At 38.1% G+C, this 72089-nt stretch overlaps 1 protein-coding gene, 1 long non-coding RNA gene and 1 pseudogene across 2 annotated transcripts; 1 reads left to right on the forward strand and 2 right to left on the reverse strand.

Moving 5' to 3' along the window:
- Positions 1 to 3823: 3823 nt before the first annotated feature.
- Positions 3824 to 4567, reverse strand: LOC123798576 (proteasome subunit beta type-3 pseudogene; annotated as a pseudogene).
- A 4942-nt stretch (positions 4568 to 9509) lies between these two features.
- OSTM1 (osteoclastogenesis associated transmembrane protein 1) lies at positions 9510 to 43455 on the reverse strand. Its single transcript, XM_045806946.2, has 6 exons — positions 42963 to 43455; positions 37638 to 37752; positions 27023 to 27120; positions 18599 to 18766; positions 16546 to 16711; positions 9510 to 11559 (listed from the first exon to the last, which is right to left on the reverse strand). Exons 1-6 carry the CDS (start codon positions 43362 to 43364, stop codon positions 11504 to 11506), a joined length of 1005 nt encoding a protein of 334 aa, XP_045662902.1. The 5' UTR covers positions 43365 to 43455; the 3' UTR covers positions 9510 to 11503.
- Positions 43456 to 43596: 141 nt separating this feature from the next.
- Positions 43597 to 56202, forward strand: LOC148109252 (uncharacterized). The gene is made up of 2 exons (XR_015726069.1): positions 43597 to 43841; positions 54201 to 56202. It is a non-coding gene; the product is annotated as an uncharacterized LOC148109252 (long non-coding RNA).
- Positions 56203 to 72089: the final 15887 nt, after the last annotated feature.

Here is a 72089-nt window from a genome sequence, read left to right on the forward strand (position 1 = left end):
TGAGGGCCCCCTGGGCTTTAACCAAGGTTCACCAAGCCCCTATTTCTGCCAGAAGAATGAAGGAAGCAGGGGAATAGGGTGCTTCACTATTGGATTCACAGCTGTCAAGGGAGTGACCTCGGTTTCCCAAGAGGTCCAGCTTGGGTGTCAGCTGCTCTGACCGACCCACAACAGCCTCAGATCACCCCATGGGCCATTGAGGCTCTGGCTTGTCCCTGGAGGGGCCAAAACATGGTCAACAATTATTGAGCTCGGGATGGAAGTAGATCCTTAGTCAGAGAGGGCAGAACCAACCTAATCTCCCTCTTTCTCCCCACCCTCTTCCTACCCACTGAGGAATCCTGACCCACACTAAATCCTACCCAGAGGAGCATACCTGGAATCCCTCCAAGCTAGCAAGTGCAGCCTGCTTGGCGGAGACCTGAGCAAACCAGTTTCACACAGGAAAATTCAATAGCCTGCTATTATCACAGCCAGGGAGGCAGGGGGGGAGCAGTCCCATCTATCACGGTGGTTTGAGGGAGGAGGAGAAGTGAGAATGGGAAGAAGAGGTAAATAAACAAGCAGGGAAAGGAAGCCTTATAGAAGGTGCTCCTGCCCAAAAATTGGGGCTGAAGGGTACTCCGTGAGTACAAAGGAGTTTTCTTCTAGTTCTTTTAAACTGTGTTCCCCATCTCCACCAAAATGGTCAGCAAGAAGTTTCTCAGTTCTTAGAGTTCTGAAACGACTTGGTACATAGTAGGCACTTAATAAATACTTGCTGAGTAAAAAAAAATCAATGAATGGTTGGACAAATCTGTTGGTCACCATGTTTACTCTCTGGAATATGCTCCATGGAATAGAAGATGTGATAAGGGACCCTTGCAGGCTCAGCTGAGGCTGATAGTCCTCACTGTGGACATCCAGGCAGAGTCATAATGGGTCACATCACACAGAGGGCGTTTCCTTCAGTCAACGAGCAATTGTTAAATAACATGCCCCTTTGGGCCCAGGACCATGTAGATGCTAGTCCTGGACTTCTCCCAACTGAAGGGACAGTGTTAGCCCATATAGAACAATGATATGAACTATATAAATCTTACGTAGGGAAAACTATATAATTGCAATTAAACTTCAAAGAAAAGAGAGATGAATGGGGCTAAACAGTCCAGAAAAGCTCCATTGAAGTGGGATTTGACCTTGGTGCAGAGAACAGGTGAATGCTCATTCACTTGGGAGGAACTTGGGTTAACATTCTGAACTCTGATCCCACCTGAGTCATCACAGTGCTATTTTCTAGATGCATGGCCAAGCCCCCTTCCAATTTGCCTTCCACGGTCTGCATGGCAGGCGAGATTTCCATCACCATTAGAGCAGAGGGGGGCCTCACAAAGAGCAGTGCAATTTGAGTGCTGATGAGGCCAACAGGTTTGATTCTGAAGGTTATTATTGCTGCCAGGCTGTAACCTAGACATATAAATGTGCTGCTTCAAATGCTCCATCAGGAGAATCGGCTGGGGAGCACTAATCCTAAGTGAAACCATCTTGATTACAAAGGAAGAAACGACAACACCGTATCGTTTAACTGCTGAACTTTACAATGAAACACAAAGCGGCATTAAAGTTCTCTGCCTGTAATGCCATGGTTTAAGCAGTTAATCTTATTTTAGCTGAATGGCATGTTCATTACAGCAAATAAGTAGGTAATATGTGGGATTACTGAAAGGAAAGATAAATTAAGCTAGTTATGGGCATCATGTTGATTTTTTTTTTAACTGTCTGGTTTAACTTGGTATTTTTCAACAGTCAGATCTAATATATACTCACCCAGCAGAGATTAAGTAGATGGGACTCATGCCCAGAAAAGGTATTATATACAGCTTAAGATGCTAGTTTTAAGGGCAGCGATCCATGATACTCAGCACTGCCTCCAGCCTGGAATCTTCAGGGCTTAAACTGGAGGGTTCCTGAATGGTAAAATGGCACTTCTCTCTTTCCATTAAATATGTTTTCACCATTTATGCTTCTCATGGGCAGCTGAAGGACTTTTCTTCAAGGTCTCAAATATCCTTCTGGGTAGACCTGCTACAGACACCTTCCAACATAATGTGTAGTGCAGGATGTATTTCAGCTCATTTACATGGGCTTTCCTCAAGCAAGTATTACTCCTCCTCCAAACACCATTTATTGAACTAGGGGTACGAGAGGGAAGGGAGATATACAGTCCCGGAACTGGAGATTACAATCGAGTCAGGAGAGGAGGGATAATAATCACAAATATAAGGAACCTAGGAAACAACGTGAAAGGGTGTCTAATCAAGCGCCAGTTGCACACTGCAGTCCATGAGGGAAGAAAACGAGGACCTACTGAGCAATATGAAATCCTGGATATTGGTGCAGGCTCTTCGTATACTTATTCTCATTTCATTTGCACAATAATCTTGTGAGGCCAGTATTACCGCCTCCCATTTTCACAGCCCTCCCAAAGTGAAGCCTCAGAGAAATGAATTGCTTGCCCAACTAAGGGGAAAAGCAGGAGTTTAAGCCCAGGTCTGATTGATTCTAAAGCCCTTGCTTTCTCTTTTATGGCAAGCTACTTCCTTAAGAAATATGAAGAGCCAAGAACAGAAGAAAATCCTAAATGATGTAATGAAAGGAATGGAATTGGATCAGAGTCAGAATGTATTTCAGTCCAACTTAAAAACAGCAAAGACAATCCATTCTACTTCCAGAACAGCCTAAAGAAATAACCTTTTCAGCTAATGCAATGACCTTAAAACATTTTGACTCCAAAAATAATCCCCTCTTGACTTTTATGCCATTGTTCTCTTTTCATTCTACTCATTCTTTCATACATATAAATGAATATAGAGAGAGAATATATAGAGAGACATCCCACAGAATATTGTTGTATACAGTCATTATTATTTAAATTTATCCATATATTTTACCCTTTACACCAATCTTTTCTTCCAATGCCTCTGAGTTTTTATCTAGGTTCACTTTACTTCTGCCCGAAGAACTGTTTTTAGTATTTCCTTTAATATGTAGGTCTGCTTGTGAGAACTTTGTCTTTATGTCCAGAGATGCCATTATTTCCCCTTCTAGTTTTGAAGAACATTTTTGGCTGGGCATGTAACTCTAAATTGTCAGTTACTTTCTTTTAGCACTTTGAAAATATTCTATTTGTCTTTCTGGCTTTCATTATTTTTCTTGAGAAACAAGCTATAAGTTTAATTGTTGCTCTTTTAAAGGTAACATATATTTTCTCCAGCTGTTTTATAAGATTTTCTCCCTGGTTTTCATCTGCTATGAATGTGACTAGGTTTATTGGCTTGTTTTAAATTCTGCTTAGGCTTCTTAATTTGTGACATTTTTCACCAGTTTTGAAAATTCTCAGCTACTGTATTGTCAAAAATTGCCTCCATCTCATTTTCTTTCTCCTTTGCTTCAGGGACTCTAACTACATGTGTATTAAATCTCCTTAATGCGTCCTCTATACCTCTTACCTACCCCCTACCCAATCTGTATTTCCAAACTTTTTTCTTTCCATGTTTCCTTCTGGAGCTATTCTTCTAACATATTTTGAATTAACTCTTTAATTATGTCTCATTCGCCATAAAACCCTTCCACTAAGTTAATTTCAGCTACCATATTTTTTTTATTTGGGATTTAGTTCCTTTTTATGGCTTTCATAAAATCTTGTCAATCTTGTTTTTTGTTTTACCTTTTTACCTTTTGTTTTTGAAAACAAAACTATTTTATTTAAAAAAAAAAAAAAGCAGGCTCTGAGAACAGGTTAGTCCGTTCAGGCCCTCAGTGTCCTGGTGGTAATTTGTTCTTCTCAGTGATGTGGACAATGCCTGAACAGTACATCCCGATCCACAGCATTCAGCATGGTTTGCGAGATGGGTTCCAACTTCTGTTCTGGATCTACGTCAGGCCCCCAGAGGGACTCACACACCCCGTATATTGTTTGGAGCGGGTGCTACTGACCACAAAGTTGTCAGTCACCATGGGGCAGCAGATAAGGTCTAGAGAGCAAATGAGGGACTTAAGGGTCTTCAGGTCCAACCCAGTGATGACTGGCTCTGTGTAGTAGGGGCCAAACCATTTTTCATACAAGACGTTGGCCACCATGCTCATGGGGGTATCAGGCTTGATCTGCCAACCCTCCTTCAGCTCATAGAGGTTCAGCCAGAACTTGAGGTGCTGAGCAACAGTCTGGAAATCAGTGGTGAGCCCAGCCAGGCCTATGTACAGCCAATCGCCCACGGGAAAGATCTTCTGGAAGTCCATGGTCACCATCTGGGATTGGATGCCAAAGCGCCTTTTGGCAGCAATGGCCACACAGTTCTTCCCATTCATGGCCATGATGGCCCCTCCATTACAGGACATAATAGACATGATTGCAGTGTACTGGGACCTCCAATTGCCACAATTCCAGTCAACTAGCTAAGGCCCTCACTGCCTGTTTTCCTTCTTTGAAGTATTAAACAAACTGCTGAGCAATTTGCTGTCCGGTAAAAACTTAGAGTTGACAACAAAGAAGCAATCAATGAGTTCTAGTCCCAGTTAGGATATAGAAAGCCTTAAGCACTGCTCCTACAACTGTTTTGCTTTGGGCAGAGTACAGGAGGAAGAGTAGCAGTCAAAAAAGTAAGAGGGAAAAAACTGAAATGTTAACAAAAGCTTAAAGACCAAGTGTGGGCTAGTATGACCGCTTAGAATCTCTGCGGGCCATGGATACAAGGACTCTGCCCCATTTGCCAGCACTTTTCCATAGGCCTCCCTGGGTGTTCGTAAGACAGACTGGGGGCAGATCAGGAGAATTGAAAGAGCCTCCCTCTGGTGAGATGAGCAGATTACAACCAGCTACCACTGGGAGAGAGGCATGAAACCCATGTCCATTTTCCATACAAAGAAAAATTCAACTGTTACTAGAAGAGTGTTACAAAACCTTCCTGTCCCCTGGTCCCAAGAAAAGGTTGGCTGTGGTGGAGGAGGAGGTGAAGCAAAAGCCATCAGATGCTGCAGGAAGGCAGGAAACTCAACTGTCCCCAGAATTCTTAAAAGGAGAGGTCTGCTGCCAGTGAGAGAGGGACAGAAAACTCACTCCCATTTAAGACCTCACTCCATTACAATGCAGAGTCTAACTGCCATGGGGAGAGGGAGGCCCGCCCTAAAACTCAAGAGCCCAGGACCTGCATGAGACTGCCTGCCCCAACCATTAAGCCTTGCACAAAGAAACCAGCCACAGAACTCTATAGCTGAGGAAGGAATAGGACCATGGAGAGAGATCCCATTTGTTGCACAGGTATGCACAGTCTGCTGAAAGCTGAAGGTGAAGTAGGAACACTGAGAAAAACTCTCTGGCATTCCAGGCGACACACCAAACACAAATTAGGAGCAGTCCACCACTGGAGGAATGTGAAACCTATGATATACTGAAGGTAATGACATTAACAATAAAACCCAAACCCAGATCAACAACTACTGGTAGGAGATATTCAGTTCACTCCCTACTAACAATCTGATAGAAAGGTTTGCCCATTTGCAGGTATGAATGTTACTTATCTCAGTTTCTTTTTTTTAATTTTTAAGATTTTATTTATTTGTCAGAGAGAGAGAGGGGACACAAGCCGGGGCAAGGAGCCCAATGTGGGACTTGATCCCAGGACCCTGGGATCATGACCTGGGCCAAAGGCAGGCGCTTAACTGACTGAGCCACCCAGGCATCCCTTTATCTCAGTTTCTACTGTTCTTTTCCATGCAATGTATGGCATTTAACCAAAAATTATAAGACAAATTAAAATTAAATTAAAAAGAGATAAATTAGTCAACAGAACTAGATCCAGAGATGGCCCAGATATTGATACTCTCCAGTAGGAACTTCAAAATAACTGATTAAAATATTAAAGGATATGGGCACATGGGTGGCTCAGTCAGTTAAACAGCCAGCTCTTGGTTTCAGCTCAGGTCATGATCTCAGGTCCTGGGATCGAGCCCTACGTCAGGCTCCACGCTCAGTGGGGAGACTGCTTGAGGATTTGCTCCCTCCCTCTGCCCCTCCCCTCAACTTGTGCTTACGCTCTTGCTCTCAAATAAATAAATCTTTAAAAAAAATAAAATACTGGGATGCTGGATGGTTCAGTCAGTTGAGCAACTGCCTCTTAACTTCAGCTCAGGTCATGATCTCAGAGTTTTGAAACTGAGCCCCATACTGGGTTTCATGCTTAGCAGGGAGTCTGCCTGAGATTCTTTCCCTCTCCCTCTCTCTCTGCCCCTCCCCCTGTTCACTCTCGCTTCCTCTCTCAAATAAATAAATAAAATCTTTTTTAAAAAAAGTAATGATCTAAACTGAAATGCAAAGAGAAAGTCAGAGTAAATATAACAGAAGAGTGCGTCCAATAGAGCTGTGGGACAGTATCATGTCACCTAACAAATCTAACTGGAATCCCAGAAGGAGATGAGAGAGAGAAGAGGGCAGAAGTATATTTGATAGTAGAAAGGCTGAGAATTTTCCAAAGTTAATGAAAGACAACAAAAAGATCCAAGAGGCTCAGATAATCCCAAGGAGAATACAAAGAAAAATACACCTAGACACATCATAATAAAACTGTTGAAAGTCAAAAATTAAGAGGAAATCCTGAAGGTAGCCACAGAACAACAAAAACATTACATGTAGAAGAACAAATATTAGAATTATAGCAGAACTCTCATCAGAAACTCTGAAGCCCTGAAGACAAAGGAGTGATTTCTTTAAAGTATTAGAGAACTTAGATTTCACCACAATACTATCAGGTCACTTGAATTTTTGGTGTTGGTGAGGCTAATCGGGGCAACAAAAACCGGTGGCACTATGGGAACGAGAGTAAATGATAGGGCTTAGATCCAAGGAGCTGGGTGGCCCTGAGAGCCAGAAGTGATATGGATATGCCTCATGAAATAAGACCATCAATAAGCAAGGATCCCAGCTCCAAAAACAGTTTTCCAGAGGCTGGCCAGGTCAGAGATTACATTCCCTAAATCACTTCCAGCGGGGTTGGTTACAAGCAAAATTTCTGTACCCATCCAAGCACCTATCCCCGTTGTTTCAAAGATACAGAATGAGTGGTGCAGATTTGGTGACAATAGCCAAACTACAATGGATAGTTCCTATGAGTCCATCTATCGTGGTATTAGGAGACAGGGGAAAAAGTGAACAAAGAATCTCCAGATTCAGAGGACATAAACCTAGGAAGAGCAACCAAAGCAGCTAAACAACCATTTTATGCTGCTCCTGAGATGTCGGGTTGGAGCAAGAAGTCCTGCGAGGATGGTGAACAAAGTGGGCCAACCAGTATAATTTCAAGCAGTTTTAGCCCTTTCATAATATCCATCATTTTCCAAAAGCCTCCCCCCACCCAGTAAATATACCATCTAATACTACCCACTGAATTTGCCACGCATATACAGTTTCAAGACAAGGGACCCCCAGTTCTCCTTTCCCATATAGATTTCCATCCCTAGGTCCCTCCTGTATAAACATTCAAGAATCACAGGGTGAAGGTGTAAGGGGAGAGATTAAATCTGGAGATTCTACTTGCTCACTCACCCTCTTTTCATCCTGTGCTAGCTGTTTGCCCACGCCACAGTAACTAATTCTCCAAACCCATAGGAGAAAAGCAATGAGAGAGAGCATATGTACAAGTGTGGGGGGGTGGGGTGAGAAATGTTGGATTTTGACTGATAAGAGTTCCTGGATTGTACAAAAAAAAACATTGCCTTACCTGGTGAAGAATAGCCAAGATATAAAGAGGATTTGGATTTTAAAAAGTCAAGGTCAAGCCCTTTATATGTCAGCTCCTATTACATTACTGGCAATAGCACTTCAAATGAATGTAGAAAATGAGGTACTAATAGAAGAGAGAAAAGGGAAGACGTAACTTCCCCTCTGGAAACAGGGATAACTGCCAGGCTTTCTGTTGTGGGCGCCTGCCTCTGAAGATACACATTCCAGCGACCAGAGACCTCCTAACTTCTTCTGATTACTCTTCTGCTGAAGTCAAAACAGGGTAAGCTAATAATTTTCAATCCCGCTATCTACATTCTAGTTGTCTACGATTATTCCAGAAATTACAGTTGTTGAATTGTTTTTCACTTCCAATGCTATTGGGCAAATCTTTTGGATACAATTCTGCCACTTCGGTAAGACACTGGAGGATTTACAACAATATCTGGCTAAAATGGCCTTATCATTCCTTTTAAAGGTTTGAAATATTTTGATTGCATTTGGGTACTGGAATAGATTTTTTTTTAATGTGTCTGTTTATCACAGGAAAAAGAGATTTTAAAAATTATTATTGAAAACCTGAATGAATCAGTCATATTATCTCTTAAAAGCTCTCTTTAGTTTCAAGGAGACAAAGAAAATTTCTGGTCATTAAGTATGTTACATATATGACTAGTATTTATTATACCCAATGTAATAGTTTAAAACAAGCAAACTTGGTGGCGTTTTAACTTTTATGTGCTACATGTATAATTCAGCACAGGCCAAAGCCCTTTTTATAATCAATATGATCATTTTGGGGAATTTTTACAAGATAAGCAGAGTAGAAAAACATTTGATTAGGTATTTCAAGTCTCAATTTTGGAACTATCAAACAATGGCTCAGTCATAAGTAAGGAGCTCTATAATGTTCTGCTTCCTTAGTTAAGAAGACAGGAAAAAAATGATACACTTTTTAGAGGGAATCCATGCAGTGGATAGATTAGATCAAGTGATCTTTAGGGATCCATTTGGCTCTAGGATTCTATGACCAGATGACAGCTAAGGTTTCTTCTAGCTCAGAAAACAATATACTTGGAACATAATTTTTTTCTATCTGCAACTGTTAAATAGGTTACTAGTGTAATTTTGCTTTCTTAATTCATTGCTGCTGATGTCTATTATTTATGTGATGCCAACTCTTTGGCGAGGAAAGCAACCCCCACTATATATAACGTTCTGGGAAAACATTTCACTTTATAAGGAGTACACCACAGTAAAAGTACAGTCCAGCTGTGAAACATTAGAAAATGCTGTCCTATTAGAAGTAACATTTACCATCTGAACTCTGGTGTTATTGATTTAGAGTTCCACTTTAAGATAGCTGATGCTAGTTCTACCTCTCAAATCCAACCAAAAAATATACCAAAAGTACATTTTTATTTACAACAAAATTATTAGACGGTGCTTTTAAAGTAGGAACTTAAAATCAATGCCTGAAAAACTGAAACGTAATGTTCAATTATATCTGAAGTTTTAAGAATGCATTTAAAAAATCAAATATGGCTTGGGACACCTGGGTGGCTCAGTCAGTTAACTGTCCAACTCTTGATTTTTGGCTCAGGTCATGATCTCGGGGTTGTGATATCATGCCTAGCATTGGACTCCACGATGAGTGTGGAGCCTGCTTAGGATTCTCTCTCTCCTTCCTTCTCTGCCCCTCCTCCCACCGCTCTCTCTCAAAAAAACAAAACAAAACAAAAAACAAATATGGTACTGCAATTTCCTTAAATTACTTTATTTCAAAGTGTCAAAAACCTAAAGATGATCTTATGCACACACATTTGCTATGTGTCTCAGAATTTACAACTATGCAAAGAATTTTTCAATATAACTAGAAAATGAAGTATTTACACACTTTAGTGTAACGCTTAATACTTATTTTTTAAATCTATTGCTGATGCTATTTCTAAAGAGCAATGACTCAACCAGAAAAATAGTGAAGGTTTTTTCTTTTCTAAAGTGCTTATTAGCAACCATATCCAAAAGCAATGGTTTTTAGAAATACATAACATTGAAAGGTGATCAAAGAGTCACTACTTACAGATTCAAATATGCCATTTTGTAACTCTGCATATGTAAACTGGCTTTATCTGCATTAATGAAAGATTGCTTTCAATGGCTCTCAACTATATGCTTCAAATCAAGACAGTGCTATTAGTACCAGCAGCGTGAACAGTGACAGCAGAATAAACCCCAGCACATCTTAAATGGGTCACAGCAGACTAGAAAAACTGTAACAGTTTTGGGATATGTTACATATCCAAAGATGAGCCTTCTTGTTCACTCTGCATATACAGTAAACATTAAAAAAAAAACTAAAAACACTTTCTTGTCTCATTATAGAGCATTTTATAGCATACAAAGGGATTAAAATTCTTGTACTATTTAACCTAACTCTTACTTCTATATAGAGCAGGCTTCATACTCTCAACATACAAAACAAAGTCTATTTTCACCCAGAAAGCAAGAAGGAATTAACAAATGAAATATCTAACACTAAAAACCTGAGGAAAAAAGCTATGCCCAATTCTGAAATGAAGCTTTAAAAAAAAAAAAAAAGTTGATATAAACATTCCAAAATAGAATTTGCTTTCTGATAGTGAAACATCAGACTTCATTTCCATCATATCATGTTTATCTGTTTAAGTAATTTAGAAAAAAATAAGCATCTACCTAACTGCTTTCTGTTATCAGACTCTAATCTTAACTCACGCCCTCGACATGAACCGTCCAACGGTCTTATAGCATACGTGCCTCAGGTCCTTCCCTATCTATTTTCTGAGCCTTAAGTTTTTTTTATCCTTCCTTTCTCTCCCCTCCAAATATCTCCATATAACCCAAAAGAATCTTCATTTTAAAAAAATCACAGCTTAAATATATTGTGATAATGCCATGTTTGTTTTAAAGTAGTAATTATAAACTGCCAAATAACTTAATGTAATTCACAATGCAAATCCCTAGTAGAAAAAGAATCCATCTTGCCCTGAATATAATACAGCAGTCCAGTGATTTCAAATTACTTATGAAATAAAGGCAAAAATAAGGTGCAAAATACTATTTATAAAAGTTAAGTAAGAAACCAGTTACCATAAATCTTTTTACAAAGATAAATGTAATGTGCCTTCCTGCTTCTAAAAACTGTTAGGGAGGTTTATACTTAGTGGTTTCAAAAATGACTTGAAGGAAACTAGAGATTGAATTACATATTATTTGTAATATATGATATTAAATATATATGTTAACAATAATACTGCAATGGTGAATTTAAATTAATCTTTGGACCTGTTACTTTTGGCAAGTATATTTCTTTTTCCAAAGTCTTTGCTATAACTGATTAATTTTTAAATGTTAGTTTTCAAAAAATTTGCTACTTAAGTACTACATTAATAAGTAGATACCAGAAGTCTCAAATAGTAATAACATGCCTACAAAATAAAACGAAGATTGCTCTTACATCTTTTGTTATTATAACAAATACACTTTAAAATAGATGACATTGGTAGGCCTAGAAATTAAAAATACCCAAACCTTTAAAAAAAGGGATGGAAGAGGAAGGAAAAATGGAAAATTCTTATTTAAAAATAAATCTGAAGTCTTTGCATTTCTTAGGGACTTGACTTGTCGAATCAGTTTATCTTCTTTTGGACCAAGCTGTATCTTCCGCCATTCATCCATGGAATATGATGTTAATTTTCTGTTTTGTAGATTTCAGTTTGAATTTTCTTGAATGTTTGCAAAGCTGGTACTGGACTTGAGACGTTTGGCTAGATAAATCAAAAGTATTATATTTTAACTTAAATTCTCTAAACATAACTATTCATTACTTTTATATAAATTATAGTATTCATCTATTAACTCTGTGTTTGAATCAGAACAGATTCAATCTTCTAAGAATGAAAACCTAAGCCTATCTTCTTCTACCAATCTCAAAAAACATAACTTTGCTTGAAGCCACACATGACTTTGTTGGAAGCAGTACCAAATAAAACAGACATAATTTATATCATCTTGAACATCATAACCTCAAATATGTAATGTAGGTAAGAGTACTCTACTTAAAAAATGGAAGTGCTATAAGGTACAGTAATAAAATGATATATTTAAAAGTCTAAGTTAGAAATCCAAATCTAGATTTCTCTTAAAATAATTGTAATGCCAAAAAACTCTCAAAATAAGTTGAAAAAAATTTAAATGGCTTACAAAGAAAAGTGAGTTGTATTACACACACATGCAGAGACACATACACAAATACATATGGCTGTTAATAAAATATGTACAATCAATTTTGATTATGATGCTAATGGCATTGAGTCATCAGGGTTAATAAAGAAAATCATGCTATTTCACTTGGTAATGTTTGTGCTTATAGTTAAACATGAATATTTCTCATGTTCCAGAGATGAAAAACTGTGCCACAGTAAAAGTATCTTACATTGGATACTAGAAATCTCTCTACTTCACAGGTTTTCAACATGACAGTAGAGGTTGTGATTTAGAAGGTCTGCAGTGGGTCCCAGGCATCTGCTTTTTTGTTTTGCTTTAAAGGTCTGCAGATAATTCTGGTATGTGCTCAAAGATGAAAACCAGTGTTCTCATGAAAAAATGTTCAAAATCATTAGCCATCAAGGAAATTCAAATCAAAACCACACTGAGATACCACCTTACGCCAGTTAGAATGGCAAAAATAGACAAGGCAAGAAACAACAATTGTTGGAGAGGATGTGGAGAAAGGGGATCCCTCCTACATTGTTGGTGGGAATGCAAGTTGGTACAGCCACTCTGGAAAACAGTGTGGAGGTCCCTTAAAAAGTTAAAAATTGAGCTACCCTATGATCCAGCCATTGCACTACTGGGTATTTACCCCAAAGATACAGACGTAGTGAAGAGAAGGGCCATATGCACCCCAATGTTCATAGCAGCAATGTCCACAATAGCTAAATTGTGGAAGGAGCCGAGATGCCCTTCAACAGATGACTGGATTAAGAAGTTGTGGTCCATATATACAATGGAATATTACTCAGCTATCAGAAAGAACGAGTTCTCAACATTTGCTACAACATGGACAGCACTGGAGGAGATAATGCTAAGTGAAATAAGTCAAGCAGAGAAAGACAACTATCATATGATTTCTCTCATCTATGGAACATAAGAACTAGGTTGATCGGTAGGGGAAGAAAGGGATAAAGAAAGGGGGGGGGTAATCAGAAGGGGGAATGAAACATGAGAGACTATGGACTATGAGAAACAAACTGAGGACTTCAGAGGGGAGGGGGGTGGGGGAATGGGATAGACCGGTGATGGGTAGTAAGGAGGGCACGTATTGCATGGTGCACTGGGTGTTATACACAACTAATGAATCATCGAGCCTTACATCGGAAACCGGGGATGTACTGTATGGTGACTAACATAATATAATAAAAAATCATTTAAAAAAAAAAAACAAAAAAAAAACAAAAAAAAACAGTGTTCTAGTTTCTATCAGAGTCTCCGCTGGTTTTCACTCTAAGTGCAAGATGACAACATGACTTTCCGGACCAGTGTATTGCTTCAGGCTAAACTAAAGGGCAACTTAACCTAAAAAACAGCCTAAGCTAGAAGTCTACTCTTAAGCCTTCTGTGGACTTGGAAGGCAAACTAAATCAAGAGGGCTTTTTTATTATTATTATGCTGTTTAAAACTACATAATCTAGTTTCTTACTAATTACCTAATTTATTAAACTAACCAGGTGGCAATACCAATGGGTACATATACCTACAACTTCCTTGTTTCCTTATTCTCTGATAAATCCCTACATCTTTCAAAATTCTACCCCTAGAGGTAGACACTAAAAAAATAAAAAATAAAAAATAAAAATACAATTCTACCCAAGAGATCATCTAACGATGAATTCCAAAATCCCTAATGCAGAGTTAGCCTTATTCTCTGGGGTCCAACCGCACTGTATGCCTCTACATTTGTCGTAATAACTGGATTATTGTCAGTGTGTTCTTTGAGGGCATATATTGTGCCTTGCTCCTTTTTTTAATCCCTAATTCCTATCACAGGACTTAACAAATGGGGACATACAAAATTGTAAATAACAATGTCCATGACATAACAGCACAAGAACTGTTTGCTTACACTAGCATTTTCTTAAATTCATAAATCAATTCATAAACAATGCTTCCAGGAAACATTAATAGGTATTATGCAAAAGTGCTATTGTTGGGGCGCCTGGGTGGCTCAGTCATTAAACATCTGCCTTCGGCTCAGGTCATGATCCCAGGGTCCTGGGATCGAGCCCCACATAGGCCTTCTTGCTCAGCAGGGAGCCTGCTTCTCCCTCTCCCACTCCCCCACTTGTGTTCCCTCTCTTGCTGTCTCTCTCTTTGTCAAATAAATAAATAAAATCTTTTAAAAAAAAATTCTGTTGTCAAGTTTGGGGAATGTAATCTTAGAGCTTTTAATTTATATTCAGGTACATATAAAGATCATAAAAAGGAATTTCACAGGACTAGTATTTTAAGGAACACACTCTAGGAAATGCTACCATTAAATATACTGTTCTTTTATTCAATGAGTATTTTTGAGCACCTACTATAGGCCTGGTACTTTCTAGATGCTGGTGATACAGTGATGAACAAAACAAACAAAATCCTTATTCTGATGGAGCTTACAGTTATGTCAACTATAAGAGATAACCAAGTAAGGTAGAAAATAAATGAACAAACAAATAAGGACAAAAAAATAAGGTAGAAAATAATGAAAAAGTTAACTTAAAAAGTGATTAAGTAGCACTAAAGAAAGATAACAGATATAGGAGAATTAAAAGAAGGATGTATTCTTAGGATGGGGGTCATACGAGGTAACTTGGAGTAAGTAATCTTTGACCTAAGACCTGGATGTCAAGGATCCAGTCAAGGAAAGCAGGGAGAGCCACTACAAGAGCTTTGGGAAGGGGGCAGTATGAATGAGTCTGGTGTTTGAAAGGAGCAGAAAGAAGGCCAGGCTGCCTATATACAGCATCATGAGCAAAGAAAGGAGTGGGTACAGAGTAGAAAGGCAGATGGGGGGCCAGGTCACACATAACTTAGAAAAAAGTTTCAATTTTATTCTAGATGCAATAGGAACACATGAAGGGTTTTAAGTGGGAGAAAAGCATAGTAAGATTTGTGTTTAAAAAATTACTCTAGACACTATATAGAGAATGTATTATAGTGGGTCAAAAAAATGGAAGCAGGGATATCAGTTAAGGGACTCCTGCATGGGCAGATAAGAGATGGGATGACTTGGGGCACGGTATTATCAGTGGAGGTAGAGAAAAGATCATTTAAGATACACTTTTTGAAGTAGGGCTGTCAGTACTTGCTGATGGAGTGAAAAGGGGTGGGGAAGAGAACATGGGAATAGGGAAATACAAAAGAAAAGAATTAAGAAATTAAAGATAACAAGGTTTGTGGCTTGTACAAACAGATGAATGGTAGTGATTTAGAAAACAAACATACAAAAACCCTGATCAGAAGCAGTAAATATCTTCCACAGAGTTAAATTTACAAGATAAATAAGATGCTAAACTTTAAAAGTACACCAAGTCCTGAAAAATAAAGTTTCTCAATAGTGAGGTCCCTGCAATACTTTGTTATTATTCTAAATAAGTGCTTTTAGGACTGAGTTATTACCTATTTTACAGAATGCTAGCAATCTTTGGAAAGCTTTACTAAATACCCTCATAATAAAGACTCTCCCTTCTATTAGCTAGCTTTTCAAGGTGACAAAACATTATAAATTCAGTTAAAACTAATCTGCAAGTAACCTTTTTTTAGTTAGATATATTAGAAGTGAAGTTAAATAAACTATGAAGAAGAAAGGCTAGAAACAAATTTTTAAGGGGGGGGGGCGCCTGGGTGGCTCAGTCGGTTAAGCGTCCAACTCTTGATTTTGGCTCAGGTCATGATCTCAGGGTTGTGGGATCGAGCCCCACGTCAGGCTCCATGCTCAGTGCAGAGTCTGCTTGAGATTCTCTCTCCTTCTCACTCTGCCCCTCCCCCTCTTCCTCCCCCTGCTTGTGCTCTCTCTCTGTCTCTCAAATAGGTAAAATCTTAAAAAAAAAAAAAAAAGTTAGAAAGAAAGAAAGAAAAATTAATTTATAAGGGAAAGAATTTTTATTTCATAGGTTCCTAGACCAGGAATAATATTTAAGAGAAAAAAAGCCTACCATTTTTCTACAAAAGACATTCTCTATTTTAAAAACTAAAATTACTCAGGGATAAGCCCATATCTTCATTCTGATAATAAATAAGAAACCATGACACTTGGAAGCCACTCTTCTTCAGCTAGATGGGATTTTCTAGTTAGTGCTTTTTTTGCTCTGCCCTATTTGATGGGGAATACGTGTTGAGCACATGCTGTATGTCAAGTAATGATCTTTAGATGGCTTTCTAGGTGGCTCTGTCATGGCTTCAAAGGGCCTAAGAGCTGTCTACCTCTCCCTACTATGGCCATTTCAAGTCTGCAAAACCTTTGTTACTATTCTGTTGCTGCCAGCCTTATTCCAAGCTTTCTCAATTAAAACTTCCCAAACATACCATGAGTTGACATTCGATTACCTATAACTATATCTCTTCAGTTAGTAAGCATAACTGTAAAGTTTGAAGCAAAGAGCTGTTTTAGCTTAAGAGTTTTCGGAGTATACGTCATTTCTAAAACAGGCCTAAGTGTTTAAAATACAGGTGTTAGCTAAATAAATAAACAGTTGTAAAAAGGAACTTACGTAGAATGAGTTTGCGTTTCTTTTGCTCCGAATGAAGAAAGCTACTAAGGTAAAAGACAACAGGTAGAAAGAGAATGAACACAGAAACAGCGATGACAGGCACTGTGTCACTGCAAGGGACCGAACAATTGAAAGTTCGACTCCAAAGTTTTCGAGTAATGTTCATCTAGAACAACAAATAAAATTATTTTATTTTACATTTAATATGTCTTCAATTCATATGATTGTTTTATTAATAACATAACCAGCATCCAGAATTTAGCTTAATATACATCCCTAAAAAATCTATTGATAGTTGAAGACAATTCCTTTTGCCAGGGAAATTAGCTGGTTCACAGTCATTATATAAGTTTATATCCACACAGAAATTTCATATTCTAAATTCAAACACCATCCAAAGAATGCCACCTTTCATAGATCTCAAACAGGGAACCTGTATCAATATGAATATGGTTAGACCATGCATCATTCACGAAAAAAGATTGAAAAGGGTAATTATGTGAGGTGATGGGTGTGTTAATTAACTCAACTGTGGGAACCCTTATTACAATTTTGTCAATTATACCTCAATAAAACTGCGGGGGGAAGGCTCACAAAAACAAACAAAAATTTTTTTTCTTGTTATATAATGTAATCTCACTGAGCTTGTTGTAATATTTTTAGAATGGAAATAAAAATATCAACTAAATATAGCTTCTCTTCAAGAGATGATATCTATGAAATGTTTAGTACATTACCTAAGATATTATGAAAGATTCATATGGCAAACAATTGTTTAAGTACATAATATCTAATGAGTCATGGAAACTTTATTAGATCATATCTTATTTAGCACCATACACTAAAAACAGACATTTAGGGGCAGCAATACCTCATTTTCACTGAGCTCATGGTTTCTGTCAAACATGCTAAGTGACATAAGGAAACTATCAAATTTAATATAGAGAAATGTTCTTGCCTGAATTTTGTTCAAGATTCGGTTTGCAAGTGGTGCTTTGTATATTTACTGTTAAGTTTTGCTTATTATAAGAAGGATGTTCTAAAACAGGTGGTCATGTTGATTTCCTGTGTAATCCAACGTATGTCAGAGAATCAATATTCATTTTTCTTTATTTTAAAAATCATGAAATAGACTATTATCCTTAAAATATATATTTAGTATTTATTGAGAGCCTACTGGAAGCCAGGTACTAATCCAGACAATAATCCAGACAATAACCGATAGCAAAATCCCCACGGCGCACCCATTTTAAGTTTGACAATAAGTGCTTTTTACATCTTGGATATTAGTGATGCACTATAGTTCTCTGAGCTGTTATTCACATTCAGCATTGTCAAACATTAGGTTTATCAATTTGGACCTTAAACTCTCTTTGAACCAATAATTCCTATTTCCTTTGATGCCTCAAAACTCAGGCACCATAGTCCCATAAAAAGACATGATCGCCATCTAGTGGTGCCCCGCATAAAGGCAGCCTATGCAATGGAGGACAAGGCTTTTTTGTTGACGGATACACATTACTAACAGGCCCACTATATGCTAGGCACTTTTTAAAATACTAAACAGTAAACAAAAAAGGACATGAGGTCCTTGTCTTCATGTGGCTTATATTTTAGTGAGGGGTGACAGACTATAAATAAGTAAACAAATTAAAATTTTCAGGTGATAATAAAGAATAAAAGCAATGGGATAGGAAGTAATTAAGAAATGGTTTCATAAACACATGATAGCAAACCAGAGACTTCTTTAATCAGCAACCAGTGAACAAGAAACTGAAATGTAAACATATAACACCAATGCCTCTGAAAATGACACATATCATCAAACTTAAAAGACCGAACGTACCGAGTTATTAACTTATTTATTATTTGATTAGTGTCCATTTTAGTTTGACAAACCAGGCCATTCTAAAACTTTACTACTTATAACCAGTTACTTCTAGTTGAAGACAACATATGCAGATTCCAATATACCTCTAAAGGGGATAATGATACTAAAGGCACAATCAACGACACTGCAAAATACGTATCATATCAGGAGTAAACTACTTACTGCATCTTCCACATCAATGCATAAATGTGTTCCAGATTCAGCCTTATTCTCAAGTTCATTCATTTTTTGCATTTCATTGTACAAACTACTCAGAGTTTTGTATGCTTCACGACAGTTTTTGCAAACTTCTGAATAATTCCTTAACTGCAGAAGACTGTGAATGTTCCCCTAAAATGTCAAAGGCACATGTGATACAATAAACATTACATCGCTTTAACATAAGCTATTTGCCCTCCTAGAGGACAGGAAGCAATATGGCGCGTTAAAGTGCGAAGCTGTGATGTTAGGTTAGTAAATCACTCTGAGCTTCAGTTTTATCATCTATGATATATTGCTACCACTGCCTATATTATAGGTCTCAAGGACTAGAGACCTGGTATGAAAAGCAAGCATATAGCAAAAACCAGGGTGCCTGCGTGGCAGGGAGTTAAGCGTCCGATTCTTGGCTTTGGCTCAGGTCAGGATCCAGGGTCCTGGGATCAAGCCCTGCGGTGGGCTCCACACTCAGTGTGGAGTCTGCTTGAGATTCTCTCTCTCCCTCTAGCCCTCCCACTCGTGCTGTCTCTCTTTCTCTATAAAATAAATTAAAATCTTTAAAAAAAAAAGAAAGAAAAGAAAGAAAACCACTGTACTAGCCACTGGTAACGGAGAACAATAGCTCAGATGCCAAATTACTAATGCCTACCTCCCAAAAATTTCCTAAATCATCTGGTCATTTACATGCCTGCTCTTACGTAACCTACTCTCACAGAATAAATAAAATATGCCCTTGCCTGGGCTGACTTCAACGCTGAAGTCTGCCTTATTGAGACTGAAAGGACTTTATTAATGGGGAAGAAAAAGGCACCAAAACTACATCTACACTCCACCCTCTTAACCCAAGGCTTGTAATCTAGGCCTCTCCAGTCAACAAAAAGGGACTCATGCCAAAGAATTATATAACCTAACATGAAGGCAGTGGATTTAACATTTAAGATATTGTATTACTGAATCTCAACCTTTTCTACTTCCCGGACTGACATTTGTCTTTTCAAGAACAAGTTTGCTAACCAGTCAGTTCGCATTCTTGCTCTCTATTCCCCTTATTCTTTACCTTATAGCCTAAAGAAACGGTATTAACTGAATATTGGAATGAAAGAGAAAAGGAAAAATTAAAGGAATTAAACGGATGTAGCTCCCACGGTGTTACCCTCACCATTTCTTTTGACAGAGAAACTAAGTCTCCCTAGTTCTGCCACAAGAAATAGCACATGGCCTGTTTTTCACAGAACAATGGTACATTTAGCTAAATGTGTTCAACTAAATAAAGGGTGGCCTAGCCAAATGATAAAAAGCTTTGCAGTGTTTAAAAGGAATGAGGAAGTAGGGTTCTGGGAAGAGGATGACACAGCACGTGCCTTGGGTTCTGACTTCCTTCCTGAAGAGACTCAAGAAAAGAAAGGTCAACCCAGGCACTTGAATAGCACCTAAAATGTAAAGGTGTGACATGCCAGTCTCATCACAGGAAGGTGGTACTGTAATACAAGCTACCATACCAGTCCCAGAGAAACCGACCAGAACTCCTGCCTCTTGTGAACCTCTATCCTCTGCACCCACCCACTGTCCTCTAGATGCAACAGGCTAGAATAATAGCCCTACCTTGCCAGCAGATCCATCCACAAAAAACAGTCTTCCCACAGCCACCAAGACAGCACAGGTTTCCAGAGAAGTCATCTGCAAACACTTACTACCCCAAATGGATCTGGTGTGGAATTTAAAACCACATCTCAGCCCAGTCACTGAGCTTGGAGCCACTTGGTACAGCCCATGTCACCAACTTCACTGCTACCATTGAAAGAGGACTTCCGCCGCCTCCTTTTTGACTCAAACTTTTTAGTTGGGTTTTTCCTTCCCGCCTGTCTCTTGGCTCAAGTGGAAGACCCTGAGGGCAGAGCATCCCCTAATGGGAACCAAAACTACCCCCTGAAGTAATAAGGACTGCTCTGAGCCTGTAAGACTCCACCCGGATTGATTCCATGACAATGATCCATTTGGCCTTCAAAGACTACCTGCAGGTATCCGCCCACCTTTGCCCCACATTTTCCTCATAAACCTGGAAGTAATTCTGGCACTTTGGAGGCAGTGTTGGAGAGGCTAGGCAACCCCCGCCCCCCTTCTTCCCAGGGCTGGCCTCACGGAAATTCCTTTCTTGTTTTACTACCATTCATTTCTCTGCCTTTGGATTTCGTCAGCAGTGAGTGACCAAACCTGGTTTATTTGGGACCCCTGGAGCCAGGTGCTCTTGCACCCCTGCGTCCCAGGTACACCACTATCTCTTTAGCTGGCTCCCTTCCCCTCTCAAACACACACACACACACACACACACACACACACACACACACACACACACACACCCTACCTATAAAACACCGGATATCCCCAGGACTCAGTCTTTGGGCTTCTTTATTATCATTACAGCTTCACTCACTCACATCTGGTCTCATGGCTTTAAATATCATCTGTACCTGATCTGATGATTCTCAGATCTCTATCTCCAGCTCACACTTCTCCCCTGAGCTCCAATTTCATTTATAACACTATCTGACATTTCAGCTTAGATACTTAACAGCTAATTCATATTAACTTGTTCAAAACAGAATTCTTAATCCCCAATCCCTTACAACCAGTCTTTCCTGTGACCCCATCATCCTCTCAGCTACTCAGAGCCAAAAGCCTAGGATAACCCTGGTTCTTCTTCCTTTTCTGATCAGCCTCCACCACTCTCAGGAATTACCCAATCTATCAGCAAGTCCTCTTAGATACACTTCCAAAATATATCCTGAACTGATCTATGTTTCTCCAACACTGCAGCCAGTACCCCAGTCCACACCATCTCTCTCCTCTGACAGCCTCTTAATCAAAGGTTCCTTCTTTCCATTCTTGCCTAGGTTCAACTGAGTTTCTCCACAGGGCAGCCAGAATGCTATTTTAACATGCAACTCATATCATGTCACATTACTGATTTAAATGGCTTCCCATTGTGCTTAAAATTCAATCCATATTTCTTCCTTTGTTCTGCACAGCTCTACACGATTTGGCCTCTGCCTATCTCCCCATATCTCATCCACATATGCTCAATGTGCTCCAGCCAAACAGGCCTTCTTCCTATTCCCTGCACATAGCAAGCTTATTCTCTTCCCCAAGGCCTTTATCCTTGCTTCTAAGGAAAACATTCTTCCCGTGGCTGACTCTGTCTCAAACTTTAGATCATCTCAAAATTCACCTGCTCACAGAGGTACTCCCTGCCCACCCTATCTAAAGTAGTACACTACACTCCTTTTCCAGGACTCATTACTCTTCATTACCTCATTTCTGTGTTATTAATCTTACCCCTACTAGGACATAGTTCATAAGAACAGACATCTTACCTGTCTTGTTTACTCCTCTATCCTCAGTGCCCAGAACACTGCCTCCTTGCACATAATCAGTGCCCAATAAATATTTGTTGAACTGAGTGCATAGCGCCTGCTCGAGGGAACTTTTTAAAGCCAACCTATAGTAACCAAACTCTATATGGAGAGAAAGATTGCTTCCAGCCCTCCCAACCTGGTACAACCATCCTATTACACTGACCACAAAAGCACATAAGAAAGTAAGATGAGCCTAACAATGGACATAAAAAGAAAACAAAACAAAACAAAAAAATTTAAAAAACAAGCAAATAAAATGATTCAAAGGGAAAACAGATTAATAGACAGCAGAGTAAATGCCCTAATAAAAAAGCATTCATTCAGCAAATAGGAGGGAACTTTTACTTATTTTTTTAAAGGTTTTATTTATTTAGTTGACACAGAGAGAAAGAGAGAGCACAAGCAGGGGGAGCAGCAGGCAGAGAGAGAGGGAGAGGCAGGCTCCCTGCTGAGCACGGAGCCTGATGCGGGACTCGATCCCAGGACCTTGGGATCATGACCTGAGCCGAAGGCAGACGCTTAACCGACAGAACCGCCCAGGAGCCCCAGGAGAGAACTTTTAAAAATTAAGCCCAAGGTATGAAATAAATGTCCATGAGCCCATATTGATATAAATAAATGTGGAAGAAGTGGCAAATCTTCCTTACAGAAAGATTTCTAAATAATTTAAGTAAATGCTCACTCCTCCAGGACTTAAGCTTAATTTTCCCACCCCCATTCCTGTTACTTAGTAACTTGGTTCCAAAGAATAGAATATGGAAAGAGGAAGAAAACGGTAACTTTCCATTAAAGAGACGGGGGAAGCACTACCCTGTCCGGGTGATCCTGATAACACCATCAGGAATAAACCATGCTGATAACGTCTATCTCCCGCAGGATGTGATGAGAAAGGTACTTCACTTCTCTAGTGTTCTTCCCCAAAACCCACAGTCCCAGTGTAACCATGAGAGAGAAACATTAGACAAACCCAACCTGAGGGACATTCTATAAAATATTTGACTAGTATTCTTCAAAATTATCAGTCATGAAAAACAGGGAAAGACAAAAATTGTCACAGACCGCAGAAGGCTAAGGGCAGTATAATGGGAAACAGATATTTGGTCTTTGCCCCTGGTTCCTGGCACATAGCTCCTAAAACCTTTGGAATATCCAGAGTAAAAAGAATGCCTCTATATGCTAATGAGATGGCTGGTGGCTGGGGGTCCGTATACAGCTTCAGGATGAAGGCTGGTCACCAGAAAGACCAAAGCATGATTAGGGGGTTGGAACTTTCAGCCCCACTTCTGACTCTAAGGAGGGAAGAGGAGCTGGAGACCGAGTTAATCACCAGGTAACCAATCATGTGTTCATAATGAAACCTTCAGGGGTGCCTGGGTAGCTCAGTTGGTTAAGTGTCCAACTCTTGGTCTCAGCTCAGGTCATGATCTCAGGGTACTAGGATCAAGCCCCGTGTCAGGCTCTGCCCCCAGTGCAGAGTTTGCTTGAGATTCTCCTCTCTTTCTCTGCCCCTCCTGCTTGTCGTCTCTAAAATAAATAAGTCTTTAAAAAAATTAAAATACACACTTTCAATAATTATTACATCACAAAGATTTCTCAATAAATTCCAAAATGTAAACAGGCTACATTTACTGGTCACAATTTCAATAAAACTTGTGCTGTACTAATGCAAATAAACAAAAGAAATCATGTCACTCCTATTAAAAAATAATCTTCCAAAGAACTCTTAAGTCAAAGGACAAAATTAAAATTAGAAATTTAGAAATAAACACAATATAACCCCTTTATATCAGAATCTATTATTGGAAAGGCCAAAGTTATAAACTTTACAATCTGAAAATTATTTTATTGTTGAACAAGAAAAGCTGGAAATAAATTAATTCAAATTCGATTCAAAGAACTGGAAAAGAGACAAAATTAACTGAAAGATTATACGAGGAATTAATAAATGCAAAAGAATAAACAAACACATTAAGAAAAAGAACCCAGAAACTAATAAATAAAACCAAACACAAGTTTTTGGAAAGTTCGGTAAAAACGAACGTACTTTTAACAAGTCTAAAGTAAACTCAAGAGAAGAAAAAACTCACAAAAAAATAGCATTTGGAATAAGAAAGGGAATGTAACTACATATATGATAGAAATTTTAAGGAGTGACCAGTTACTTGTTATCCTAGAATAGATCCTTAAACAGAAAAAGGACATTACTGGAAAAAGTGCTAAAATCAGAATAAGTCTGACATTTAGTTAACAGCTCTGTACCAATGTTGATTTCTTAGTTTTGACAAATATACCATGGTAACAGAGGCTAACACCTGGGGAAACTGGGTCAGCAATATACAGGAATTCTCTGCGTTACCTATGCAACTTTTCTGTAAGTCTAAAATTATTCCAAAATAAAATATTTTAAAAGAAAGTAACCAGTGAAAATCTGTAGTGGGAGAAGAAAAGATGTCATTCACAATGGCACCAAAAGTGATACAATACTTTGGAATAAACGTCGCAAATGTATAAAACCTCTACAAAATTTAAATAAATCAGTAAGACTATGCTAGAGGACATTTAAAAAATAGAGGATAATGGTGGTTGCTGGGGGCTAGAGGAGGAGGACATGGGGAATCATTGCTTAACGGATACAGAGCTTGAGTTTGAAAAACCGGGGATGGACGGTGGTGGTAGTTGCATAACAATCTGAATATACTTAAGGCCACTGAATAGTACACTTAAAATGCTAACATGGTAAATTTTACATTCTATTTAACCGCAATAAAAAGAGAATATACCATATTCCTAGATAGGAAAGCTCAGTATCATAAACATGTCAATTATTTCCAAATGATAAATCTAAAATGTAATGCAATTGTAATAAAATCTTAAAATGATTGAATTTTTTTTTTACTTGGTTCTACTACAATTCATTTCATCAGGAAGAAAGGGCTGGAGCTATGCCTCACATCTTACACCAAAATAAATTTCAGATAGAGAAAAGATGTTTAAATGCAGAAAATGAAACCATAAAATTACTAAAAGAAATCACAGGAGAGGGCGCCTGAGTGGCTCTGTCGGTTTAGCATCTGCCTTCAGCTCAGGTCATGATCTCAGGGTCCTGGGATCGAGTCCCACATTGGGCTCCCTGCTCAGCCGGGAGCCTGCTTCTCCCTCTCCTCCCCGCTCATGCTCTCTGTCACCATCTCTCTCTCAAATAAATAAAGTCTTTAAAAAAAAAAAAAAAAACCACAGGAGAAATTTTAAAAATAATTGCGAAGTGGGGGAAAACCTTCTAATGTGACACCGAGTCTGCAAGCTATTAAAATTTTTTTGATAAATCTGGTAATATAAAAATTAAAATTTTCCTCATAACAAAAAGAAAAGCACAATAAAAAAAATAAACAGCAAACCAAAAAAAAAATATTTGCAACTAACATCCCAGGAAAAATATTCATTTCCCTAAAACATTCATCAACATTCATTTCCCTAAAACACTTACACCAAAGAGTAACTGGTCAAATAGACTTATACACAAAAATTACCATTTGGAGTTTTACAACATACATTAATTAGTCCACTAAAGTTCTAGTAAAGCATTTCCCAACCTTATTAGAACCCTAAACCTTTTCTTATGGGCCATGTATGAACACCTTGCAGAACATATCTTGGAAACTGCTTATCTAATAGTTCTTACTCTCAGGGAAATTCATAATTCTGTGTCATCACATTGATTAAAGAAATCATATGGGGCGCCTGGGTGGCACAGCGGTTAAACGTCTGCCTTCAGCTCAGGGCGTGATCCCGGCGTTATGGGATCGAGCCCCACATCAGGCTCCTCCGCTAGGAGCCTGCTGCTTCCTCTCCCACTCCCCCTGCTTGTGTTCCCTCTCTCGCTGGCTGTCTCTATCTCTGTTGAATAAAAAAATAAAATCTTTAAAAAAAAAAAAAAGAAGAAATCATATACATCTTTACTAAACATGTTTACATCTATTTGTGGGGATTACTTACTTGTTGAGCAAGTTTCAAATCTAGAATTTTATCAGAGTTCCAATGTCACCCCTCACCACCACCAGGAAAGTTCCAATACCAACATTCAAGGGTCAGAGGTGGAGAAAACAAAAAACAAAAAGAGTAGGTTTCTTTTTTCTTTTTTTTTTTTAAGATTTTATTTTTTAAGTAATCTCTACACCCAATGTGGGGCTTGAATTCACATCCCCAAGATCAAGAGTCACATGGTGTACCAACCCAGCCAGGCACCCCAAGGGTAGGTTTCTTAAAGGCTACCTTTTATATTATAATTCAGTTACCTTACTAAACAGTACCTTTTAAAGTAGGTAAAATATAGTTAAGCAAATATTGAGGCAAAAAATAAGCTGCCTGTAGACAGAAACATATACTGCATTATCTAATACCTTATTGCATAAACAAAGTCAAGATAAATTACTGTCAGAACATTGTGTTTTAATTAAACAATCACATGCCCAAGTTACTGTGTTCATATTCAATATCTCTTCGTACCCTCACTACGAAATACTTGAAGGTAGGTAGGATAGATTTTACCGTTCCCACCTTACAAATAAGAAAATTAAAGTTTTGATGATTTTCCTAAAGGCTAGTAATATTAAGAACTTAGCAGAAATCCAGGTCCACTTACTCTTCTACATTGTGTGTATAAATATCAACAATTAATGCTAAAAAAAATTTGTTGAATTATCTATTATGCATTTGTATAAGGCAGCATTTTATTTATTTATTATTATTTTTTTAAAGATTTTATTTATTCATTTGAGAGAGAGAGACAGAACACAAGCAGGGGGAGAGGCTGAGGCAGAGGGAGAAGCAGATACCCAGCTGAGCAGGGAGCCCGATGCGGGACTCGATCCCAGGACCCTGAGATCATGACCTGAGGCGAAGGCAGACGCTTAACCCACTGAGCCACCCAGGTGTCCCCAAGGCAGCATTTTAATTTCAAGTATCATATAAAAAATACCTGGAGGTTATGCTCAAAGCAGGTCAAGGTTTGATTAAATAGACTGAGGAAGTATTGTGTGCTATTTGATAATTCTTCACTTTTGTTCGTTAAACAATCTGTCAAAAAAACAGAAACGTATGTTAATATATCTCCAGCAACAATTATAAACTGTCATTTATCTCTCAAGCAATCACCTTCTGTTTCAAACTATAGTAATTCTTTATTCAAACAAGCATTATGTGTTCCACATAAGAGAATTTTCCAAATGCATGTTTACCCCTTTTAGTTTCGAAAAGATATTTTTTTACACAACCATTTTCACAAAAATCTTAAAATAATCATGTACTCTCCTCTCTTTATGAAAGCAATACACCAAATAAAATTTAAATTGATTTTTGATATGCTACAAAGTCTTAATCATGAACATCAGCTATCAAATGCTGAGTTAATAAGGGTACTCTCAGTGCTGTTTCGGCATCAAACTGTTTATCCTACATTAATTTAACCTAAATTCATATGCTTTTTGATCTTTTGTGTCAAATTAAGTAGTTCTGTGTCTCTTCCGTCTTCACTTCTATTGCATCTAATGGGGTCACCTTTCTCAATTTGCTCTTTCAAATCCATTGAGTTGTGGGACCAGAGAAACAAGCTGGTAAGAATTTTGCCTAAAATATTGATAAAGGGGCTTTAAGTCAAGTCTAGAAATAAAAAGAATTATTTTACATGTTTAAAATCTAAAATAAATTATATTCCTCTGCAGCTTGATAGTCTTGCTTAACAATAGCTCAAGTTCATTCCTCTTGCTTTCTACGTATCTAGGATGTAGGTACAAGTGCCTGGCTTCATATCCCGAAACTTGTGGTCAGCCATTTCCATCTCACTCCACAAACATCTCTAATCCTGGACAACTTCCGATTACTTTCCCTACTCCCAATTCTGTTTGTAACACGCTATTATAGAAAATTCTAGGGTTATAATTAAGGGACTCAATTCCAATGCTAATCTCAGGGCCACAAAACAATCCTTGTAGACACCCTACCAATTATTCCACAAGGAACATTCCAAGTATTTTCTATTCTCTAGTACCTACTCCACCCTACTCTTGTCCTTAATTTCAATTGATGGCTGTATATTATACCCACTCGGGGCCGTCTAAAATGATCTCTCTCAACTGGGAGTGGAAAGACAGGATAAGAAGCTATTGCAATTATCCAGGAGAAAGGAAGCAATGCAAACAGAAAGAACTGAATGGATTAGAGATAGACCGAACAGGTAGTGAAAGGTACTAGAATACAGCCCCCTCAAAATATGCCTCTTTGGCATATAGACTATTATTTTTTTTTAAGATTTATTTACTTATTTGAGAGAGAGCATGGGGGCAGGGAGTGGGCAAAGGGAGAGGGAGAGGGAGAGGGGGAGAGAGAGAGAGAGAGTCTCACGTAGACTCCACGCTGGACTCAGGGCCAATCTCACAACCCTGAGATCATGACCTGAGCCAAAATCAAGAGTTGGCTGCTTAACCAACTGAGCCACCCGGGCGCCCCTGGTATATTAGCCACTGCCAACCAGCAGAAGCAGGAAAAAAGCTCTAAAAACAGGGAACGCATTTTGTTTTGTAAGTAAAATTTACATTTATAAAGGAAATTTCCATTTGTAAAGATGTCTCCCCTCCAGGTAAAAGGAAGAGGAGGACTCCAACAACTCTAACCAATGGAAAGGCTCTAACTTAAATCTACATAACCAACCTGACTAAACAACCCTGGTTTGTCATATTTTTCCTGATTACCTTTCCATAACTTACCTCTTCCATCCAGAAGTCCCAAACCCCTTTTCTTTTGATTAGCCTAAGATGATGTATAAGTCCAAATTCTAACCATCTCTGGATTACTCCCATATGTCACTCCCATCACTGGGTACTCTAATGAATCCATGCACATCACACATGTTAATAAACTTCTGTCTGTTTTTCTCTTCTTTATCTGTTTTTGGCCAGTCTAATTTACAGAATTCCAGCCAGAGCACCTAAAATGGGTAGAGGAAAGAGGTTTTTTCCCCTCCCCTACAGGAGATACTAGGCTATGACACACTGAAATATGCATGTGCTCTCTCATAATATTAAGAGGCAGGCACGATCATTACCCCCATTCTCTAAATAAGGAACAGAGGCTCAGAGCAATTAAGGAAGTTGCCTATGGCCACAAAACTGGTAAATGAAAACCAGGAAATTCAGTCTGATTCCTGAGCCTGCATTTTAAAACACTGTGAAATAAATAAAATATTCACACCTATATTCTTTTTTTTTTTAAAGATTTTATTTTTAAGTAATCCCTACATCCAATGTGGGGCTCAAACTCACCACCCAGAGATCAAGAGCTGCATGATCTTCTGGCTGAGCCAGCCAGGCGCCCCTCACATCTATATTCTAAACCACTCAAGTTCAATCCTAGGAATCAACAAATACATGCCACCGCTCCTCCTTCCACCACCTATAGATATTTTACACCACGGAGGGATTCAGGCAGTCACTACCAACTGATCAGTATTGGCAACTGACATGAACCTTAAACCTGGTGAGCATGAGGGCATCAACTAACACATTAAAACTCCTTGGTGCAAATCAGAAAAAGACATCCTCTCTGGGTAGATTAATCAAAAAAAGGCACTCCTGCCTCCAGAAGCTGGAATTCAGCCCTGTCCACCCCCTTATGCTCTAGTGCAGGGCTTGGTGTGTACCTGGTATGCATGGCACCCTGCTGATGAACCTATTCCTAGAAACTTTCCCCCTATGAACTCCTATACTCTGCATTCTCCACATCTTTATCTTTTCAAGACTGTAAGTCCCATTCAGAGAAATAAAGTAATATACTGAAGATAACAGATCAAGTTAGTAAGGCACTGAAATACAAAATATACTTTCAGACTTTTAATTAAGTAGTCTCTTCATTATACCACTTTTTCTTTACTATTTGAAAATGTTACTCCATCTGTCAGCTTTCAAAAAGTTCACAAACTAAATTCTTTTTTTAAAAAAGATAACATAAACCCCTCTTAATCCTGGTTTAATGTCACCACATAGTAGCCTTGAATCCTTTTACACATGAGGCAGTATATAATATATAAAAACAAACACAACTACAAATATCCAGAATATTAGTATATTGGCCTAAAAGATTAAACAGGTTTTCTATTTTTGCAGTCGACATTTTGCAGGGAGTAGTGGGAATACAAGTTCATCGGTAGCAATTGCACCTCTATGTTAATGAGCCATGTCATGGCAACTGACACACAGTATAGGGATAAATGTATGTGTGTGTGTGTGTGTGTGTGTGTGTGTCCCTGTACTGCCTACAACAGCAGGAAAAAGCACATGAATGTGAGAGAGCAGTGGCAATTTCTTCTCTACACAGTATGTAATTGAAATAATTTCTTTATAAAAAAGTAATTTACAGGATAATTATGGAAAATAAAAACAAACAAAAAAATAATTTATGAAGGAAGCTTCCACTGAACAAAAGAACTTAATCTCTTCTATCTTACTGACGACATTTCTTTTCATTTAAAATAATTTAAAAATTAAACTTAAAGCTAATATAGACTGGTCATCTTGTTAAGTACCCCATTAATGCAGTACCATCAAAATTTTTTCAATGAGCATTAGTCAGTGGTATTATAAAGCACAAAGGAGTTCATTTATACAAAAGGATTTAAAATGTCTTCATTATTAAAGAGTCCTGACTTTCTGATTTAAAACAAAGGAACGCCAGTAAAATTCCTCTTTTATGGTTTTGCAGGAATTGGGAGTATAATGTTATAAGCAGTAAGGAGCTATATATTTTAGAAATTAGTAAGTTAAGGAATATTAGTAATAATAAAGCTTCCTATAAGCACTAAGTGAAGTGGTTATTATGAATTTTCCACATCTCAGATAATCAATGCAGCCTCATCAAGGACAGATTAGCATAGGTTCTTTCTCAATGAGGGCTCAAGCATCAGCTCAAGAGGCATTCTTAAAGGTGTGGAGGATTCAAGTTAAGATACATAGACCTAAATTATCATGGCGGAAATTATTAGCATCTTTAGATAAAGTATTTGGTACCTATTAGGAGTTTGTATAAAGATCTCTGCTGTTTTACAAAACTAGTTTTATAGAAAACAACAGAGACAATCACCAATTTCTGAAAAATAGGGCAAGCTTCAGAAAATATAGTATAAACTGTGAGAACTTTGTACCTGAAGAACATAATTAAGTTTAATGAATACGAAAACAAAGACTTTTTAAATTATAAGATACAAATAAAGTGTGTCTAATGCTTGGTAAATTACCACGTAGATAAAATGAGAAAGAGGGGTTCTGCTTAACTGAACTTTTGGTTAACCATGAAGTTTTAGTATTGACTTTTTTAAAAAAAAGATTATTTTATTTGAGAGACAGAGTAAGTGAGAGAGAGAAAGAGAGATCACGAGCAGGGGGCGGGGCAGAGGGAGAAGCAGACTTCCTGCCAAGGGTGGGGGGAGTCTGATGCAGGGCTGGATCTGATCCCAGGAAGCCAGGATCATGACCTGAGCTAAAGGCAGACGCTTAACTGACTGAGACACTCAGGCACCCCTTAATATTGACTTTTAAAGAACTAAGACACAGTAAGTGAAGGATGATTGAATATGCCTTTCTAAAATATGCCTCTTTGCCTTAAGGATTATTTTGAGCTAAAGTCACTTAAAGAACAGCAAACACAGAGCTTTCTGTGAATTGCCCTTATCTACCTAAAGACAGATCTTCCAAAAGAAACTCAATTATCATAAATCCCTTCCCTGGGAGTTTCATCAACTAGGTAAGATTGACTCTTAATCACAGGAAAGGAGACCAATGGAACAGAATCGAGAGTCCAGGAATAAAACCCAGCCTATACAGTCAACTATGAGCTGAATTCGTAGAAAGAGAATGGTGATTGCCAGGAGCTGGAGGAAATGGGGAGATGTTGGTCAAAGATTACAAACCTCCAGTTTTAAGATGAGTAAGTTTTAGGAATCTGATGTACAGCATGGTGATTAATAGTTAGCAATACTGTCTTATACACTTATATATTTGAAAGTTGCTAAGAGAGTAAATCTTAAACATTCTCACCACAAAAAAGAAATGGTAATTATGTGACACATTACACCTCACACCATGGTGGTAATCACTTTGCAATATAGATCAAATCCATATACTGTATACCTTAAACTTATATGTCAATTATATTTCAATAAAGTTCAAAAAAGAAAAAAAGAGAACCAAAACACTTTACCATAAAACAATCCGTGGTCTCATCAAAGCTTGTGAGCCTGCTAATTATTCAACAGTCAGATGCACAGGATAACCAAGAAGCATGTCAATAATAAGGCTATCCCTATGTCAACAATACACTTTTGAAAACAGCTTTCAAATTCCGTACAGGAGAAATATTGACATATTTCCTTTACTACTTAGCAGTCTCCACAAGAACTAGTTTCCATGTTATTTGTAATGTGAATTGGAAGAGCTAAACTGTTAACATTTAAGTCTCCATCAATTTCCAGAACCTTCTTTCCTACCACGACTAGTATCATTCAAAGACATAGGAATTCTAAAGATAAAAGAGATGGGAGTGGTACATGGATAACACTCTTTTTTTACTGGGTTTCTAGCCTTCCTTTCATCAACTAATAACTGCAGAGACAAGGTGTCAACCCACAGGTAGATCAAGTAGAAAGGAAAGGTGGTTTTTGGCAGTGCATTGATTTTAATAATATTGTTTTAAACAATATTTTAGCTTTTATATTTTTACAGTTTTAATAATCTTTTTTAAGATTTTATTTATTTATTTTAGAGAAAGAGAGAGAGAGGGTAGGGGCAGAGGGGAACAGAGAGGGACAAGTAGACTCCACACTGAGTGTGGAAACCAACACTGACTGGTCTCAATCTTACGACCTTGAGATCATGATCTGAGCCAAAACCAAGAGTCAGGCACTCAACCAACTGAACCACGCAGGTGCCCCTTTAATAATCTTTTTATTTTATTTTTTTATTACGTTGTATTAGTCACCATACAGTACATCATTAGATTTTGATGTAGTGTTCCATGATTCATTGTTTGCATATAACACCCAGTGCTCCATGTGATACATGCTCTCCTTAATACCCATCACAGGACTAACCCATCTCCCCACCCCCCTCCCTTCTAAAATCCTGTTTGCTTCCCGGAGTCCACAGTCTCTCATTAGGAGAAGGAAGGGAAGAGTTAAGGGGAGGAAATCAGAGGGGGAGATGAACAATAATCTTTTAAAAATTTTTTGGTATTTTTATATTTTAAGTAATATTCTTTTTAAAAAATGGCCTCTTAAATTCACTTAAAAAGATTTTTACCAATATAACTAGAGTTCTGCATCTGCTAGTAGAGAGGATGAAAAAATAGTCATTTTATACCAAAAAATACATTCTTACAAAATGGATCACATGTTGGTTTAACTCTCCATTAAAAACAATTTTTTAAAGATATCAGGGTTTTTTTTCGTACTTAGTCATTTTTTCCCTTCACATTTTACCTTTTAGGTGCTAGAATAAATGGATTCCATATTATTCACCATTAAAGATCCTTATTTCTGGCCTCACCCATCAGGTGTATTTGTGAATTTAGTAACTAGATCATCACAAAAAGGTAATGGAGACAAATGGGTTAGTGGCTTGAGTTTAATAATTTCACACGAATTCTGAGAACTGTTTTTCTCTGTATTTAAATAAAAAGGCAAATAACCCAGAAAATTTTTTTGAAAATTTGTATTGTGATTTTCACGTATATACTGTAGAGGAAAAATAATTTTCCCTCTGTTTTTCTAAGTTCTCAGCTGGGGCTCCTATAACAAAAGACACGTAACAGGAGAAAGACAAACAGAAGTTTGTTAACTTGTATCTCTTATATATACATGGCGGACACACAGGAAAAATGAGTAACTCGAAGAGATGGCTTAGAATTCAGGCTTAAATGCCACCTTCAGGGGCGCCTGGGTGGCTCAGTCGTTAAGCATCTGCCCTGGGCTCAGGGTGTGATCCTGGCATTCTGGGATCGAGCCCCACGTCAGGCTCCTCTGCTGGGAGCCTGCTTCTTCCTCTCCCACTCCCCTTGCCTGTGTTCCCTCTCTCACTGGCTGTCTCTCTGTCAAATAAATAAATATAAAAAAATAAAAATTAAAAACAAATGCCACCTTTAGCTAAAAACAAAAAAAGAAGAGTATGAGGGAGTCTAGTCATGAAGTGACCATGAGAAGCATGGTAAACAAATGTAAGGTTTGTTATGTAGATGTCCCTGCCTTTTCCATTTTTAAGATTCATTTGTGATTTAGAGTCATTCGTTTCTTGGTACAGAGAAGGAAATACTCTTACAAATGGAGATTTCCTTTATAACTACAAATTTCCCTTATAAAATGGTTACTTCTACTCTATCTTCAGAGCTTCTCCTGTGTCTGCTGTTTATCAAAATAATCAGCTCAAATGTTTGGGGTGGCATATTCTGGTCTCCTACAGTCATATTTTGGAGTAGTATTTATGAGTTTCCTACAGTACAAAATTACAACAGCCAAGCAAACTTCTGACCAGGCACAATTCCTTTAAAATTATAACATGATATGACTGTTGTCTTCCATTTATTAAAAGAGTAAACATCCCTTGTATTCTTCTACATATTTCTAAAGGTCAATGATTTAAAAAACAAGAAATGAATAGGTAGGAAATACATTTTCTTTTAAGTCCACAAGTAAATGGAAACCTTTATTACCATTCATTAAGAAAATAAAAGAGTGGGGGCGCCTGGGTAGCTCAGTCCAGTAAGCATCCAACTCTTGGTTTCTGCTCAGGTTGTAATCTCAGGGTCCTGAGATCAAGACCCGCGTCCAGCTCTGTACTCAGCATGGAGAGAATTAAGATTCTCTCTCCCTCTCCCTTTGCCCTTCCCCACCTCAAATAAATAAATAAATCTTTAAAAAAAGGAGTGACGATCCCATGAAATTAGTGTTTAATAGATCTGGTTGCTAGAGATGCAATTTCATGAGAACCTGATGCCAGATCACTGCTGAGCGTTTACATTTTCCTAGAAAATGTGCAACTCTATTAAAAATTTTTCCACATTATCAAGTTTTAATTTTATGTAGTATTAATTGCTATTTAGAAAAAAGAGTATTTTACATTATATTTTTAGTAAAAGATTAGGCCTTCCATAACATCAAGCATGTATATAGCATAAATGCACGTTGCTCCTTTCACCTGACCACTTGTCTTGACCAAATTAATTTTAATCAGGAAGTAAGCATTTCATTTGTTCTTCAAAAGAAGTTCAATCAAGGAATATTTTCAAGATAGGTCAGCTCACAGAAAAACAAAGTTATCCTAAGAATTTATTCTAAAGAGTTTTATAATAACCATAGTAAGTAAACGTGCAGTAAAATGTTTTCTTTCTTTCTTTCTTTTTTTAACTGGAAAAGAAAGCTACTTTGAATTAGTGAAGTCTTTGTCACAAAACATCTTTCAAAGAAAAGATGCTTTACTGCTCAAGTATAAAAATTTAGTCGCAACAGTCAAAAGAAGTGAACCCCAATATATATCCCATTTATTCTGATTAATTTTAAATTATTTATAATTGACATATTTTTTCTTTATCAATGGATTTAAGGGTTTAAGAACTCTTTTTTATTTTTTAAGATTTTATTTATTTATTCGACAGAGATAGAGACAGCCAGCGAGAGAGAGAACACAAGCAGGGGGAGTGGGAGACGAAGAAGCAGGCTCCCAGCAGAGGAGCCCGATGTGGGGCTCGATCCCATAACGGCAGGATCACACCCTGAGCCGAAGGCAGATGCTTAACCGCTGTGCCACCCAGGCGCCCCGGTTTAAGAACTCTTAAAAATAGCTCTCTTATATAGGTTAAGCAAACTGTTCGATCATATTTATACTAGAAACTTTTACACCAAAAAAGTAAAGCTTTTGCTCTTAAAAAAAAAAAAAAAAAAAAAGGTAACTGTCAGCCAAGCCTCTGTTCAAATTACCAGAAAATCTGAATTAATAGAGACAAAATTAAAAGAGTCAATATTCAATACACTAGGATATACGACAAAGAAAAGAAACTTAGCAGGGCTCTTTTTGCCATTTAGTTTTTCCCATATGAACTAAACAAAAAGACAAGTCCTTAATGACTTACAGGTACACAGATTTTTTAATCCTGTGGATTTCTTCTGCCCATGCCCTAATTTATGTTTCCTTTGCTTCTTGCCTAAATTATTTTGTAATAACTTCCTCACTGGTCTCTCTCTTCCTCTTCCAATGGGATTCCATAAAAAGAAAAAATAAAAAGGGTCCTTGTAGTAAAAAAAAAAAAAAAAAAAAAAAAAGCTACAGATGGTGACTACAGTTACTGTGGTGAGCAATGAGTAATGCACAGTATTGTCGAATCACTAAGTTGCACCTGTGAAACTAATATAACCTTGTAGGTCAACTATACTTCAATAATTTTTTAATGAAACACATAAAAAAAAAAAGCTTGGAAAGTGCTAGGTTAAATGTCAAAAAATATTTTTTTAACCTGTAGTACTTCTTACCGCCTTTAATACTCCACATGTATTGTAAATGTCCAAGATACCGTTATAACCATTTCTTAATAAAATGCTTCTGATAAACTACTGTATCAGGCGAGGTCCTACTTTCCTTTTCCAACTTTACTTTCCACTGTGCTTCCAGACCGTTTTACACCTCCGTGCCTCTGTCCATGATGCCTAGCTCTTGCAGTGTCCTTCCTCTCATCTCTACTTCCTGAAATCAGCCTTAGCCATAAAGGTGTAGGATCAAAAGATACCTCCTCCAGGAAGTCATTTCAAATTCTCCCCAGTTTTCTACTTCCCCCAAGGATTCTATGACTTTATTAAAGCATTTATTTGTCGGCCTTAGATTATCCTATAAACATAACTTTCTCCCTCACTAAATAATAAGGCATGGAAAATAAGAACTGCCTAGTATACAGTTGGTATTCAAAACACAAACTGAAATAGTGGTTTTAATTTTTCTAAAGAGTGCCTGAAAATTGACCTCTTTGTGTTATACAAATACATATAAACTTGCAAAACTGGTAGAACAGTTGTTACCACCTCCCATCACCATCATTTGACAGATTAGAAACATCATAATTATTATATTAAACAATTAACATTTCTTCAACATTATGTGCCAGCCACACAGTTTTTTTCATTTGATCCTAAATGCAATCTTATAAGGTAGGTTCCATTATTATCCCCAATTCATCCCCAAATCAGATGAGGAAACTGAAGGTCCAAGAGGCGAAGATACCAGCCCAAGGTCTGACTGCTACTGAGTCAGGGTTAGGAAGTGACAAAGCTTAGAATCAAGGCCGGATCTGTCTGACTGCAAAGTTCATCCTGTTAACTGCTACACTTTTTTGCCTTTCAATATTTGCCCAAGTAATTCCTACTAATAAACCATGATGCTAATCATAGTTCATTTAAACTTAGTAATAAAAAGTATTATCTGGCTTCAAAGATCTCAAAATTCACTAAAATAAAATCTAACATCTATACTATTGAACCATAACTGCAACATGAAAATGAAAGAATTACTTACTTGCACAATTTGCCTTCTGCCACGTGGAATTAAAAAACTCAGACAGAATCACAACTATCTGCATTCTATCTGCCATTAAGAGACTTCTGGCACAACTATGACTCTCTGACGTATTCTGTAACAACAACAACAAAAAGAAAAATACAATCTGAGTATTTTTAGACTTCCCAAACAACAGCTTTAGGCAAAAAGAAAAAAAAACCTTATAAAAATAACTAAAATATTTATTAAAAGTAGTTTTTAAACATTTTGTTTGATATAATCAAATAATGATGTCATTAATAACAACCATAATAAAACAAAAGCAGCTAAATATTTACCGATACCAGGTTCACTGGCAAGAGAAGAAAATCTTTGCTTCTTAAATAAATACTTGCTTCTACTGAACAATCTCAACCACTCAGGCCCAAGTTGCGTGCATATTTCTTATTTTTTATACATAGGAAAAAATTCTGGAAAGCTTTCATCAAAATGTAGCACTAGTTATCTCTGAATAATGGAAATACGGTGATTTTTCTTTTTCTTTTTTGCCTTTTTTATACTGTCTAAATTTTTCTACAACGAACATACATTATTTACATAACTTCTTTAATCTGGTGAGCAAATGATTACAAAATATTTAAGTTTCATCTTCTGGGAAATTTTTGGTTCAAAATCCTATAAATCACAAGAAAATGGGACACACCAATTTGTACCCAAATAGTTTATACCCACAGAGAATACGCTTTTCACAGATCATTTTAATAATGAAACTCACACGTCACAAAAAAGTAAATCCAAGTTCCTAAATTATTTGATCCTTATTGATTTCTTTTCCCTTTTGCCCCAAGCAAGGAATTAAGCCATGCTGACTCTTCATTCTCTCAGTTATTTAACTCTTACTGCTTACTTACCAGGCACTCTGAGAATCCTGAAATTTTGAGGGTACAGAAAGTATAAGGGAATGCCATAAACACTGGGACTTCAAGAACCTCCCCAGAGGTTAACTACCAAGTCTTGTCAATTCTACTTTCTACATATCTCTGAAATCTATCCATTTCCCCCCTTCACAATGGTCTCCATGTAGCCTAGCCACCATTTCTCACATCACTGCAAGAGTCTCTTAATTCATCTCCCACACCTACTCTTCCCCTCCCCTCCCCATCCCCAGTTCCTTCCACTTTCTCTCATGTAACCAGAATGGTTGTTTAAACTGCAAATCTGATGTCATTCTACAGAATTAAACCTCTCAATAACATCTCCCTGCTTCAACATGGAAGTCTAACACCGTTAACATACCCAATAAGGCCCACATGACCAGGTACCTGCCGACTTCCTCAGGCTCAGATCAGTAGTCTCCTCCTGGCTCATAGTACTTTGAGTTCTTTCTACTGCTTGAACACACCAGACTCAGAGTCTTCACACCTGCTACTTTTTACATGTATACCCTCCCACCCCTGCCCCATAACCTCTCAGATTTTACATTATCAGCTTTAACCACTGACCACTCTACCTACCACTAGCCCTAGTCAAGATCAGCTCCCTTGTTATATGCTTTGGTAGCATCTGGGGTTTTTTACTTTGCAACCCTTATCACACATGAATTAAATAATACTTGTATTATTATATGCTTAATATCTGTTTTCCCTACCAGACAAAAAGCTCTGCTTATTCACAGCTATATCCCTAATAACTACTACTAGCCTGTACATACTAGGTACTCAATAATTTTCTTGAATGAATGCATAAGGAGCATTATTTTCTGATCACTAATAAAATACAGATTATAATGTTATTCTATATTCGGAGTTTCTCCCTATATCCCTAAGACTTTATTTATCAATCTATACTTAAAGTATGTTGAACAGTTCCAGGTACATACGCCTAATCACGAGCACCTTCATAAACATATATATACATCTTTGTATATCTATACCTATCTATACAAATTTTAAACAAACCAAGTAGAATGAAATAGAGCTAAGCAATTCAGAGTTTCGGGGGCCCTAGCAACTTCTCTGAGGATGCTGAACAGCTCAATGACACCACTATCGGTTTATACTAAAAGAAGGAAGTATGACTCCAAGGAAGAGGCAATCAGTTATACCATTCAAGTTTCACAAATCACTGTATTCTTTACCTTCAGTTAATAAAACTTTATGTGGTCCTTATCTCAGTGGCAAGAAAATAGAATTATCAGACAATTCTGTTAGATTAAATGCATTAGCTTGCTGTACCAGAGAAATCACTTGCAAATTTCTACCTTTGATTGTTTTTCTCCTTGTTATACTTCCCTCCTCTCTCAATCAATCCATGGACATGGATTCACCCTGAAGAGATGACAAAGGATATCTTATTCAAAATTCAGCTTATAGGTTTTCTCTGATTAACCCCACCTTGCTCTGTTCCCTCCTTTAACTCGCATCTCCCTTAACCCTTTTGCTGTAAGTCGCCACTGTACAAAATATAACATTCACATTGATGATTTTTTCCTTTTTTCTTTTTCTCAAAATAGGTTTGTTTCCTCAACTACGCTGATAGTTTGAAGCTTGGGCCTTATCCTCCTTTTCCTTCTGTATCGTTTTACCAGCCCAGTATTTAAGAATAACATGTGCTTGCTGATTAAACTGATTTAAAGGAAAGATTGAGTCTATGTGAGTCAAATACATTACTCCCTAGAAATAACAGCCCCCCCATACACACAAAGAACAACCGATTCCTCCAAGTTCACTTCTAAGAAACTCAGAACACTTTTTTTCCATAAGTCCATTATGACACATGATGATTCAATTCCCAAACCAATCCAAGAAAGCCTATTAAATCCATGAAGTACCTCAGAACCGTAGAAATCATGGTTTTGAGCTAGCAAAGCACATCCACCTCTACTGAGGAAAGGAAGGCAAAGAGGTCAAGGTCTAGGATGAATTCGAAAGGAAGGGTTTTTCCTGCCCATTTTTTTTTTTTTTTAAACTCTTTATTCTCTTCCTTTCACAAGGGTGAGGTGAGTCTGGTGCCCAGATCACTGGTAGAATCTGACAGGCACAAATGAGAGGAAGGAAGTTTCTGCTCACCCCCCACCCCCCACCAAGCCTCTTGGGCAATGAGGAATTTATGTGGAAATTCAAACACAGATTGGGTGACGATCATAATACTGTACCACTAGAGTTTGCGTTAATTTTTTAACCTCTTTTTTTTTTTTTAAGATTTTATTTATTTATTCGACAGAGATAGAGACAGCCAGCGAGAGAGGGAACACAAGCAGGGGGAGTGAGAGAGGAAGAAGCAGGCTCATAGCGGAAGAGCCTGATGTGGGGCTCGATTCCATAACGCCGGGATCACGCCGTGAGCTGAAGGCAGACGCTTAACCGCTGTGCCACCCAGGCGCCCCTTTTTAACCTCTTCTTAATTCCATAGTATCTACACAAATAAGGAAAGCATCCGCTCCCTCAAAAGACCCAAACTTTGCATCATGACTCAATCATCCTGACCACAAAACAACTCACCTAATTGCTCAAAATAGAATATGATGTCATATCATACCTTGCTATAGTGACAGGGATAAGTCTTGGGGTACTTTATTTTTAAATCATAGGAAAATAGATAAGGATATACATCTGCCTTGCTATACTAACAGAAGTATGCCTGAGAAATACTGCATTTCATAAATTTATTTAAACTACGTTAAAATCAAATACAAATGGAGACCAGACTTGAACATTCTCTGATCAGACAAAACCAGTTTAGTCATACAAACAAAAGCTTAATTTAGCTTATTTTGCAAGACAAGTGAGGCTAACTTGACCTGGGCCACTTGTTATCTCTTTGAAAATCATCAACCAGACTTTTGTTACCCAAAATTGATACAAGGTAATTACTAACCAATTCCCTTTATGAAAATTCCTATGAAAAATTTTTAAAAAAGTCCTATATTGTAACCACCTCTGTGAAGAATTAATGCAGTCCCTCTTGCATACATGCACACTGCTTTATAACAATGCATCTCTGAGCTTCATTCCATGTTTTGGTTTGAGTGCTCCCAGTTTGCAAACGGTCTTTTTTGGTGTGTGCACAATGAACTTCTACTAATTGCTACTTCAGTGATTCATTGGTTTTAACTGTTTTTTCCAAACTTGTAAACTAGCTCTTTACAGAAAGATTGACCACATTATTTATTTAATGCAAATAAATTACCTATTTATGTAAAAAAATAGATTTGTTAATATCAGGTTGACTTAAAACAGGACGCAACTCTATAGTTCATATTTTGTCAGATCAACTATGATTTATGAAATAATTTCAATCACATTTTCGTGAGACTACTTGTCCTCTCAATACAAGAGGAACTTTCCCTCCCCACAATCCCAACATGTTTTTCCTTTACAAGGTATATCCAGCCCACACCTCAAGACTCCTACCAGCCCTAACACTCTTATCCTTTACTACTCTAGAGCCTGTAAGTTTCTTATTAGCAGGAATATGTATTCTCACCTTTTTTCCCTCCCTCCCTTCCTCCCTCCCTTTCTTTTTTATTAAACCCCTCACAGGACCTACCATGTGACCAGAAAAGTGTTAAGAGTACCAAAAATGGAGAGCAGATAAACTACCTCCTAAAATTTTAGCTCCCATTTACTGAGAACTCCTACTATGTGTTAGTTTTCGAAGTGCTCCTTTCATCTTATTGATAAGAAAACAGGCACAGAGAATGTAAGTAACTTGCCCAGAATATGCCGGCTAATAGGAACTGGACTCCTGGCTGACCAGCTGCAGACTCTCTTAATTACTAAGATAAACTCTCATATGTTATCTCTTTTAATCTTTGTAACAGTCACATCAGGCAGCTGTTTGTCTCCATTTTGAAGAGGAGTAAACTAAGACTATAAAATAATTAATCCAAGACCGAGCTGCTATAAAGTGGTGGATCTGATACTATCTGGCTACAAAGCCCAAGCCTCCTAATCACTACCACATTATAGTTTCCTCACTCTCCTTGGAGTTTCAGGAAAGGGTCCTTCCTGGGAACACCAAGTAGAGATGGGAAGAAGCTGTGTCGGAGTGGGGTGAGGAGAGTAAAGGAGGGAAAGGAAAAGTAGGGTTAAGGGCGCAGGACCCCCAAGAAAAACAGCCATACCTATTTGCAAACATGTATCAAGAAGATGCCCAACAGCAGCCATGGAGGCAAAACTCCGAACTCCAAGACCTATAATGCCACTCACTCTTCTGATGCCCCAAACTGCAGTCCCAGTCCAACCCTCTTTTCTTACAAAACAGGGAAACTGAGGCCCCTAGAGTACATCCTCCTTTCCCAACCCTCCACGCCGGAGGACCCGGGTGTGCTCCTCTACCCACCCCCACGGCTCGACTGATGTTGTCCATCTTGTTGGCGACCTGTTGGAAGAGGGGGTAGCAGGTCTGACAGAGGCGCACCGGCCGGGCGCTGCGCACTAGACACCCGGTCAGCTCTGCGCTGCTGTTGGCGAAGTCCAGTAACAGCTCCCGACACTCGGGATCCAGATCCGGCAGGTCCGGGGGTAGTGACAGCGGCCCCAGCCTTCCGCCCTGCAGCAGGGTCAGGGACAAGTCCTCCACCTCCAGCAACTGCTGCTCCGACAGGAGGTCGTAGAGGACCCTGTGGGGGCTGCTGACCAAGGCGAGTGCGCCCAGAGCCAGCCCCGACCATAGCAGCGGCACCAGTAGCAGCCGCGGCAGAAGCAACGACCTCCGCCACGCGACTGTCGCGTCCGGACCCATCGCGGGGTTCAGAAACCCCAAGGCACTCACTGCCGCCTCTCCACCCCCAGCCGGTGCTGCTGACCGCCGCCGCTTCCGGCTTCCTCGGGCGCAGGCCGTGAGCAGGGTCACGAGGCGCGCGCGTCATGGCCCCGCCTTCGGCGCGCGGCGCCCCGCCCCATTGGCTGCCGAGAGCCTCTCGCGGCCCTCGGGCCAGCGCGCTTGCGGAAGCGCGCACACACAGGCGGGTTCGCGCTCCCAGCCGGCGACAAGCACCTGACTGAAGGGATGCGAGAGCGAGGGCTGCGTCAGGCTGTGGACCACCAAGCCGAGGCTCGCCCACCCTGCGACTACAGGCGTCCACCACGTCGAACAATTGAATCTCGGGGATCTGGGCCCTCGGTCGCCCACTGCTTTGGGAGTTCCCTGCGTTCTAGAAGTCTGAGTAGTTACTTCACACCGCAGAAAGCCGGACGGCCTCCGCCGTGGGAATTACGAGTGAGTTCCTTGAGAAAGCCTGCTGGCAGGTGCCTTTGCAGCTTTTTACTTAGTGGTTTCTTAGCATAATTTACCCCCTCAACCTATTTGGAAAGAGTAATAACATCTGTTGATTATTTTTGGATAGTGGAGCCTAATGGCTTCCGAGCTTTTTTTCTTTTAACTTGAAACTGTCAATGTCAGCGTTGTCCAATAGTCCTTGTGCGATAATGGAAGAATTCTAGATCTGCATTTTCTAATACGGTAGCCATTAGCCACTTGTGGCAGTTGAGCGGTTGTAACGTAGCTACTGCGACCGAGGAACTTAATTTTAATTGTACTTAAGTGTAAATAACCCCGTCTGGCTCGTGGTGCTGTGTTGGACAGCGCAGGTTCTCTCCCTGTGTAGCCTGGTGCTAGGGTGGCTAATGTCCAGGCTTGCTTGGGACTGAAGGGGTTCTTGGAGTGCAGCACAAACGTGCATCCAGTGCAAAACCCTGGAAAGTCCTGGGCAAACCTCATAGCTGCAAACTCCCAATTTCTGACATGCCCAAGGGAATGGCAGGGGACACTCTCTAACAGTGCTGGATACCATTGCTGGGCTGTAGGATGTAAGCTAATGACCCGGAAAATGGTTTTCTGACAAGTATCTGACGAACAAGTCTGATAGAAAAAATATTTCCTGGCTGTTTTGTATGCTCCCGCTTTCATTTTTGCCTTGTAAATTGCAGAGCTTCTGTACTAACTCCCATTCAGCATATGGTGCTAATTCATGTTTCCAAGGGTTCTTAAAGTTACTTTTTACCCATTCTGTTTGGTTATTGTTTTGTATTCCTAAATTTGCTTGTGATGGCTAAATTTTGTTTCATTTTCTTTACCAAGAAACTGAACTAGTAGGAAACTTGATTTATATAACAATAAATTTATTTTCAGAGAAGAGAAAAATAAGTTGTCTTAATTTTTCTCAAATGTTATCCTGTAACTTTAGGTCTTCCTATGCATTACCATTCTTAAGAGTTATTTCAGGCATCATCATGAGTTCAAACTCTGTGAAAAGTAATGTGGCACAGTCAACAACATTACAAATGCCCATACTCTGACCCAGCAAATCCACTTCTAGGAATTTACTTTAAACATATACTAACCTTTTATAGACATGATTATTAATTACAGTATTATTTGTAAGAGTAAAAGAATGGGTGAAAGAGAATGTTAAAGAAATCATGGGCCCTTTTCCCCCTCCCTTCCCTTCCTGGAACAAAGGGTGTCAGAGCACAGGTAAGAAGAGGAGGACATTGGAGGGTTAGGGGAAAGCATCAGCCTGTTGCAGAGTATTGGATCATGGGTAGGGTAAGAAGAGTTTCTATGCAGGGGAGGGGGCAGCACTGAGTGGGAGTTTGCTTACATTCAGAAGAATTGATCAAGTAAGAAAATATATTAAGGATAATGGGAGTCCAGTTTCTCACTGTCAGAAAAGGGAGTTACAAATATGAAAACAGAAAAGTCAGGGTACCTGGGTGGCTCAGTTAAGCATCTGACTCTTGATTTCAGCTTAGGTCATAATCTCAGGGTTATGAGATTGAGCCCCACCTCGGGCTCCTCTCTGGGCATGGGGCCTACTTCAGATTTTGTCTCTCTCTCTCTCTGTCTTTCCCTCTCCCTCTCTGCCGTTTCCCCCCAAAGAAAAAGAAAAAGAAAAACAGAGAAAAGTAGAATGAACTCTGTAATGCTGGATTAGAATTAGCAATATCAGTGACTGGAAATACATATAAATACAGAAATAAATATAGATGTAAATGTATATATGTGTATATTTATATATATGTGCATGCATGCACTGTGTGTGTGTGTGTGTGTGTGTGTGTGTGTGTGTGTGTTTTCCCTGGTTTTGTCCACTGAGAAGGCCTAGTAGCAGGGGCACCCCATTAATAATAATGAGTATATAAAGGGCCCAGATAGTGTCTTCTAAATATTATTCTCCACTAAAGGGAACCAAGAATCCTTGGAGAAATAACTGATTCCACCACTAGGGCAGGAAAAACACAAGTTTAGCCTGGATCATCTTGTTGTGCCAGAAAGCAAGAAAGTGCTCAAAGAATTAATGGGGACATTTCAACAACATACAGAAACCAGCTTGAATAGACTACCACTGGCCAAATCTGGGAAAATTTGAGCATCAAAATAATGATGGTTAACATGTCATAATCCATTGAATAAAACAGGAAATCATGAGCCTATATTGATATATTTAAATAAATGAATAAATTGAATGTTTCATGAGAAATAAGATATTTACATATTTTCAAAGTCACCTCCCCCAAAATACTTACTAATTACAAATGGAAAAAATGAGTAAATTTACAGTGGAAAGAAGTCTATCAGACTCCATGTTAATCAAATGGTCAATATGAATATCATCACAATGGGATAAATAGAAATTATATGCCACCTGATAAAACACAGTTAGAAGATCACAGCATCACTTCTGTTATATTCCTGGCCAAAGATACATAACATGATGCTAATATGAGAAAGCATCAGACAAAGCAAATTAGGGTTCATTCTAAAAAATAGCTAGCCTGGGGTGCCTAGGTCCCTCAGTTAGTTGATCGTCTGCCTTCGACTCTGGTCATGGTCCCAGGGTCCTGGGATCAAACCCTGCATTCGGCTCTCTGCTCAGCAGGAGCCTACTTCTACCTCTCCCTGTCTCTCCCCCTGCTTGTACTCTCTATCAAATAAATAAATAAAAATTTTTAAAAACTTTAAAAAATAGCTAGCCTGTAATCTTCAAAAGCATTATAGCTATAAGAGTCAGGGAAAGATTGAGAAACTGCATCTGACATGAAGGACATTATTGGGATAACTAGTTGTATTTGAATAGGGTCTGAGTATTAGATGATAGTAATGTATAATGTTAATTTCCTGATTTTGATAATTATATTGTGGTCAATGTAAGCAAATATTTTTATTTGTAGAAAATATATAGAAAAGCATTCAAGGGTGATAGGATATCAAGTTAACAACTTACTGGTTCTGGAAAAGAATTATTTGTACTATGCTTACAACTTTTTTATAAACTTGAAATTGTTTCAAACTCTAAAAATATATATTGTAAACACAATTAGGGTACAGCAATGCAGTAGAATTCTATGCATTTGAAATCTTATGTACTAATGTGGAACAATTGCCAAAATAAATGAAAAAAAGTGTCAGAGGAAAAGAATTCTTAATGCTCATGCATGCATATGCACAGACGGTCTCCAGAAGGTTACACAAAAATTGGTCACTTTGGTAAAAGAGGAATTGAGGTGAGGAGTGTGGGAACAGGGCTAGGAGAGACACCGTTCATTATAAACTTGAGTACTTATAAAATTTTGTTCCATAGGTGTATACTTCTTATGAAGTAAAATAATAAAAATTAAAAGAGTTCAATTTGTCATTCATTAGTGGGCTCAGGAGATTTATGAATCCCACAAAACTTGTTTGCAAAATTTTGTATGTATATATATTTTTCTGAGAAGAAAGTTATAGCTTTCATCATACTTTTTTATAGGGATCTCTAATCCAAAAGGTTAACAACCATTGATTTAAAATAAACCTCAATAAATTTTCTTCCTTCAAGTTTGAGTTACATTAAATTTGCTTTTTATCTCAGCTATCTTAGAAAATGTGACACAACAAAGCAAAACAAAAAGCAATAATTCATTGTGGTAGGTACCACAACAAACAAAGATGACTAGAACACAATTGTGCTCTCAAAGAATAAGATATAAAACCAAATGTGTACAATAAAATTAAATATTAAAGGAGATAATACATAAATGTCTTAGAAATATTAAAGATAGAACTAATTGCATCTAGGAGTTTGGAGAAGAGTCAGAAATGTCTCCAAAGAGAAAGCGATTTTTGAGTGGTATTTTATAGAATAAGTAGGAATTCACCTAGTAGCAGCTTCAGAATGTCTCCCTAGGGAGGAGTAAGTGGCAGAAGTCTAGATAGAAACAAGGACTGGAGAAGTTGTCTTAAAGCTGCATCAGTATGGCAAACACTGTTTTGTGGGGTTTTTAAAACGTATTTTGGGGGGGGGCAGAAAGAGAGGGAGAGAATCTCAAGCAGACTCCCCACTGAGGTTGAGTGCAGAGCCAGGTAGCTGGAATTTAGGACCCTGAGATCGTGACCCAAGCTGAAACCTGGAGTCAGATGCTCAACCAACTGAGCCACCCAGGAGCCCCACACTATTTTGTTTCTTAGGGTTACTGGTGGAAATCATGGGGATGGTGATGAAGCCAATCTGCCCACTTACATTCTGTGCTAAAAAAACGTAAATTTTATCCTTTAGGAAAGGGGGATTCATTTGAAGATTTAAGCAGGACAATAATAGAATTATTTGGGCATTTTAGGAACGGAACTCTCACAACAGCGTGGAAAATTTTTTTGCAGTACTAAGACTAATGCATAATTAAAGGAAAAGATGGTAAAGGCCTAAAAGAGGCTGAGGTGGGAGTGGGAGAGAAGAGGGATTAGATTGAAGAGATATTTATGATACAGAAGGAACTAGAATTGATTATGTAGTTCTGGAATGTGAACCAGTGATGGATCCAAGGTTACAAATTTGGGCAACTGGGTGAATGGTGGTGCCATGGACAGAAATAGAGAATACAGGAAGAGTGGGATACATTTGGACTGTGATAGAAACAGTGAATTCAACTGGAATTTTTAGCTTTTGATAGAGACACCCAGGGAGCGTTTTAAATTACACATCTGGTATATGGGAGAGTAGCCTAGGCTAGAGACTAAGAGTTGGGAGTTACTGATGTTTATGTGAAAGCTGAGTGCTTGAAGGTAAAGGAGTCATCCAGAGACTGAGACCCTAAGATTAATTAATGCTTGTTAAAGAAGATTACATTCATGGACGATATACATAGTAGCCCCAAAATTTAAGAATCAGATCAAGGAAAGGTCTCATCTTGAGTGTAAACCTAATAACAAAAGTAATGCCACTGCCTAAATTCAGGTCCTTTGCATCTTTTGCCTACATTATTTCAATAGCAAAGGACAGAGATCAAAGGAAAATGTAAGAAACCCAAAGAAGAGAAAGAGAAATTGACCTGTAGTGCCATCCCAAATTCCTCCAGTAAACTAAAAACATTAATCAATTTTCATGGAAAACTATTAAGAAAATTTACCCCTGTCAGGGCGCCTGGGTGGCTCAGTCAATAAGCAGCTGCCTTTGGCTTGGGTCATGATCCCAGGGTCCTGGGATCAAACCCCGCATTGGGCTCCCTGCTTAGCCGGGAGCCCGTTCTCCCTCTCCCACTCTCCCTGCTTGTGTTCCCTCTCTCGCTGTCTCTCTCTCTCTCTGTCAAATAAAATAAAATCTTAAAAAAAGCAAAAGAAAAGAAAAATACTTTGAAAAAAGAAAAGAAAATTTACCCATGTCAAATCACTGTGCTGTACACCTGAAACTAATGTAAAATCACATCAACTATACTTCAATAAAAAAAGAAGAAAAAGCAATACTATATGCCAATTTAAAAATATTTTTTTAATTTACCCAAAATTTGGAAGTAAAGCAAAAGAGAGTCAGTATGCTAGAACATTGTTCAACAGATTCAAGCAAGGAATAAACCTATGTTTGGCTCTTTACTATTTAATCAGAGCTCAAACACTATGATGTTACATGTTAATGTGCAGATTTCTCTCTGCTAGAAAAGATAACCCTGCAGGTTATGCTTTGATTACCCTGAGGATCATTAACAACTTTTGTATCTAACCTGGCAATTTGATCCTAATAGTCTTTCCTTTTTTCAATGTCTATATCCAGTTTGAGAGACATTAATGAATTCATAAATATTTGAAACATTTTTATTTTGTATTTGTATAAGAGTCATGTTTTTAGGTTTTTGAAAAATTATACTTTAATAGTTATTTCCTTCAGAACATGTGGAATTGGGGGAAAGTAAGGATGTAAGCCAAGAAGATAATCAAAGATGATCAGAGACCCAGGCCAATAACCAGTCTCCCTGCTAACACCTTTTCTCCCCTGTGGTCTGTTCTCACCATTACAGGCAAAATGATCTTTCAAAACCTAAGTTGGATTATGCCACTCTTTATGCTCTGACTCTACCAGTGCCTTACACATCTCGCTCAAAGTTAAAGGCAAAGGCTTTACTATGTCCTAGAAGGATCTACATGATCTGCCACTCCCACCAGCCTGCCCTTTCCCCCTAACCTGCTATAATTTTCTCCCTAGCACTTAATACCATATGTAATCCTATATAGTTGTTTATTTTCTGTCTCCTCCCACTGAAATTTAAGCTCCTTGAGAGCAAAGACGGACTAGAGATAGAGCAGTTTTGTCCACTGCTGTATCTGTAGTGCTTAGAACAATGCTTGGCACTTAATAGATGCTCCATATTTATTGAATATTTATACTTTTTCACTATCCAAAACAATTATTTCACCTTCTCTCCAAAACAATTATCTCACCTTGGAAAGGTTTGTTTTGGATAGTGAAAAAGTGTACATATTATGTAAGTGTAATAAGATTGCCAGGCATTATTGAGATTTGAGATTTGTGGCCATAATTTTAAGTTCTGACCAGTCAACCTAATGATGTGTTCTCTTCAGCAATGATCAGTTGTTCAGGTAAAAGCATAGAGCAACATAAAAGTTGAGCTTAAAATTGTTGGGACATTGACTAGGCCAGTGTGATGAAAGGAGAGATCACCATAGCACTTGTATGTCTCCTCACCTGACCCAGTTTCCCATGCCTTTCCACCTCTCACATCATTCCATTGGATCCTTTGGAACTCACAGTCTATCATCTATAATCTCCCATTTCCTCAACATCTTCTCTAAACAGTCCCTTAGCCCTCTTTGCCGTAACAAAACCTGGCTATCCCTTGATGACCTCACTTCCTCTATGCTTTGTGACCTGTAAAGATTTCATGGAACTTCCTCAAAAGCAACCCCAAGCTGAGGGTAAGTGGAGATCAGGCAGCTTTCCAATTCCCAAGCAGAGTGGTATACTTTGATCTGTTTTACACATTGGTATTTGACGTGAGATTTTTTTAAATTCCACTAGGGCAAAAATAATTTGGAAACCACTGTTTCATTACATTGTTGCAGTGGGCCACTGTCTGCTGTGTACCTGCAATCACCCCATTCCTGAGATTATCCTGATTCTGTCCCATCATCATGTTTTGGTTTATGAGGAGAAGTAATGTGGCTTTTTAGTTAGATCTCTGGACCAAGACTACAGTATAGCATTCAAAGATTCTAGACACTGAGCTCTGTGCTATGACAAGATGGGACTTTTAGGTTGTGGGGGGATGAGTGTATTTTGCCCACAGGAAGGAGTGTCAGTCACATATTTGGGTGAGCTGTAGTAGTCATTAATCATTCACTAACCATTTCCAGTTTTTCTCCTTCTGGCACATAGTAGGATTGCACTTTGCTGTACCCTTAGGTTAGCCATTTGACTTAATTTGGCCAGTAAAATATGAGCAAAAATGACAGGTTGAAGCTTTAGAAATCAATGTATGATTCACCAGGTTTCCCCTCCTCCCCCAGTTCCTCTCACCTTTCTAGATGATAGAAGTTCTGTCAGCCTGTGTGAGAAAGCATGGAACAGAACCTCCAGCTGACCTGTAATGGACATGCAAGTTGAGAAAGAAATAAACCTTCATTGTTTTGTTTTTGTTTTTTAAGATTTATTTATTTGAGAGAGAGAGAGAGAGCGTGAACAGGGGAAGTGGCAGAGGAGGAGGGAGAGAGGGAATCTCAAGCAGACTCCACGCTGAGCACAGAGCCCACCCTGAGATCTCACAACCCTGAGATCATGATTGAGCCGAAACCAAGAGTCAGTTAAGGGTCCTTAACTGACTGAGCCACCCAGGCGCCCCAAACCTTTGTTTTTATAAGCTATTACAATTTAGGAGTTGTTTGTTACCACAGCAAAAAACCTAGTCACATATTTCTTTGCTGATTCTCTCCCCACTATTTTCTCTCGTTCTCTCTTTGGATCTCCTTTTATGTGTTAGACCTTATAGTGAAGATAGTGCTCAACTTCCTCCAATGTCCATTCTCTCCTTCCTTTTTATCCTCTCCTTCCTTTTAATAATTGAACTCTTGAGTTTGAGCAGAGAATATGACCACATATGCAAGACTACATTCCGCAGCCTTCCTCGCAGCTAGATGTGAGCTGAAGTATTACGTATACCTTATGAGTTGTATCTTTATGTTTGTGGTTCTTATTGACCTCCCTCCTGCTAGTTAGAAAACATTAATTAAAACAGCAGCCCTGGATACAGGGATGGATATGGATGCAACATGTTTAGCACAACAGAGCCAGCTGGTCATAATGCAGAGCCATCTATCTTAGGTCATAAAGAAATAAACTTATATGCTATTTAAACCACTGTATTTTGGAGTCTCTTTGTTATAGCAACTTAAGCTTTTTCCTCATACAGTCCTCCTAGACTGTTACTTCAATTTTCTTATCACTGTGTCCTCTCCTATTTTTCCATCTCTTTGTCTTTTTACCTCACTTTCTGGAGATTTCATTAACTTTGTTCTCCAGTGCTTTTTTAAGTTTTTCATTTCTACCATATTCTTAATTTCTAAGAGTTCTTGTTTTATAGATGCTATATCTTTTTTAAAAGGTTTCTTCTTTCTCATAGCCTATTTCCACCAAGTTTTTTTCTCATTTTTTCCTTGGATGTCTGGTGAACTTTGGCTCTCTACTCATAGTTAAGAGAGAGGCACTACAAAGCTAAATGGAAGCTCATGGATAGAGGTATTTGACTATAGGCATTACTGTAGGCCAGTGGTTTTCAGTTGAAAGCAATCTACTCCCCTTCCCCAGGGACACTGACAATGTCTGGAGACATTTTTTGTTGTCACAGCTGGGGGAGCAGTGCTACTGGTATCTACTGGATAGAGATCAGGAATGCTGCTTAAAATCTTACAATGCACAGAATGGTCATCCAAAACAAAGAATTGAAAGTAGAAAAAGACTGGCAGTGTCTGTATTCAGTTAGTAAACATTTATTTAATCCCCCTATTCTCAGTATAAAAGGCCCCTGCCCTCATACATCCTTATGCCTCTTGGTCCAGACTCCCTCTGCTTCACTCTCCAGAAATTAGAAAACTTTGGGAGTGTTCTGCTGGGTGGGACAGAGCTGTAGGGAGCTTTTGTAAACAGACTTTCAGAATTTTAGCTCCTCCTTACCTACATTTTCAGAGGTACCTCAGGTTCTGTATTTCCCAGGTTACTCGAGAGTTCTATAATGTAATTCACTTGCTTTTTTTCCACTGTAGGCTTAGGATTCAACTTTTCTGGTTTCACTAACTCAGTTGTCACTAGCCCATTTGCTTTTGAGATCCCAATATTTTTATTTTGTTTTCTCACCTCCTGTTGTCTATGTCTTTGTGTGTCTTTTAAAAAATCCTTTTATTGTCATTTTGGTGGGATTTCAGCAAGAAGCAGATCTAATCATGCATTCGACTTGCAATCTTAAATAGCAGTTTCCTCTGTTTTACTTCACTCTTTATTAATTAGAATGTGTCTCTTATGCCCCCCACACCCACCCATTAAGTGATAACCTCATGGAGAATGTGAACTGTGTCCTGTTTATATTTTTATACTTAAGAACCTGGCCTTAGTAGGTACTTAATACATTTGTTACACTGAGTTTATGTAATGCAAATGTACACTGCTTTAAATGCTTTTTCCATTGATAAATCAGTGAAACTTATACTTTTTATTTTCCAAATTCTCTAATATGCAAAAAAACACAGTAAGTTAACTCCTAATGCCCATAAACTTTGCATGCCTGACTAGAATGGCCTGAATACATGGAACATGTAAATCATATTGTTCATTCAGTCTCGTGTATTCACTCTGATGGCCAATCTCATTTCCAAATCTCCCACTATAAAATAGAGTATTTTATGGCATCTGCATTAGAGGATATTTTTAAAACAATGAAGTTTAATCACATTTACCTGACAGGTTATCTGGTTATAAATGTATACTTACATGAATTTTATTAGAACTTCACGTTTGTATCAGTATATTTTTAAATAAATATTTCCTCAATAAAGAATAGAAATTTATATGAATATGTGTGCTCCAGCATTTGTATATTATCAGTCACCAAATTCTGATCACTGAACCCATTTCCTAATATAACAGGAAAATCTGGTGGTTAATTAGATACCTAATACATGATACTGTTTCTCCAATAGCCAGAATTCACAGGTCCAGGAATCAAGGGGTAGAAATGGGAGTGGTAGTACTCATTAGTACCTCTAGTAATCCACTAGCAAAATTTTTGCTTCTTGTTTCCATGGCCTTATGTTCCGCTGGCCTAGAGATCTTTGCTCCAAAGGGAGGAATGCTTCTACCAGACCATACAACAATGATTCCATTGAACTGGAAGTTCATACTGCTGCCTGGCCACTGTGGGTTCCTCATGTGTCTGAATCAACAGCAAAGGAAGGAGTTACTGTGCTACCTGCAGTGATTGATCCTGACTACCAAAGGGAAATTGGACTACTCATCCACTGTAGAGAGAAAGAAGAGTATGTCTGAAATACAGGGGATCCCTCAATATTACCGTGCCCTGTGATTAAGGCCAATGGAAAACTACAACAACCCAGTCCGGACAGAACTACTAATGGCTCAGACTCCTCAAGAATGAAGATTTGGGTCACCCCACCAGGCAAAGAATCATGGCCAGCTAAGGTGCTTGCTGAAGACAAAGGGAATGCGGAATGGATAGTGGAAGAAGGTAGTTTTAAATACCAGCGATGACCATTTGACTAATTATAGAAATGAAGGCTGTAATTGTCATGAGTATTTCTCCTTATTTTGTTATGCATGTATGTATGTGTATCACAAATATCTTTGTTTTCTTCCCTCTTATTTCCTTATCATATAATGTAAGATATACTGAATTTATGTCATAATATTTAAGTATTGTTAATTTTACATCATAGAATTTGGATTATGGGACATCAAGAAGAGTGAACATCACTCAACGATACTAGCTCATCTTCAGGAGAAAGAATTAGTATATTTCTGGTTGTATGTAGGATAGTTGTATCATGTTAGGTGGAATTATGACCTTGTTATTATCATTGTTTAGAAATTAAATTTGGTTTAAGGAGTTGCATATATGGGTTCCAAGTTGACAAGCAGTGGACTTCTGATGGTTAATTTTATGTATCAACTTGACTAGGCCATGGAGTGCCCAACATTTGGTCAGACATTATTCTGGGTTTGTCTCTAAGGGTGTTTCTGGATAAGCTAACATTTGTATGAGTACACTGAATAAAGCAGGTTGCCCTCCCTAATGTGGGTAAGCTTCATTCAATCAGCTGAAGACCTAAATGGAACAAAAAGACTGAGTAAGAGGAAACTCCTCCCTGACTGCTTTGAGCTGGGACATTGATTTTTTCTTCCCCTGCCTTCAAACTTGAACTGCCATATCAGCTCTTCTTGGGTCTTGAGTCTGACAGCTTTGGACTAGACCTTAAATTGTTGGCTCTCCTGGTTCTCAGGCCTTCAGACTCAGAATATAACTACACATCAGCTCTCCTAGGTCTCCAGCTTGCTAACTATAGATCTTGGGTTTTGTCAGCCTCCATAATCATGTTAGGCAATTCCTTATAATCATTCAGTCTCTCCCTCTATCTAGCCAGCTAGCTAGCTCCTGCTCCCTCTCTCTCTCTCCCTCTTTCTTCCTCTCTCACTCTCATTCCATATATATATATATATATATATATATATATATATATATATATATATATATCTCCTATTGGTTCTGTTCTCTGGAGAACCCCAACCAACACACATATCTTAATTATAAATAGAAAAGTGATTGTACTATTTAAAAAATCTTAATTGTTCAGTTCTTATTAATAACCATATATTTTATATATCTCTTGATAGTTTCAAAATATGTTTTGTTATTTATTGTTTGTTATCCATTTAATTTGTTGGGATATATAGATTGCTAAAGAAATAAACAAGATGCTATAGAAATAGTATGTCTTTTTTAATATCAAATTTTAAGTATTGTTTGTAAGTAAGTCACATTTACTGTGTACATGACAACAGAAGCAGAAGGAAGAAAATGTTACAAGTAAGGTAAAGTGTATGAATGTTCATGTCTTAGCAAGTGCATGTTCTCCAGTTCACCTATGGCAATGTTTGAGCAAGTACTATTTGTTATCATCCTTCTACTATGCTTCTTGGAGACCTAGGCAATGTCAAATTGTTTGCTTTGTTTCTTTTGTAACCTATTTTATTTTTCTTCCAATTTTAATTCAGCTCAACTGTTCCATTCAAGTAAAGTCATTTTATCTCTCCTGTTCTGATTGACATTTTAATTATCCAGTTTTTAACAGCTGTGTCCACCCCAGCATTTTTATGAAGAATGGAGAACTATGCTTTCTGTATTTGAATAATGAAACTATGGAGAGGGTCATTTTTACCCCCAAAATTAGAGAAAGAAATTACCCACGAACAGAGACTATTCTGCTGCTCTGAGTACCATGGGGGAGATAGTTGCCTATCCATTCCCTTTTATTAGTCTCAACATTTTAAAGACGGTGACAGCTATTTAAACTATTACCTAAGGGGCACCTGGCTGGCTCAGTTGGTAGAGCATGCAACTCTCAATCTTAGGGTTGTGAATTCGAGCCCCATGTTGGGTGTAGAAATTACTAAAAAAAAAAAAAAGATTATGTGATGATAAAATAGTTTAAAAAATAATTACTTGACTTTATAGTAAAGAAATATATATGCATAGATATGCATATATGTGCATATAAATCTTGGACTTGTCGGATCTCATTTTGACTCTTCTGGGGCACCTTGATTGTATTCCTAGATCTTCAGAGACTGCATTCTTTGTGCATTTGATAACAACTGGCTGATGTGATAGAGGCAATAATGTGCCTGTGGGACTAACCAGTAGGCTTCAATCAAGACAGTCTATCTCTTGGATCACTTCTGTTTTCAAGAATCAGAAACCAATTCAAGTTAACTTAAGCAAAAAGTGGAAAACATAAGAATGAAACCAAGGCCATGTCTCAGGGTGGGACTGTAATTACGCATGAGACACTTTCTTTGTTCCGCTCTATGTATCTCTTTAACTACCTAGTCTTCATGTTAGAAAATATGGCTGCACAAACCATTTTATATCTCCTGAATTAAAGATTTCAACTTAAACACAGACCAGATCTCTTACTCCCAATTCCAAATTTTTCAAGTCTGAGTCTCTGCCCAGCCGAAACTGTATTTAATATGAAAGTTAGGGGACATAATTTATTACCATGGCTGCTTGGAGGCTATCCTATGACCATGTAGATAAGGGGAAAAGGGAGAAGTTTGCAGAGAGGGGAGGCTGGATGCCAAACTTAATAGGTGTCCATTACAAGACCCTTCACTTCCCTCCTAATGGAAATTTGATATTAAACAGTAGCCTACTGGCAGGGCACCTGGGTGGCTCAGTTGGTTAAGCGTCTGTCTTCAGCTCAGGTCATGATCCCAGGGTACTGGGACTGAGCCCTATATCAGGCTCCCTGCTCAGCAGGGGAGCCTGCTCCTCTCTCTCCCTCTCTCTCCCTCTGCTGTTCCCCTTGCTTGTGCTCTTTCAAATAAATAAAATCTTTAAAAAAAACAAAAACCAGAAAACAGTAGCTTACTGGAGTCCCTTCAATTCATACCTAAGTATGGTTTCTTAAAATACAGCTCATTATTTGGGCCATTCTCACACAAAGAGACTTAATTGACTGTGGCAAATTTGTTACTAGATTTTGAGCCATCTTCAAATTTAAATATATGTTAATTATCCAGATCAGCTTTGCAGAGATTCAGTTATCACAGTGCCTGAAAGACCAGAATGGACAAATAGTCAGTCACTCAGTGTTTCCAGTGGGTTCCAGCCTGAGATCCCTAGACATCTAAGAGTACGTAAGGAAAGAATTAAAGATCCATAAGCTATTTCCAATATTTAATAAAGTCTAAAAGAAATCATAAACTTAACCTGATACATCAAAAACTTGACACCTAACAAATTTTTCTGTTTTAGAATGTAATTATATCAAGGCAGGCAGTAAACCTATTATTCCATGCTACTTGAGCTCTGGATGGATACACATACACACACACACACAATGGTTCATTAAATAGATTCTGAGTGAATGACTTATATCCCGGGAGAAATGTGACTTTAATAAATGTATATGTGGCCACTATTATTCTGTTTATGTTCTAAAGACTGTAGAAAGAGAAACAAAATTCAAGATTACCAAAGTAAACTTTCCTAGAAATCTATAAACATGAGATAACTAGGCATCTCTAAAATAATAAGGTCTAAAGTAATGACCTCTGGAAAATCCTGCTTTCCTCTTAAAATATATTAAAAATATCATCCAGCCCATTGTTAGAAGATGTATTGATTAGGATAATATAATGCCTTAATGACAGAAATCTGTGGGTGATAAGTTGTTTCCAGAAATGTTCCGCCTTTAGAGCATGAATTTTGGATCCTATGAATGTCAAGACCTTGGATGTTTAGGATTTTCTGCAAGTCCTCACCCCTGTAATGCTCACAAATATTTGGTTATTTCTCTGCTTCATTCCATGATTAGGCCCTCTGGACCCAGATGGAAAGAACAAGATGGTAGGAAAGGTTTCTAAGATACTTATTCCCTACTTGTAGTCCAAATTGTTAGAAATCTTTCATGCCCTAAGCAGTTGTACACATAATTGCCTGAAATCCACTTTGCAGCAAAGCCACTCATCTTCCTATAGCCAAGATATGTCAGTAGGTCATTTTGAGCAGCTTGAACACTTTTCTCACCTCACCAAGGCTCAAACCTCTGCACTAAGTTGCTATTCCATTCTGCCTTTCAGAAAAATATTTACAGTAGACCCTTAAACATTTCTGGTCTAAACTGTACAGATCCAATTATACACAGATTTTTTCAATAAACACAATACTGTAAATGTATTTCCTCCTACGATTATCTTAATATTTTCTTTTTCTCTTTATTGTTATAATATAGCATATAATACACATAACATACAAAATATGTGTTAATCAACTGTTTATGTTACTGGTAAGGCTTCCAGTCAACAGTAGGCTATTAGTAGTTAAGTTCTGGGGGAGTCAAAAGTCATATACAGGGGCACCTGGGTGGCACAGCAGTTAAGTGTCTGCCTTCAGCTCAGGGCGTGATCCCGGCATTATGGGATTGAGCCCCACATCAGGCTCCTCCGCTATGAGCCTGCTTCTTCCTCTCCCACTCCCCCTGCTTGTGTTGCCTCTCTCGCTGACTATCTCTATCCTGTCGAATAAATAAATAAAATCTTAAAAAAAAAAAAAAAGACATATACAGATTTTCCACTGTGCAAGAGTCGGCCCTTGCTGTGTATAACCCCCACGTTGTTCGAGGGCCAACTGTAATCCCGGTTCAAATAAGAAAGCCCATAATTGCAATTTTGTCTTTAAATGTACCCTCTAGAGACAAACCATAAGAGACTCTTAATCATAGGAAACAAACTGAGGGTTGCTGGAGGGGAGGGAGGTGGGAATGGGGTAACTAGGTGATGGACATTAAGGAGGGCACATGATATAATGAGCACTGGGTGTTACATAAAACTGAGGAATCACTGAATTCTGCCTCTGAAACTAACATTATATATTAATTAACTGTATTTAAATTTGAAAAAAAATTTAAAAATGCACCCTCTACTTCAGTCTTGGAAATGATATATCTAAGTTTGGGGGGAAAAAAGTGAAAGATTAGAAGCAATAATGAAGACACAAATTCTAATATGAAGTATTAGGTTTTTAAAGCATTGTTTTAAATATAAAGCTACACAGAAACAGACCCATAAATACAGAGAACAAACTGATGATTGTTGGGCAAATAGGTAAAGCGGAGTGGGAGATACAGGCTTCCAGTTATGGAATGAATAAGTCACAGGATTAAAAGGTACAGCACAGGGAATATAGTCAATGATATTGTAATAGCATTTTATGGTGACAGATGGTAGCTACACTTGTGGTGAGCATAGCATAAGGTATAGACTTATTGAATCATGATGTACATCTGAAACTAATGTAATGTATATCAACTATATTTCTATAATAAATTATAAAGCTACATATTCAAAATTGATTCATATTTTGTGATGGACTAATCATTTCTCAAGTGTGCTTCTTTGTAAGGCTATGAAAGGGGAAAAGTAGGTAGGACATGTATTAATGACTAAGGTTTTCTCACCCTTAAATACTTGGACAGGATGTTCTTTGTAAAGCAAATGTAGTGAAAATTCCCCTTTTCTTCCTTGAAGCTTCTGTGAGTCTTTCTTCTTTAGATAAAATGAGCTTTTTTGAACACATGACAAGAAGGAGTTCAATGTAACAAGCAATCATGGTTTTTTTTTTTCAAAGATTTTATTTATTTATCAGAGAGAGAGAGAAAACTAGCACAAGCAGGGGGAGCAGCAGGCAAAGGGAGAAGCAGGCTCCCTACTGAGCAAGGAACCTGATGCCAGGCTCCATCCCAGGACCCTGGGATCATGACCTGGACTGAAAGCAGACACTTAACCAACTGAGCCACCCAGGCATCCCAGCAATCATGTTATTTTAAAGAGCTCCAGTCCTAGGTTTTTCTCATAGTCTGGGATTGGGAATTTGTTCTTTTTTTTTTTTTTAATAAAGAAAATATGGAAAAGCACATTTGATAATGTACCAAATAAATACCCATGTTCCCACAACCCAGATTTTAACAGTTACTAACATTTTGTCATTTTTTTGAAAGTCATTTCTATTAAAGTATTTTTTAAATTCCCCTTCATTTTTCCTCTAATCCCATTTGCTCCTACTCTCTCCCCAATCCAGACTATGACCCTCATATTGTGTTTTATTAGTATCTATTGCTGCATAACAAATTACCCCAAAACTTAATGGCTTAAAACAACATTTATTTTCTTAACAGTTTCTGTGGATCAGGGATCTTGTGCTTTACATGGACCCTCTGGGTCAGGATCTCTCACAAGGTTGCAATCAAGTTGTTACCCAGGGCTGCAGGTTCAACTAGGGCAGAATCCACTTCAAAATTCACTCAGTGGTTGTGGGCAGGATTCAGCTCCTTGAAAATGGTCAGACTGAGGGCTTTAGTTCCTTCCCGGCTCTTAGCTAAATGCTGCCCTCAGTTCCTTGGCACATGGACTTTTCCATAGAGCAGCTCACAACATGCAGCTCGTTTCATCAGAGCTAGAAGAGCCAGAGCCAACAAGAGAAAAGTCAGAGTTTTTTTATACCTAATCTTGAAAGTGACACCATAAATTCTATTCATTACAAGCAAGTCACTAAGCCCTGGTCAAACTCAAGGGGAGGAGATTATACAAGGCCAGGATTCACTGGGGATCATCTTATGAGTTGACTACCAATGTATGTGTCTTTCTGGCTAATTATTTTATACTTTTCTATGAATATCTATGAATGAACACTTTATAAACATAAAAATGTGCAATGTTTCATATGTTTTCAATTTATGAAAATGATTTCATAATGTGTATATAATTATGTGTCTTCCTTTTTTTCTCTCAATATTGTATTTTTGACATCAATTCATGTTGGTCTGTTTAGATTCTAGTTAGTTCCTTTTAACTACTATTCAGTACTCAGTCTGTGGATTACCTCGTTTTACCTAAAATTCTATTCATTCATTTTCCTGTTAATGGACGTTTGTTTCCTTTTTTGTTTGTTTTGGTGTTACTAATGAAGTGACAACGAGCAACTTTGCATATGTCTCTTTGAGTACATATACAGGAGTTTCTATAAGCCTAGATGTTATTTAAATGTTATAACATACTTCTAAATTGTTTTCCTGAGAGATTATACCTGTTTATACTTATGCCAGTAGTTTAAGAGATTTACCTTTCCCCAATTTGAATGCCAACCCTTAATTGGTGATACATGATATCTCCTTATTGTTTTACTTATTTTTTTCCTAATTACCTGGAAGGTTGAGCATCTTTTCACACGTTGGTGAATCATTTGGATTTCCTAATCCCTTTGATTTCTGTTCACATACTATAGCCATCTTTCTGTTGAGTTATTTGTGCTTTTCATTACATTGATTATATGTTTTCATTACTTTGATTATATGTTTTTTGTCATACAAAAAAACTAACGTCAAATGTCAGTTCTTTGCCTTAATGATTTGTACTTTTTGTGTCTAGTTTAAAAAATTTTAAGGGCGCCTGGGTGACTCAGTTGGTTAAGCATCCAACTCTTGATTTCAGTTCAGGTCATGATCTCAGGGTTATGAGATCAAGCCTGGGCTCCAGGCTCCAGGCCTGGGGCTCTGGGATGAGCCTGGAGCTTAAGATTCTGTCTCTCCCTCTGCTCCTCCCCACTCTCCCTCTCTTTAAAAAAAAAAAAAAAAAAGACGCTTTCTGTGAGCCAAGATCCTAAAGATATTCCCTGTATTTCCTTCAAATGGCTTTAAAGTTTTGTGTTTTTTTATGGGGCTCCTGGGTGACTCAATCGGTTAAACATCCGCTTTTGGCTCAGGTCATGGTCCTGGGATCCAGCCCTGCATCGGTCTTCCTCCTCAGGGGGAGTCTGCTTTTTCCTCTCCCTCTGCTGCTCCCCCTGCTTGTACTCTCTCTCTGTGTCAAATAAATAAAATCTTTTTTAAAAAGTTTTTTTTTTTTTTTACACTTCAGGCTTTAATCTATCTGAAATTTGCTTTTGTGTTGTCTGTGAAGTTGAGATCTTAATTTTATTTTTCTATGCAGAAAGTGAATTGTTCCAACATTATTTATTGTTCATCCTTTTTATCCCTGATTTCAGTATCACTTCTATTATAGATCAAGATTTCCTAAATACATAAGTCTGTTTCTGGGCTTTCTATCCTCCTCAGCTGATTTCTTCAAACATTTCTGAACCAGTATTAAGCTATTTTAATTGCTAAAGCTTTATAATGACTTGATATTTTAAAGAGCAAGTCCTACCTCCTTGTTCATTTCTTTCAGAACTGTTTAGGATATTTTTCGATATTTACTCTTCCATTTGCATTGTAATCACTTTTTCAAGTTGCATAAAAAATTCCACTTGGAATTATGGTACATTTATACATCAAATTGGTATGTTTTGAAATCAAGTTTTCCCAAAGAAGAACATGGTATGTACCTCTATTTTTTTTTAAGTCCTTATGTCCTTTATAATATGTTACAGTTTTCTCCTTAAAGAATGTATATATCTTTTGTTAGATTTATTCCCAGGTACCTTATAGTATATTTACTATAGTGAATGGTCTCCTTTTTCAATTAGTTTTTTAATTGTTTACATAATGCTGATTTATAGAAATGCCATTAATTTTTGTGTTAGTATTATGTCAAGGGAAATTAAATGTCTTCACTAATTTTACAAGTTTGACTATAAATTACCTTAGATTTTCCAAGTGGATTATTATAGCATCTGCAAATAACACTTTTTATTTTTTCTTTTCCTGAGTGGACATTTATCCTTTGTTTTGACCACCCAGCATCTAAACTCCTTTCTATGTTTGAGGAATTTCCCACTTTCTGAGTCTGGTTGTAGGACAAAGACTGGTCCCTCTTTAGGAGCTTAAAATATTCCAAACTTCTTTCCCAGCCTTCCTTACAGCTGAGGAACAAGCAATTAATGATACTGTACTGGTGACAGCAGTGACAGTAAGAGCAGTGTTGGAGCAGAGCTGACATCAGTGTTAGCAGGGGTAGCAGTTGAAGTCAAGTTGCAAGAACAGAAGTGATAATGGTCTATCAATAATGTATAGGCCTCAGTGGTGGCAGCAAAGGATTCCTTGTCAGACATTCCTACAGCATGTTATAGGCACTTCTGGAAACTCAGTCTTAAGCCTGGTTTCTCAGCTATCCCAATGATTCCGTGAGCTGTCAAATATTCTGGTAATAAACTCTTTCTTCTTAGTCAACCAGAGTCAGTATCTATTGCTCTTAACTAAGAATTCTAAGGGATATATTTTGGGTCTTTGAACTTTTATTCTATTTTTTTTTTAAATCTCAGTGGGTTGTCAAGGATTTCCAGTACAGTGTTAAAAAGTAGGAGTAGGGGGCGCCTGGGTGGCTCCGTCGGTTGAGTGTCTGCCTTCAGCTCAGGTCATGATCCCAGGTCGAGCCACCTGTCGGTCCCCTGGTCAGTGGGGAGCCTGCTTCTCCCTCTCCCTCTGTCCCCCCGGGCTCATGCTCTCTCTCACTCTCTCTATTTCAAATAAATAAAATATTTTTTTAAAAAAGTAGAAATGGTAGTATTTAGTATGGCCTTGCTCCTAAATTTAAAAGGAGTGTTTCTGGGGTCTGGCTAGCTTAGTCCATAGAGCATGTAACTCTTGATCTGGGGGTCATGAGTCAGAGCCCCACATTGGGTATGGAGATTACTTATTTAAAAAAAAAAAGGAATGTTTCTGAAGTTTCACCACTCAGCATGCTGTTTGTGTGTTTTTAGCAGATATCAAATAATCAGGTTAGGGAAATTCTCTTCATTAATATTTGGCTGAGAAGTTTTTTAAAATCATGAATGGATCACATTTAGGTCTTTAATCCATTTTGAATTTATTTTTGTGTATGGTGTAAGAAAGTGGTCCACTTTCATTCTTTTGCATGTTGCTGTCCAGTTTTCCCAACACCATTTCTTAAAGAGACTCTTTTTCCCATTGGATATTCTTTCCTGTTTTGTCAAAGATTCATTGACCATATAATTGTAGGTTCATTTCTGGGTTTTCTATTCTGTTCCATTGCTCTGCTTGTCTGTATTTGTGCCAGTATCATACTGTTTTGATCACTGCAGCTTTGTAATATAACTTGAAGTCCAAAATTGTGATGCCTCCAGCTTTGCTTTGCTTTTCCAAGGTGCTCTGGCTATTCAGGATCTTTTGTGGTTCCATATAAATTTTAGGATTTTTGTTCTAGCTCTGTGAAAAATGCTATTGATATTTTGATAGGGATTGCTTTAAATGTGTAGATTTCTTGGGGGCGCCTGGGTGGCACAGTGGTTAAGCGTCTGCCTTCAGCTCAGGGCGTGATCCCGGCGTTATGGGATCGAGCCCCACATCAGGCTCCTCCGCTATGAGCCTGCTTCTTCCTCTCCCACTCCCCCTGCTTGTGTTCCCTCTCTCGCTGGCTGTCTCTATCTCTGTCAAATAAATAAATAAAATCTTTTAAAAAAAATAAATAAATGTGTAGATTTCTTTGGGTAGTATGGACATTTTAACTATATTTATTCTTCCAATCCATGAGCATGGAATGTCTTTGCATTTCTTTGTGTCTTCTTCAATTTTTTTTATCAGTGTTTTATAGTTTTCAGAGTATAGGTCTTTCACCTCTTTGGTTAGGTTTATTCCTAGGTATCTTACTGTTTTTGGTGCAGTTGTAAATGGGATTGATTCCTTGATTTCTCTTTCTGCTGCTTCATTATTGGTGTATATAAATGCAACAGATTTCTGTATGCTGATTTTGTATCCTGCAACTTTACTAAATTCGTGTACCAGTTCTAGCAATTTTTTGGTGGAGTCTTTCAGGTTTTCTATATATAATATCATGTCACCTGCAAATAGAGTGTTACTTCTTCTTTGCCAATTTGGATGCCTTTAATTTCCTTTTGTTGTCTGATTGCTGTGGCTAGGACTTCCAGTACTATGTTAAATAACAGTGGTGAGAGTGGACATCCCTGTCTTGCTCCTGACTGTAGAGGAAAAGCTCTCAAATTCAAAATGGATCAAAGACCTGAATGGGAGACATGAATCCATAAAAATCCTAGAGGAGAACATAGGCAGTAACCTCTTTGATATCAGTCATACCAGCTTCTTTCTAGATATGTCTCCTGAGGCAAGGGAAACAAAAGCAAAAATAAACTGTTGGGACTTCATCAAAATAAAAAGCTTCTTCTGCACAGTGAAGGAAACAATCAACAAAAGTAAAAGGTAACCTACAGAATGGGAGAAGTTATTTGCAAATGACGTATCTGATAAAGGGTTAGTATCCAAAATGTATAAAGAACTTAGGAAACTTTATATCCAAAAAATGAACAATCCAATTTAAAAAATGGGTAGAAGACATGAATAGACATTGCTCCAAAGAAGGCACACAGATGGCCAACATCTCTCATGATCAACATCACTCATCATCAGGGAAATGGACAGGAAAACTGGACAGCAACATGCAAAAGAATGAAACTGGACCACTTTCTTACACCATACTCAAAGATGCTTAACATCACTCATCATCAGGGAAATACAAATCAAAACTACAATGAGATATCACCTCACAACTGTCAGAATAGCTAAAATCAACAGCATAAGAAACAACAGGTATTAGTGAGGATGTGGAGAAAGGGGAACCCTCTTGCACTGTTGGTGGGCATGCAAACTGGTGCAGCTATGCTGGGAAATAGTATGGAGGTTCATCAGAAAGTTAAAAACAGAACTATCTTATGATCCAGCAATTGCACCACTAGTTGTTTACCCAAAGAATACAAAAATACTAATTCAAAAGGATTTATGCATCCCGCCTTTTATAGCAGCATTATCTACAATAACCAAACTATGGAAATAGCCCAAGTGTCCATTGATTGATGAGTGGATAAAGAAGATGTGGTACACACATACACACACACACACACACACACACACACACACACACACACACAATGGAATATTACCCAGTAATAAGTAAGTAAATTAAGTAAAATAAGTCAGAGAAAGATAATACCGTATGATTTCACTCATGTGGAATTTAAGAAACAAATGAGCAAAGGGAAAAAAGAGAAAGGCAAACCAAGAAACAGACTTTTAACTATAGAGAACAAACTGATGGTTACCAGAGGGGAGAGGGGAGGGAGGATGGGTTAAATAGGTGTTGGGGATTAAGGAGTGCACTTGCTGGGACGAACACTGGGTGATGTATGGAAGTGTTGAATCCCTATATTGTACACCTGAAACTAATATTAAGAGTATTAGTATGTTAACTAACTGGAATTTAAATAAAAACTTAAAAATAAATTAATTTTAAAATTTTTAAGATTTTATTTATTTATGTGAGATAGAGAGCAGGAGCAGGGAGCCGAGGGAGAAGGAGAAACAGACTCCCCACTTATCAGGGAGCCCAAAGTGGGGCTCAATCCCAGGACCCCAGGATTAAGACCTGAGCTGAAGGCAGCTGCTTAACCAACTGAGCCACCCAGGTTCCCCTAAAAAAATTTTTTTTAACAATGAAAAATCTGAAGAAAAAAACCCCCACGAATGAGGATTACATTTTAGCAAATGCTTTTAAATGTATCTTTTGAGGTAATCATGATATTTCTTCTTTAATAGAGTATGTGGTGAATTTAATTAATAGATTTCTAAAGTTATTTTACATTCTTATAAATCCTATTTGATCATTTTTATACGATGTTAGATACAATTTTCTAATGTTTTATGCAATATTTTACATTTGTGTTCATAAGTGAAATTACCTAAAATTTTATTTTCTTCTACTTTGCTTTGGGTGTCAGGATTAGTCTAGCCTCAGAAAAAGAGTTTGGTAGCTTTCCCTCTTTCCTATTCTCTAGGACAATTTGTAAAGATAGATCTTTTCTTTCTTCGTTGGTAAAACTGACCTGGCCTGTGCATTAATCATGTTTTCTATTTTCTGTATTTTATGATTCTGTGATATCTTGGGGCCTACGGACCTGGGGAGGGATTGCCCCTACCAGGATTAGCTAATTCCTAGAGATAACAAGCAATTTGCCTTTGAACTTGTCTTTGATATGCAAACCAAACAATCATGAGTCTTTAAACCCCTCCTTTCATCAGATGCCTGCAGAGATAGTATCCCCCTGCCATAAATGACTTTAGTGCCAGGTACTAGACAACTACGGATTACCTCTTATAGCTCAGAGCCTGCAAAAATTATTCAAACTATCCAATCCTGAATGTGCTCAGTTTGCCTACCATCACTCATCCATTCTTTCTGGCCCATGCTTTCTTTCCCCTTTGCTCTTTCTGCGTCTTGATTATCCCTGGTGCTTTCCTGTCTAGTCCCCCCGTGTGGTGGGCCATGCTTCCTTTTTAACAGATCTGTAAGTATAAAAACCTTTCTTCCGTCATGACAGTAATTTTTCTGTCTTCGTATCTTATCATATCTAATTAAGACAAATCCTGGGTACATTATTTTAAAACAGCCTAGTACTTTTGATGATACCAGAGTTTTTATTAGAGTTTTACCACAGTAAGAGTTTTATTATGCCAATAAAATTTTCTTTTTTAATGTAATTATTATTTTTATCTTTGATATTATTAGCCATATCTTCTGTAAAGTACTTTTTTATGACTTTTCATCCAATAGGTTTATTTATTTATTTATTTTCTTCCAAGATTTTATTTAAGTTCAAGTTAGTTAACATATACTATAGTATTGGTTTCAAGAGTAGAATTTAGTGATTCAGCACTTACATATAATATCCAGTGCTCATCACAACATGTGCCCTGCTTAATAATGCCCATTACCCATTTAGCCCTTCCCCACCCACCCACCTTCCCTCTAGCAACCCTCAGTTCTCTATATTGAGTCTCTTATGGTTTGCTTCCCTCTCTGTTTTTGTCTTATTTTATTTTTCTTCCCCTTCTCCTGTGTTCATCTGTTTTGTTCTTAAATTCCACATATGAGTGAAATCATATGGTATTTGTCTTTGACTGACTTATTTTTCTCAGCATAATACTCTCTAGTTCCATCCATGTTGTTACAGATGGCAAAATTTCATTCTTTTTGATGGCTGAGTAATATTCGTGTGTGTGTGTGTACACACCACATCTTCTTTATCCATTCATCAGTCAGTGGACATTTGGGCTCTTTCCATAATTTGACTATTGTTGATAGTGCTGCCATAAACACTGGGGTGCATGTGCCCCCTCAAATCAGTGTTTTTGTATCTTTTGGATAAATACCTAGTCTTGCAATTGCTGGGTCTATTTTTAACTTTTTGAGGAACCTCCATACTGTTTTCCATAGTGGCTGCACCTTGCCAATAAAGTTTTCTTAACAGTTATTGTTCTAGGTAGTTTTTCTGTTTCTTCTTGAGTTGGTGATTTTTTTTTTTTTTTTTAGAAAATTGGCTATTCAGGGGCGCCTGGGTGGCACAGTGGTTAAGCGTCTGCCTTCGGCTCAGGGCGTGATCCCAGCGTTATGGGATCGAGCCCCACATCAGGCTCCTCTGCTATGAGCCTGCTTCTTCCTCTCCCACTCCCTCTGCTTGTGTTCCCTCTCTCGCTGGCTGTCTCTATCTCTGTCGAATAAATAAATAAAATCTTTAAAAAAAAAAAAAAGAAAATTGGCTATTCAGTTTTCAAACATACTGACAAAATTGATAAAGTGATCCTGATTTTTAAATATTTACAATTTCTATAGTAAGGTTGCCCTTTAAAATTTCTAATATTGTTCACTTAATGCCATTCTCTTATTTTCTCGATTACTTTGTGAAAGGTGCATCTATTTTATTGGTCTTTTCAAACAAGCTGCTGTTTGGTTTTATTGATCATCTTTTATTTTTCTGTTTTCATATTAATTTCTGATTTTATATTTGTTTTTTCTTTTACTCTACTTTCTATGGATTTTTGTAGCTTCTAGAATTGAATGCCTAGTTCATTTATTTTCAGTTTTTCTTATTTTCAAATAAATTCTCCACTCCCCAAATTTCCTTCCATATTGAAAGAACTCAGTGTAATACTCCTGACCTATGTCCACCCTTGCTGCACTGCAAGACAAGGAAGGAGACTTATTTGACTGGTAAATTTTAGAAGAATTCTGAATTCTTCTAAGAACTAAGAACATTTGGCTCAACTCTTCTTCCCTTCCTTTTGAGAGTAAATAACCAGCAAAGAGCATGAGTTCCCTTCTGCTATTGTGTGATGTAACTCTGTAGATAGGATCCCATGTGGGGAGGCCTGCCCACATCCAGTGTCCCTGTATATAAACTCCCAGTTCTGGACCTATGTTGCCCCTTTATGAGTCCTGTTTGTTACTGTTATTCCATGAAAGAATTTTTTTTTTATTCTGCTGAGAACATTGTGCTGATGTATTAAGGGTTGGGGTGGAGGGAAATACTCAAACTCGAATTCAACTCTTTCTCATTGATAGTTAACAACTAAAACCCAAGATAACTAACAAAATGTTCTTCAAAATAGAGCATGTGAACTGATGCTATAAATATAGATAGGCAAATTCCTATACATCTATTCCGCTTTGTAACCAGTTTTACTTAATTTAGCCCTATCATCAGCTGTATGACTCTTAATTATTTAATCCCTCTGAGCCTCAGTTTATTTATCCAAACAAGGGTCAGATGATTTTAAGGCAATTTCAAAATATAATGTTCTATTGGTTCTATAATTTTTCAGTGACTCAGTGATATTTTTTTAAAATTGTAACTGAATGCTATTACTTACAGTTTTGATGAGTATTTTCATCAAAATATATGGCACTATTTTTTTCATGCTTAGTATTAACTTTTTCTGGTGGACCAACCTGGTAGCAGGAAAACAGAAAAGTAGTGAGGCAGACAAAATATATATAGCAGAGGTCCCAGCATGTTGGAGGTAATGGAGGGGAGGCAGCCTGCTGAAGGTCTGGAGCTTGAGAAACCCAGCGGCTTGCTGGGAAATAATGGATTCCCAGAGTCAGGGACTTGACATTTGGTTCCAGGATAAAGGGATGGGTATAGGAGAGAGATTATTTGACCATACTTAGACGCCTAGAATGGACTCCCTTGCCTAGTCCAGCCCCTTAGACTCCTCATATTCTGAGCAAACGGGCTGTAAAAACTAAACCGGAAAAAGCTAAAAGATGTAGTTTTGTTTTTAAAGCTTTTTTTTTTTTAGATTTTATTTATTTGAGAGAGAGAATGAGTGAGGGGAGAGGGAGAGGGAGAAGCAGACTCCCTGAAGAGCAGGGAGCCCAACATGGGACTCAATCCCAGCACCCTGGGATCATGACCTGAGCAGAAGGCAGACGCTCAACCAACTGAGCCACCCAGGTGCCCTATAGTTTTGTTTTTAAAGTTATGTTGTCTTTGAGAAGTTAAGAGCATGAGTCCCCTGAGGCACAGATATCAGTGACTACAGATAGCATCAGGGACTTGCCAGTGACAGATGGGCCAGGAGTCCTAATGATGGCACCAGGGAACTTGCACAGCCAAGCTGCTGCAGAGGCTAGTGGTGGAGACTTGGCAGGCGGCCATGGGATACATTGCCAGAGTGCATCAGAGGGAAAGGATCAGTGCCCCAGGATGGCCCCAGGATGGCCCCAGGACCAGTTCTAGGGGCAACATGCAATATTACATAGTGTGTTTCAGAGGCAGAGGGCCTGGAGCTCTAACAAAGAAATGGTGACTGTGACCATTATTGTGATACACTTCTTACTGCCTGTTTGGAAAACATGAGTTATATTTTTCTGACCCTAGACCTACCCTTCTGCTCATTTCCACATTTTGGAGTTCCCTCTTGCTTCTTTAGACAATCCTTCTCCATTCAGAGGAGCTAATACTAGCCCTTGTATGAGCATTGCATTTCCACTGTACCACGGCACACTCCCCCCCGCCGCCGCCATGATTCTCTGTTTCTCAGTTGTGTATGAATGTTGGGGCTGTGGAGCTGATGTCTTCTATTCTAATATGAATATGCTGCGGGGGCCTGTAAGGGTTAGGGTGAGACCCCAATCTTATGAATACACTTCTCACTTGAAGAGGGCGATCATTTTGGGGGTGAGCCATCTGAGTGAGTATGAGAGTTCAGACAGGAAACTAGAACTCTGGTCAGAATCTAAGGAGGAAGACCCAGCCCCTCTGTCTCAATGTAGATTCCTGGGGCTTTATATAGCACTAAGTACATGCTTGGCTCGTGGAGGTCAAAATGGCATCTGCCATGTGGAGGGAGGATAACCTTCAAAATATTTCTTTTCCTGGGTTTTCCAACCAGTGACATGAGTCTTTATCATGGGTGCAAGTTGTGTCTCAGAAACTGTGTTTATTTCCTTTTTACCTTCCCTCTTGCTGTTTAGGCTTGAGTAAAGTCTTTTTTTAATGTTCTAACCAGATCTCTGCTGTGCTATTGGGAAATAAGAGGACTGGTTTCTCACTCGTGGCCCCTGGAGGTGAAAAATCTGGACTTTATTTAAATGAAATAAGAAAGACAATATTT

The sequence above is a fragment of the Ursus americanus genome, chromosome 11, assembly GCF_024610735.1.
Source record: "Ursus americanus isolate L20-20 chromosome 11, mUrsAme1.1.p, whole genome shotgun sequence".
In the NCBI taxonomy this organism is placed as follows: domain Eukaryota; kingdom Metazoa; phylum Chordata; class Mammalia; order Carnivora; family Ursidae; genus Ursus; species Ursus americanus.

What these genes read in the sequence shown, in the direction of transcription:
- OSTM1 (XM_045806946.2), bottom strand. Translation starts at nt 43,364, where the DNA reads ATGGGTCCGGACGCGACAGTCGCGTGGCGGAGGTCGTTGCTTCTGCCG. An exon ending in GCAGAAGGCAAATTGTGCAA is followed by an intron (nt 27,121 to 37,637) that starts GTAAGTAATTCT and finishes TTTTTTTGACAG; the next exon opens with ATTGTTTAACGAACAAAAGT. An exon ending in GCATTGATGTGGAAGATGCA is followed by an intron (nt 16,712 to 18,598) that starts GTAAGTAGTTTA and finishes TTGTTGTTCTAG; the next exon opens with ATGAACATTACTCGAAAACT.